This window comes from Rutidosis leptorrhynchoides, chromosome 1, assembly GCF_046630445.1.
Source record: "Rutidosis leptorrhynchoides isolate AG116_Rl617_1_P2 chromosome 1, CSIRO_AGI_Rlap_v1, whole genome shotgun sequence".
NCBI classification, from domain to species: domain Eukaryota; kingdom Viridiplantae; phylum Streptophyta; class Magnoliopsida; order Asterales; family Asteraceae; genus Rutidosis; species Rutidosis leptorrhynchoides.
Genome location: NC_092333.1, coordinates 374,159,619 through 374,231,707, shown reverse-complemented (window position 1 = coordinate 374,231,707; position 72,089 = coordinate 374,159,619). Strand labels below are relative to the sequence as shown.

Here is a 72,089-nt window from a genome sequence, read left to right as displayed (position 1 = left end):
GACTTTATATAACATTATACTTATATTATTTAATTAGTTTACACTTTAGAATTCAATGTTGACTAAGTTTGACCAAGATTGACTTTTGAGTTGACTTTCAGTTGTCTTTGACTTTTAGTTGACTTTTCTAATTAAGGAAACTTTCCTAAGTTAAAAACTTTCCAAAAATAGAAACTTTCTAAAATAGAAACTTTTCAAAAATAGAAACTTTCCAAAAATGAAAACCTGCTAAAAATAGAAACATTCTACAAATAGAAAGTACGTGTTATACGTTGTCCTGATCATACCGAAACATACTAAGTGTTGTTATATGCTTGTTTGCAACAAATACTATAGCTATCATACTAAGACTTGACCTAAGTTAGTTATTTATATCGAACTGCTTTATTTATAAGTCGGCGTTGTGGTCATTCTTGATCACTTTAGATTTTGCTGTTCGCTTTTCTGTGATTGTTGCTTCTTTTATGTTAAGGTGAGTTATAGTCCCGTTTTTCATACTATTTTAAAGTATTTTTTGGGATGAGATTACATACAATTTTTGTTTTACGTTTAGACAAAAGTGGAAATAAATTTAAATTATTCATTATGAGTTGAACGAAAATATTCTCTAGTCAGGTAACTGTAATCACTAGTTTCTACTGGTGAACGTGAATCCTATGGATAGATCTATCGAGCTTGACAGCCTCATTTCGAGCTAGTCGCGCTAGCAATTTATAATCGAAATGTATTAGTACTTCGTTATTTTTGAAGATACACATGCTCAGTGTATATTGTTGTTTGGTAAGGGTATGAAAATGGTTAAGTGGTTACCAGGTGGCTCATGGATTAATGGAATAATATTTTTATGTTTTCTAACATTTGAAATCTTGTGGTCTAAAGTTTATACGTTATTTTAAACCTATAATTCACTCAACATTTTTGTTGACAGTTTACTCGCATGTTTTCTCAGGTACTTGATTATTTGGCTTCCGCTGTGCTAGAGAGTCTGCATGCATGTTGGCAGATTTTATTAAACATTAAACTTTGCATTCTATTTTTGGTTATGTTACATTGTGGGTGATTTGGTTGACTTGTTTTTGGTCAACTTTGGTTATTTATATATGTTGGGTTTTTCTAAACTACATATTTTGGTGGATTTCATTTATAGGAAATCATTTTTACATAAAGAATGCAATGCTGTTTATTAAATTCATTTAGAGTTATGATCAAGCTGTGGGATAAAGTAACAAAGTCGTTAAGGGTACTTGATGTGACGACCCAGAAATTTCTGAGCAAATTTAAACTTAATCTCTATATGATTTCGACACGATAAGCAAAGTCTGTAATGTTAAGTCTCAAAAATGTTGGAACTATATTCATGTAATCAATTACTCTTTGATCATTTCCGACGATTCACGAACTATTGTTTGTATATATATATATATATATATATATATATATATATATATATATATATATATATATATATATATATATATATATATATATATATATATATATATATAAATGTAAGTATATGTATATTAACTTGAAATTATGAAATGTGATTTAACCATTAGAAATAAATATGTAAAATAAGATACATGATATTATATTTCAAGTAATAATTATTATTATATATAGATATATATATATATATATATATATATATATATATATATATATATATATATATATATATATATATATATATATATATATATATATATATATAAGAAACTACAATCTAATATAAGTTCTTACATAATATCAATTATAAATGATAACATGTAATATTAATATATTAAAAATTAATAATACAATAATATTACTCTCATTACTATAAGAAGTATTAGTAATAACATATATAGATATGAAGTGTGATAAAATTAAATTATCATTATTACTGATATAAAACTTATAGATAATATTATTATCAATAATATAATTATTATTACCATTACATTATTATAAAGTGTTATTATTACTATTTATAATATTAAGAAGTATTATTATAGTTATATTTAATAATTAATGAGACCAAATATAATACATATATGTATACAGATATATATATAAACAGAAATATTTAAATACAGTAATGTATATAAATATATATACAAATATATATATATATATATAGAACTACAAGTTATAACATAATTGACATATTATTACCTTCATTATTATAAATATGCATATTAATATTAGTATTATTATTATTTGTTATTAGAAATTATTATTAAGAATTATTATTATTATAAATTATTATCCTTATCAATATTTTAATTATTAGAAAGCAATACATTTTATTATTAATTACATTAATAATAGGATTGTTATCATTTTTATTATTATTAGTATCAAGATTTCATATTGTTATTATTATTATTACTACTACTATTAGTTTCATCATTATTATTAAAAATTAATGCATGCATAAGTGATATTATTATATTTTCATTATATATTCTATAAATAGATATAGATATAATTAATATACAGCCTTACAAGTACTGATATATATAAATACTTATATATACATATAAAATACAGATATACATATATAAAAATACATATTCTGATATATATTTATATAAATACAATTACATACATTTATTAATTATTAGTATTTATCATATAACTATTAAATCAAGGAAAAATTGCGTATGAGTCAGTTTAAGGTACCTTTCATCCTGTAGTCAAATTTGTTTCTTGCCTTTGAAATCGTACGAATCAAGATTCTATCACAATATACAATCCAAAATCTGTTTGCAATCACACTCAACTTTTTTTTTTTATATATATATATTTTTGTGTACCTGATGAATAAACTCTGTCGACCACCAATTCAAGATATAAACGATTAAATTCAGTGTTAAGGGAGTCAAATAAACCTCACATTATTATTTACCAATCACCAACACCCTTTTACAGCTTTAATGAGACAAACTGAAACAGAAAAGAAGCAAAGAACAGGCTTCTGCTCTGTTCATGGGATTTTTTTTAAAAAGCCTCGATTTCGTAATAAACTTTAAAATGTAAAAATGCCAATTTGTTAGGAATCTCTTACTTAAACGATCTGGAAAATTTCAAGTCTCCCTTTTTAGTAATGAACCTCAATTTTCGAGTGAAAGTTTCAATTTCAAAAAGTCAACTATATGTTCATCGAGAAATTTGATTTCGTTCTAATGTTTTCAGTCAAATTGATTATACAGAAAGTTTTTAATAATGATTTAGAACCTTTTTTGTTCAGGAATTAGAACCTAAAACATTTTAGAAATTCGAAATTGGTTTCAAGTTCATAACGTGTTCTTCCTTGTTCTGTTACAGCTATTTTTATTTAAATTTCTGTTTTAATTAAGTTAGTTACTCACAACTAGTAATCGTGCTTCAATTAAAAGATATAAAGGCTGGTTACTTCATGATTGATTTGGGTTTGGGTTCTTCTGGTCGATGGTCTGATGGTTAAGGTCGTTTGCAAGTTACGAGAGGTCTCGGGTTCGAGCCCGGTCCAGGGCATTTCTTTTTAGATAAAGCTTTTGATGAAAGGGTATACACTTATTTTTTTTAATTCTCTCATTATTATTATTCATTATTATTATTATTATTATTATTATTATTATTATTATTATTATTATTATTATTATTATTATTATTATTATTATTATTATTATTATTATTATTATTATTATTATTATTAATTATTATGATTATTATTAATGTTATTATTATTATAAATATAATTAATATTGTTATTGTGATGCCCCGTACAAAACCATCGTGTACGAATCATCAACAACGGGATCATTACAAGGTCAAATACTATATGCGTTTTCAAAATAAGTTTGCATTCAAGATAAAAGGTGACGTCATAACTAACGTCAAATGTTTTACATCAAAAGTCTGCTTCTATAAACGGAAGCAAAGATAATAGTACGTGACCCTCAGGTCGTTACAAATCATTGTTCAAAAGTATTAAAGTTTGAATGCAAGATAAACAGTTCATGCGGTGATAACTCTAGAGCAGCGGGTGTCTACAGCAAGACTAGCACGACAGCGGAAGCAAATAACCTTAAGCACCTGAGAAAAACATGTTTAAAAACGTCAACACAAAGGTTGGTGAGCTATAGTTTAAGTATAACAGTATGTAAGGTAGGCCACGAGATTTCAGTGCTACAAAGAGCGTTTCAAAACAGTGTGATAAAGTATATGTTAACCGTGGGCACTTGATAACTAACTTAACGTTTATACCCCCTGAAAGTACACTTGGCAAGTGCGAATGTTTACGAAGTATTAAACACCCGTTAAATGCTAGCGCTACTAGCCCGAGTGGGGATGTCAAACCCTATGGATCCATATCTAAGATTCGCGTTCACCGGTTCAAAAACCAATGACTAAACGTTACCGAGCTAAAAGGAATGTTTATGCCGTTGTATAACCCACACATATATAAAGTTTAAGTACTCGTGCCTAGTATGTAAAACATAAAATGCGCATGTATTCTCAGTTCTCAAAATAGTTAAAGTAAAAAGGGATGCTATAACTCACAATGATAAAGTAGCGGTAAAGTATGACTCGGGAAAATAGCAAATACGTAGGTCCAGAAAGTCCTCAACCTAAGTCAAATAGTACTAAGTCAGTAAATCGTACCAATAGGTTTAAATGTATGTAAATAAGGTCTTAAAGGTCATCATCATTCATCATCAAACAAAAGGTGTAAAGCAAGTTTCGTTCAAGTATAGAGTTTAAAACAAAGGCTGAGTTCGGTCAGTCACCACGGCCTCCATACCTACTGAAATAAGGTGAGACCAGTGGCCATGGCTCCGTATATGAGTCCTATAGCTGTGGTAAAAATCCCAGAAGCAAACTCTTCTTCGTTTGACCGTGGCGACGGTTTAAGTGCGAGTAGGTCAGAATTTTCAGCACAACGTTAAAAGGACATAGGGACGATCGGAGGGCCATAAATCCTAAACCGTAACTCGGATTAAGACGAGTCCTAAATGAAAAGTTATCTACTCAAACAGAGCTATCTGAAAATCATCTTTACAGTAGCCCAGGTCATACGGGTCAGACACAGAAACAGTAAAACAGTAGGGTCAATAGGTTCCGGTGGTTCTTGGTGCTCGATGCTTATCATGGTTCTCATCCTTGATGCATATAGCTTCAAGTGTACAACTCGTTGATGTGTTTGCATCATTTTCACCAAGGTTTGACCATCATAACCCAAGTGTAAGTCTAAGACATGAAGCACAACTCACTTAAGTGTTGCAAGTATTTTGATGAACCAAAGTTACATCAAAGTCTTAGATTCAACACATACATGAAATGTAAAAGTAATATTAACCAAGTTTTGACTATTATGACACAAGTGTAGGTTTAAGACATGTAGCACAACTCACTTAAGAGTTGTATGAAGTTTGATGAACCAAAGTTACATCAAGGTCTTAGATCTAACACATACATAAACTTTAAAACTAATAATAAGTTACAAACTTGAAAGTAAACTTATGAAATTAAGATCTTAAGTTGTAGAACATAGTTCTTAGTTAGATCTTGAAGATCCTAGACCCAAAAGTCTAGATCTAACATAAGTGTACAAAGTTATAGTTAAAGAAAGCTTACTTACATGTTCTTGAACTTTTAAAGTTAACTTTTAGTTCAAAATTAATGAGATCAAAGTTAACTAGTAACACTTGACCAATCTTAACCAACAACATGAATTTAAAGTGCATAATATAAAGAAACAAGCTAAGTAAACAAGTAACTAGTTCATGGGTTGTTCATACTTTAAAGATTCAAGCCAAAGCTTGATCTTTAAGGAAAGTAAACTTTAAGTTTACAATCATGATTCACAAGTAAGATTTTACAACCATGAACTTACAATCTTTTAACATATTAAATGTAGAGCATAACTAGAAAGCTTAAGCTCTTGTATGTTCTTGTAAATACAAGATGAAATGAAGAATTCAAACTAGAAAGTTTGATTCTTGTTACTAGTAAGTAATCATCAACAAGTAAGTAAACAACAAGTAATTAACAACAAACAAAGAACAAGTGATTTAAACAAGCAAAGAATGATGATAAAGGGGTGTTTTGGTTTCGGTTTTACAAGAGAAAAAGAAGGAAGAACACAAGCTTGTTACTTACAATTTAGAAAGTAAAATGAGAGAAAAAGCTTGAGAGAGAAATGCAAGTAAGTGTGTGAGTTTGAAATGAGAGGATTACAAGTGAGAAGTAATACATAAAATGAAACAAAACTCCTCCATACATGCCCTAAGGCCGACGGTTTGGAATCAAAAGAGGGGAAGGAGTTTGTCCACAAGGTTCTTGCATGAAAAGGTCTTAAAAGTTGGTTATAAGAGGTGATTTCATGGGAAAGATGTGCAAGTATTATGTAACTATATTCCTTATGTACTTAATCAATCTAGTTAAGATCAAATGTAATACTTACATGTTAAATGGGCTAATAAGTCCACTAAAGAAGTAGGGTGGGCTCTTTAAGTCCACTAACATTAATTAAAGCCCAAGTCCAAGTATTTAACAACTAAATCCAAATAAAGCCCAAGTAATTAACTAATATCCATAGTTAATTAAAATGATTAATAATACTTAATCATGAATGTAAATAATATTCATAAATATTATTCGTGTAATGTATGTGTGTCACAAAGACGTTTCGGGCATTCAAAGTCATGTACGATCAATCATGGTAACAAGTAAATGTAATAACATACATTCAATAAATCACAAGTATTAATAATAACAATTATTAATAAATAAACTTTGGAAAATCCAGGGTCGTTACAGTTATCAATATGATTATTATTATTGTTAGAATTATTATTATAATTAGTATTATAACTATTATTATAAGTACCATAATTGTTGTTAACATTATAATTATAAGTATTATATCTATTATTATTATTGTTATTTAAGTATTAATTATGATATTATTATTAAATTCAAAACTATAATATTATTATCATGGATAGGTTTATAATACAAATTATTATCACTTTCGTAAATATTAGTATTAGCATTTTTTATAAATAATAGAACTGATAATAATAACATAAGTATTATTATTTGTATTATCACGAGTATTATTATGTAAATTACTAAAATCAGTATTATAACTATCATTAATAATAAAATTAATATTTTCACAAGTATTATTATTAAAATCACTATTATTATTATTAATAGAGTTATTATTAACATTATTACCTTTATTAGTAATATTAAGTATTAACATTGTTATTATTTTTGTCATTTTTAAAATGATGATAGTATTACTATTATTACTATTTTTTTTTTACAACAAACAAATAATATATATATATATATATATATATATATATATATATATATATACATATATATATATATATATATATATATAACATAACAAAAACTAATATCTTTATATACAAAATGAATATATGAAACATATATATATACTATTAATATAAAGGATATAACGAATAAATTTATATATATATTTGTTCGATTATAATTATGTATATTAATAAATATACAAATGATATAGGTTCGTGAATCCGAGGCCAACCCTGCATTGTTCAGTATCGTCATATGTATTTTTACTACAAAATACAGTATAGTGAGTTTCATTACTCCCTTTTTAAATGTTTTTGCAATATATATTTTTGGGACTGAGAATACATGCGCTTTTTAAATGTTTTACGAAATAGACACAAGTAATCGAAACTACATTATATGGTTGAATGTATCGAAACCGAATATGCCCCTTTTAGCCTGGTAATCTAAGAATTAGGGAACATCACTAATTTTGAGAATTAGTGCACCCCTAATTGACGCGAATCCTAAAGATAGATCTATGGGCTTAACAAACCCCATTCTGGAATTTGGAATGCTTTAGTACTTCGAAATTTATCATATCCGATGGGTGTCCCGGAATGATGGGGATATTCTATATGCATCTTGTTAATGTCGGTTGCCAGGTGTTCAATCCATATGAATGATTTTTGTCTCTATGCATGAGATGTATTTTTTATGAGAAATGAAAATGAAAATCTTGTGGTCTATTAAAATGATGAAAATGATTGATTATGATAAACTAATGAACTCACCAACCTTTTAGTTGACACTTTAAAGTGTGTTTATTCTCAGGTATGAAAGAAATCTTCCGCTGTACATTTGCTCATTTTAGAGATATTACTTGGAGTCATTCATGACATATTTCAAAAGACGTTGCATTCGAGTCGTTGAGTTCATCAAGATTATTATTAAGTCAATTATAGATTGAATATATTCTGAAATAGTATGCATGCCTGTCAATTTTCGATGTAATGAAAGTTTTTCTTTTAAAAACGAATACAATGTTTGTAAATGTATCATATAGAGGTCAAGTACCTCGCGATGTAATCAACTATTGTGAATCGTTTATAATGTATATGAACGGGTCCTTTCACTTGACGGGCCGTTATATATATAAATTCTAGTTAGTTAAACTTATTTACAGGAGTACATAGTTAACCAAATAACCTGACGAACCCGTACAACATAGGCATAACTATTTATTAAAGGTGAAAAGTAGGCAGGTCTATGGGATTGGATAATAGTCTCTTTGAGTGAGTCAAAATTGGTCACAGATTAGTTTGTCATAATGAGTTGTAGATCAATTGGTTTTGGTTGACTCACATTAAACATTAAGTTAACCGTTGAAGATTATTAGTGCTTAAGAGCATCAACATTATAATAAATGCTAAATCATATTTGACTCCATAATTATATCTATATATCTAAAAGACAAAGTTCAAATGAATAGTGAAATTTAAAAGCTTTACCAGCTTACAACAAACTTTTTATTTTTTACAATTCAACCACACCCTTTTGATAGCCAACTTCATAGTTTTTATAAACATCCCACAAACTTTTCACATTTTATAATTTAACCAAAAAACTTCTCATTCATTATAAATCGCTCACACAATTTTTACTATTTAATAACTATTCATTATTATTACTATTATTATTATTATTATTATTATTATTATTATTATTATTATTATTATTATTGACAAAGTTCAAATGAATAGTGAAGTTTAAAAGCTTTACCAACTTACAACAAACTTTTTATTTTTTACAATTCAACCACACCCTTTTAATAGCCAACTTCATAGTTTTTATAAACATACCACAAACTTTTCACATTTTATAATTTAACCAAAAAACTTCTCATTCATTATAAATCGCTCACACAATTTTTACTATTTAATAACTATTCATTATTATTATTATTATTATTATTATTATTATTATTATTATTATTATTATATCTAAAAGACAAATTATTATATTATATTATACCTATATTCTAAAAGATAAAGGGAAAATGAATAGTACTCAGGGGTATTTTCGACTTTTTACCTTTTTTTCCTCCAAATTCAAGCACAAACACCCCAACAATTTACCCAAAAAATCAAATCCACCCCCCAAACAGGGGTGTAAAGTGTCAATTACCCATTGTCATAAAAAATCTTAAACAAACTCCACCCAAATATTCAAAGGGCCATATCGTCACACTCGCAACGAGTTAAATTTTTCCGCCACCATCGTTAAACTCGAAATAATTTTAGGAACACAATGTCACTAGAATATAGGTCCAAAATTATATTATATTTTATACCTATATTCTAAAAGAGAAATGGGAAATGAATAGTACTCAGGGGTATTTTCGACTTTATGCCCTTTTTTTCTTCCCAAATTCAACCACAAACACCCCCACACTTTACCCAAAAAATCAAATCCACCCCCAAACAGGGGGTAAAGTGTCAATTAACCATTCTCATAAAAAATCTTAAACAAACTCCACCCAAATATTCAACGGGCCATATCTTCGCACTCGCAACGAGTTAAATTTTTTCGCCACCATCGTTAAACTCGAAATAATTTTAGGAACACAATGTCACTAGCTATACGCAAAACGGGCGCTTTTTAAAAAATGCTAAATATTTGAGGTACTTTTCATACACGTTAATTCTCCGTTAAATTTTTAAAAGTCGACAACTCCATAGCGAAAAACGGAGATGCACATATATTGTTAATTTTAAATAACATTTAAATCTTTCACGGGTTATACCTTTTAGTTCGACTCGAGTTGCGCTTCAACGACATCATCGTTAGCCACAAAAAAATTTTACAAGCTAAACGCAATAAAATACATTGAAAACCGAACCCCCGGCGCGAAGCGAGTGTTCGAACACTAGTTATACATAAAACACAAATTATGTCAAAGAAACTCATTCATCCCCTACCCAAAATTTACAGGCTTGACCGTCACCCAATCGGTTTTAACACGTATTTAACAACAGTGATTTCACAAATGGATATTCCCGAATCCGAATTTCTTAGCATCACAAAGAATCAATGAATGAAATAAATCAAACCCCGTTCGATCTTGAGCCCGTGCGTTGCACGGAAGTTGTAAATATACGTCTACGCAAATGTAAATAAAAAATGAATCCAATTATTGTTACATAAATGGAGACAAAAAAAGGACTGCTTATCTTGAATAATAACAACTTGCAATTGTTAGTTTTCAAATTTTTAAATAGAAGAGGCAACAAAGTAATCTCAATACATGTTGTTATGGACTATTATGGCTTTATTTGTATTGATATAACAATAATGTGGTTTCTAGCAAAGTTTTAAAGCCTTTTACCTTTTCATTATGTCGATTGAGATTGTTGTATTCATTTTGATCTATCTCGACAAACAGTGTTCTGTTTTTTCGTTTATTCATCAGTATGAAACTTTCATTCTCTGCATTTTGTTGACTGTTGCGTTGCAGTACTAATTTTGTCGATCTGCAATCCATGTGATCAATATGTATACCTGCATAGATAAATATTACATAAACTTACAACTACAAAATTGATGTTTTGGATTGAATCAGCAGAGATGTAAACAAAAGAATTATTAGTTAGTGTGAAAAAAAGTAGAAAAAAGATGAGGAGAACATTCGTTTGTAATTTTGTCATAAAATTATCTATATAACAATGACGCTAGTTTGGAGGGTTACCAGCTAGATTTTTGTTGCAGTGGGTGCAAGCAGTGTAAAACCATTGTCTGTTTGCATCTATTGTTCCGATCATGCCTACGCAACTAAATTTGACAAACTGTATTTGCGTAATTTGTTAGTTCAAATATTTAATGATGTAGTATATTTTTTTATAAAAAATATATGTTGGCAACGACAGTCTTACCTTATAATTATTTGGGTTCTCCTCTAGTAATGTTTTTAGTGGAAACCTGTTGCTGACTCTTTATCGTTCAACATCGTCATACCTGTCTCTGTTAATATCGAGTGTTATATTATATCATGCACCTGTATAACACATTAGAGTTGGTTGTTGTTAAGTAGAGAATGGATGATGTGCAGAAATTTGACTAAATTAATACAACAATACAAACTGATGATAAGAGTTATTATTTTATAATGTCTTTTGAAGAACAGGTGCTTACTGTCTATGGATTGATTGTATTCTTCAACAGGTGCCTCTATAATCTTTGATAAAAGCTGCGTAATTATCATTAGCGTTCCATTGCACAAGCCAACCGCTACTTTAGCAACTACACAAACAACATAACAAAAGAAGCTTGATAACTTTGCACAAAAATTAAAAAGCTGCACCAAATCAATAAATCTAACATATAAATTTATTAACTTTAAATACAAATCAACAAATTGCAGAGTTAATGTTAGTAATACTAACATCGTTGTAGAAACAACATAGGAAAAACCACCATGAAGCAACTGATTAAAATGGTTAGGATCCCTCAAATAATTACGCCCATCAACCTGCCTTTGCGGGACAGAACCGCAGACACATACGCTGGGAACAGGGATGGTTGCCACCGGAGTAGAACGTCCACCAACCTCAACCTTTCTCTTTCTCTTTCTATTACTCATGTTGCAAATAAACTACTAGACACTTACTAGTGCTTTTTGATAAACAAAAACAGCTTCATCATAACAAGCCAAACATAAATAAGCATCACCGATACACATATCAAACTCAGCTACATCAGCGTCTTGACCCAATGCTGACATAGTAATACTAGCCAACACGTAATGCTCAAGTACAGCCTCGTATTCACCTTTCGCATCACAAACAAGACCCCATAAGTCTCCTATCTGACGCTTCTCAACAGAAGCGGAATCTATATGTAATCGTTTTATCAGACGTATATGTAAATAAGAATGTTCATATAATGGCGTAAACGGTGATATTATGAAAACTATATGTTATTAAGATGTAAGTTATTAAACTAATAAATTATATATCCTTATTAAAACGGTTTCTTAAAGGGGGATAATTCTCATACACACTTTTTTGATCTTCACACACATATTTTAACCTTTTACTCTTCTAATAATACTCAATTGGTGTGTGAGGATCAAAAAAGTTTGTGTGAGAATCATTCCCCTTTCTTAAAACTGGATTATCGGCCTTCAATTACATTGTAGCAACAAGCAATCCGGATTAATCAATAGTCTTTACTGGATGGCAGGTTGTTTTCTAGGCCTGCTTCGCCCATAGTCTTTTATATCTAATACAAGGGTCCGACTACAAAGACCCCTACGACTCCTATTCTATCCCATCGACACTAGCATGAAGTACATTTTATCTTATTTATTTATTTATTTTTACCTACAGCTCCCACTTTTCATTTTTTTATATGGATTTTGATTTTATTACCCTCATTTGTATCGAATCATCAGGCCATACATTTCAACTTTTTCTTTTTTACTTTATGTTGAGTCTATTTTATTTTGTCCAATTTGTACACTTATTTATTGTTAGTAAATAGTAATTTATCTAGACTTTAAGAATTACATTATTATTTGATATTTCCTCCATTTCAAATTAACAGTCATGTTTTGACTTTTCGAAATCTTTATTTTATAACTTTGACTTTAAATATTTTCTTTTGTGTTATATAATATTTGATTTGATGAAAACCTGAAAAGACTGAAGAAATTAGCTTGTTTTTCTCAAGTAAAATCTCATCTTTAACGATAATGAACGGATTACAGCGTTTTCCTACGACAACGGGATGCTTATATCTTTCGTTTTATCTCATTATTTCGTTTTCCTAGATGTAACTTTATCGTTTTGTCTGAACATTGTGATTGTAAATATGTATTAGTTTTTCTATATAATAAAATTTTACTTTGCCGTTAAAAAAAAAGTACTTCATAGTAACCTTTTTCTTTTGCTCTATTCACCCATATTTATGCATCTTTTATTTATTTTTTGTATTTTTTCGTCTATAAAAGTAAAAAAAATTATTATAATTGATGTGTATATTTTGTCTGGAGATAATTAATGTGAGACGAAGAAAGAAACGAGATTTGTATATTTAACTTACGTGTCCAAATTATGTAACTTTTTTTTCTAAATCTTCCGGATTAGCAAATTAATGCAATATTATATTTTATTGTTAATGTTAATTGTTTGTTTTATATCAATTACAGAAAATAATTTAATTTTAGGATGATATTTTTATTAAAATGAACAAATTAGAAAAGAGTGTTAATTTTTAAACTAAAAAAAAAGAAACAAGAAAATCTCGATACGTTATGTACTTATTTGAAGAATTTATTAATTAAATAAAAAGGGAACAATTACGTGGATACTTCAAAAAAATAAAAATAAAAGAATTGTAAAGTGAAAAAGGGTGGCAGGCCTATGAATGGGGTGCCTTCAGATTTTCCCTAATACAGTGGAGTGACGTACACAACCCACTTTTTTTATATACACATGGTACTTTACAGTATTGTACAGTACAATACTGTAAAGCATCATAATTATGTACATAACAAAAGTGAATTGTGTACATATCATTACCCTAATACAATGGTTGATAATCCTAAGGAGATAATCAACAATTGACTTTTCTTCTGAAACTGCATATAAATACAATAGTTGCAGACTTGCAGTAACTTGCTTGAAGAGCGCGAACAGTCGTGGGACATATTCTGTATTTCTTGTCTGTAATTAAAAAGGTCTGAATTATTTTTGACTTTTTGTAGTGACCAACCCAACTAATTGGTTAATAACAAGTGTGACCAGAGTCGGAATCAGCCTTATGCAAGTGGGGTCTAATGACCCAGTGGGTTAAAATCTTTAACTATTTTTAGTTTGTATATTTTTTTGTTTACTAACCAACTAACAAAACCTATTCAGGCCCATGGTGTTTCAATATCAATCTGATTTCTTAGATAAAGTTATTTATTACTTTTTTTTCTTAAATATTAATTATTAAGAACTGTTCATAATCCTAGGGGTTGAAATCTCATTAAAAGTCAAGAATGACATTATAGAGTCACTTAATAATCTATACAACCCTTATTATTTTTAATTGTACAGTATGCCATGATCATATTGAAGGGTTCTGTGCCGATTGCACTAGTAATGTAAGTTTTCAAATTCTTTATAATTGATTTAATTTTTAACCTAATTCGTTAACTTTATTTGATCAGGATTCAAACAATTGTGGATTTATTGGATGGGTGGATCCACCCATATGTAACAGAGCAATCGAGATAATTCCTGAATTGATGCGATGTAGATACAAAATGGAAGTAACTATCAAAAAGAAAGATGGTCAATTTCTTAAGTTTAAGAAGACTATAGTTGTTAGCTGGGTTATTTTTATATGTTATTATTGGTTGTTTAATTAGGTAAACCCTCTACATAGTTTGGTATTTACTTATTAATTCGTATTGAGTGGTTAAATGGTGTATGTTTCTTGTTACTTTATAAAGTGGATCCTTTGCCATTCAAATGAATAAAAGTTTATTTATAGAATTATTTTATTAAGTGATCAATTATTTGTAATGGTGTATGCTTGCAATATGCAATCTGTACAAGTGACCATTAAAGTGACTATATGTCACAACACTAGTTTTTCAACTTAAGATGTTTAGTTTGACTTCTTTAAGTTACAATTTTCGACATGATGAGTAAATTTATTAATCTATGTATTGGATTATTTTAGGGTTTGTATAACCCTAAGGATGCATTTTAGGTTTTACTTGATTAGGTGTTACTTCACACATTTTGCATAAAATCCTAAAACTCTAGTTTATTACTATGAACCCTAGTTCATTACCATAAACCCTAGAATTGTAAATTATATCTTTATATATATATATATATATATATATATATATATATATATATATATATATATATATATATATATATACATATATATATATACATATATATATATATATATTAACCTAATAAATAAACTTATTAACCAAGTATTTAGATTACTTTATCCTAAAACAATTTCATTTCTACACTTCATCATTTTCACAACTAGTCTTGATTACTTTATACTTAGCCATTTCTTTCATTTAACCAACCTTAACATATCTTGATTAGAACCTAACCTTAGCTTACTTCCTAAACCCTAAACATACAAGTAAACATCTTAGAATTTACACATTAAAAGACTACACAAGTACATGTACACTTGCAAAACCAAAAATTGACTAGAACATCTACACCATCATCATCATTATCGTTTTTCATCATCATCATCATGTACATCATCAAATTGCCTTCCCTAATATTTCACCCCTAAGATAACCACCATGCAAAACATAATCATAAGCTTCATTAATGGCTAATGGTGAGTCACTCCTCCCTTGCCTCCTCCCTTTGCCACGTCTCCCACCACCATCCACCACCATCTCTATATAAAGTCTCTTCTACCTCTCATTCTCTCATTTCTTCATTCTCCCTTCTCTCTCACACTTCTCTACTCTCAAAATACAGATCATAAATCATCCTTTGATCATCTTCTTTAAGCATTAGGAGTACATATCATCAAGGTATAACTAGCTAAACTAAATCTATTCATCATTTCTAGTCACAATCAAGAACTTTCATGGTGTAAAAACTTGATCTAGAGTGTTAAATCACTCAATGATGACTAAATGGCTAACCATGATCTTGATACTAGATCATTAAACTTAAGATCTCTATATGTCCAATGTCTTAAAATGAAGTTAAAGTAAGAACCAAAGTAGTTAGACTATGTAAAACTGTTTTGTCTTTGAGCTGTCCAAATTTCTACTTGAAGTCTATGACCTAAACACCAACCTATGTTTGCTCTCTGGAACTCATGAATTTATATGATGTTCATATACGTATTTGAGACTTCTAGTAAAGATTTCATGATTTATCTCAAAGAAATAGTCATTTTTAATTTTTATTTGGTGAAACAAGTTCAGATTCACAGCAATCTGACCAAGTGTCAAATATTTATGTATAAATCAAAATATAACATAGATATTAAAGTAAAGGCTTCAGATCTAAAAACTAGACTTAATAAGGAAACCATGGATAGCAAAATCACTAAAATCCATTAAGAAATAATTAAGATATAGTCCTATTTAGTTGACACAAGATGTTATTGAAATCAGAAATTGGTCTAAAACCTTATCTCTAAAGACAAGGTTAATGAAGACCTGGAGACTATTCCTTTTGAGAATAATCACTTTTATATGTGCGAAGACTTCTGTGAAAGTCTTGAGTCAAATAAATAAGTTTTGCTATTTATAAACTTGCATAAGATCTTATAATGTAAAACTAGACTGTTTTGCACACTTGTAAAGAAATGAACTTTTGACCAACTTATATTATTGTCATAACCCGTCCTTAACCGTAAGAACGTGTTAGATAACGTATGATTTCATTGCGAGGTATTGACCTCTATATGCGACATTTTTAAAAGAAAAACTGCATATATTATACATTACAAACCATGATTCTTATTTTTGATACAAGCTTTGGACGAAATAAAGATGATTATCGTTTAGTGATAATCTTCGACTTACAAACTTTACAAATGATGATAACAACACGATTTCTAGCATATTTTACAACACAAGTTCTTGGATATGCAGTCTTATTTTTGACACAAATATGCGTACGCAAGATCCTGCTCAAATTCAACATAATGCAGCGGAAACTTCTAATTATCACCTGAGAATAAACATGTTTAAAACGTCAACATAAAGTTGGTGAGATATAGGTTTAGTGCCGGCAGCAATATATATATAGACCACAAGATTTCGTATATAAACAGTTTAATAAAAATATTCTAAGTGGTTGAGCACTTGGTAACCATACTTAACAATTAATCACGTCGCATATTCCCTTTAATATGAAATCTTACTACACTGTACCAAGTGTAGTCACGAAACGAAGTACTGTGCAACCGTTGAATACTGGTCGTCCAGTCCGGTTGGGGTTGTCAAGCCCGATAGATCTATCAACAGGATTCGCGTTTACAATACCGCTGTAAATATTAGTTACCAAGCTACAGGGAAGTATGCCAGTGGTACAACTCAACGTAGAATATATTTTCAGTTACTTGTGTCCATAACGTAAAACATAAAATACATGTATTCTCATCCCGAAATATTTAGAGTTTAAAAGTGGGACTATATACTCACTTTCGTCTTGAAGATATATATAATTTGACTTGGTCTCCGGTTGATATCACGAACCTATCCATATATAATATATCAATACCTTTTCTTTTTAAACAAACGTCACATATATATACTTGTTATACTTTTAATACTTTTAATAATTCCTTAGTCCGTAGTTAGCAGTTCGTTGTTAGTAATTCAATTTTAATGGTTCATTTTTAGATGTTTAATATACCCGCAATGAAATAAATAAAACCCCCAACGAAATAAATAAAACCCCATCGTATATGTATTGGTCGAGATTAATCTTGACCCATGGTACCGGTGTTGTCAAATGACGTGTTGCGTACATAAAGTACCGGTGTTGTCAAATGACATGTTGCGTACAATCATGGGATCTTATGATTAATCTTCTCGTATTGTTTACGGGTGATCCTGAACCATATAAAATTAAATTATGAGTACATATATATAAAATATCATGTTATTTTAAAAAGATGTGATTTATTTAATTTTCTCCAATTATTTTCGTAGCTAAACTAGTCTTAGATATCCGATCTCGTTTTGGTCATAGTTTCTTCGTTACAACTCCGTTTTCGTTGATTCAACTTGCCACATCCTTGGATCGAGTCCCTCTTTAAGACTATGAACTGTAAATACCTTAGTTTGTATTCGAAATCACAGGTCATAGGTCAAACTTTAGTGAAACTTATGAAGTTAATCATTTTCCATCATGTAAACAACCTTAAATGATTATTTTTCTAAAAATACTTATACTTTGAGTTAAATCATGAAATTTTTAAGTGTTATCATATTTATAGTAAAAATCATTTTTCCAGAAAATAAACCTCCAATTCAAAGTTTAAGATGGTTTTTAATTATCCAACCCAAAACAGCCCCCGGTTGCACTCCGATGTCGTAAATTCAGTTTTTAAGGTGTTCTTTGAAAAACCAAGTTATACCTTGTTAAATTAGCATATATTTAAGATATATTACAGGTCTTGAAGTATTTTAAAAGTTAAGTTAGAAGGATCTATTTAGTTTGCAAACAAGTTTGAAAACTTTCAAACTATGTTCTTGTTGTTAAACTTTTATACCACAAAATAAGATAGCTATATATATATATGAATCGAATAAGGTTATGAACATAGATACTACCTCAAGTTCCTTGGACAAGGTTTCTGTAAAAGAGGAGTAAGAACCTAGAACCAAAAGGGTGATGGAATTGGATGAAAGATTGGAAGTAAGTTTGTGTTCTTGGAAGGATTTCTTGAAGTGTTTTTGTAAGGTTTTCTTATGAGATTTAAGTGTTGTTTTTGAAGCTAAATGATGGAGAAAATGCTTGGATATGATCAAGTATGAAGTTAAGAGTATTTTGAGAGAGAAATGGAAGTGTAAGTATGAGAAAATGGGGTGAAGAAATGGTGTGCATGCATAAAAACGTTTTTAGGTTATAAAGGAAAAAAAAGATACCTAACTTTATTTTCTTGCTAAATAATTCATGCTACTTGACAAATGGTTGGTTCCACATGTTTCTTAATCATTTAAGGCTGCTAAGGAGCAGATTTTTATTGGTATATACCAATAGTAAATACATCTAGAAGCTGCGTATGATACGAGTACATATACTCTAGATATACGTATAGAAATTTTGTGAAAAATGGAATGAGGATTCAAATATAGCTATCTTTTGTGAATACACTTATATGGTTTTATGTATTTAAGTTCTTAAAAGTGATTAAATTCATTACTTATACGATATATGTATAAACATTATAGGTCATAAGTATTTAAGTCAAATAACGTTGCGTATGGTTATCGTTTTGAAAACTTAAGTTAGTAGTTTCAAAATATACATATAACTTATTGTTATTAATACAAAATGAGATATTAAAACATTCTTAGATCATGTTAAATATGTATATATACATATATATACACAAACGTATAATTATCATATGTTATATAGTTCGTGATATCATCGGTCAAACTAGACGGTCAAACGTTGTGTAAAACTCTTTTCAAAAACATAAATCTTAACAATTTGGATTGCTTATCATGTTGGTAAGGTTTAATTTATGTAAATATTAATCTTACAAGTATAGAATGATCGAAAAAGTGCGGGTCATTACAGTACCTACCCGTTAAATAAATTTCGTCCCGAAATTTTAAAATTGTACCTATTTTGCGTCATCGGGAAACAAGTGTGGATACTTTTGTTTCATTTGATCCTCTCGTTCCCAAGTAAACTCGGGACCCCTTCGAGCATTCCAACGAACCTTAACGATCGGTATGTTGCTCTGCTTGAGCCGTTTAACTTCACGATCCATGATTTCGATTGGTTCTTCGATGAATTGTAGTTTCTCGTCGACATGGATTTCTTCAAGAGGAATGGTGAGATCTTCCTTTGCAAGACACTTCTTAAGGTTTGAGACGTGAAAGGTATTATGTACTCCGGCGAGTTGTTGCGGTAACTCGAGTCGATAAGCTACCGGTCCAATGCGTTCGATGATCTTGAACGGGCCTACATATCTTGGGTTCAGTTTACCCCTTTTTCTGAAGCGTATTACACATTTCCAAGGTGACACCTTTAGCATAACCATGTCCTCGATCTGAAACTCTAATGGTTTCCTTCGGACATCGGCGTAGCTCTTTTGGCGACTACAGGCTGTTTTCAATCTCTCCTTGATTTGTACTATCTTCTCAGTCGTTTCGTGTATGATCTCAGGACCAGTTAATTGTCGATCTCCTACTTCATTCCAACAGATAGGAGATCTACACTTCCTTCCATACAATGCTTCGAATGGTGCAGCTTTAATGCTCGCATGATAACTATTATTATACGAGAATTCTGCTAATGGTAGATATTTATCCCATCCGTTTCCAAAATCGATCACACATGCCCTGAGCATGTCTTCAAGAGTCTGAATCGTTCTTTCACTCTGCCCGTCGGTTTGCGGATGATATGCGGTACTCATATCCAAACGATTTCCTAGTGCCTCCTGTAGTGATTGCCAGAACTTTGAGGTAAATCTACTATCACGATCGGATATAATGGAAATAGGTATTCCATGTCTTGAAACAATTTCCTTTATATACAATCGTAATAGTTTCTCCATTCTATCCGTTTCCTTTATAGGCAGGAAATGTGCAGACTTGGTGAGACGATCAACAATCACCCAAATGGTGTCATATCCCCAGGCAGTCTTTGGTAACTTCGTGATGAAATCCATGGTAATACCGTCCCATTTCCATTCTGGGATTTCTGGTTGTTGAAGTAATCCTGACGGCTTCTGGTGTTCTGCTTTGACTTTGGAACAAGTTAAACATTCCCCAACATATGTTGCAACGTCTGTCTTCAAATTAGGCCACCAATAATGCGTCTTAAGATCTTGATACATCTTTCCAACTCCAGGATGTATCGAGTATCTTGTCTTATGTGCCTCATTCAATATTAACTTCCTTAATCCACCCAACTTTGGTACCCAAATACGGTTTGCAAAATATCGAATTCCATCTTCCCGCATAATGAGTTGTTTCCCATACTTCTTCATTATTTCATTTCCTATGTTTTCTTTAGTAAGAGCTTCTCGTTGAGCCTCTTTGATTTGTGAGTTGAGATTCATGCGAATTTTTATGTTCATTGCTCGTACTCGAATTGGTTCTCGTTCCTTTCTGCTTAAAGCGTCAGCCACCACATTCGCTTTCCCGGGATGATAACGAATTTCACAATCATAGTCGTTTATTAACTCGACCCACCTACGTTGCCTCATGTTCAGCTGTTTTTGATCGAAAATATGTTGAAGGCTTTTATGATCAGTAAACACAGTGCATTTAACCCCATACAAGTAGTGTCTCCATATCTTCAATGCAAACACGACTGCTCCCAGTTCTAGATCATGCGTCGTATAATTCCGCTCGTGAATCTTTAATTGTCGGGATGCGTATGCAATAACTTTCTTCCGTTGCATAAGAACGCAACCAAAACCTTGTCGCGAAGCGTCACAATATATTTCAAAATCATCGTTCCCTTCTGGTAATGATAAAATAGGCGCCGTAGTCAACTTCTTTTTCAGTAATTGAAATGCACTCTCCTGCTCGGAAGTCCATTCATATTTCTTCCCTTTTTGCATTAACGCTGTCAACGGCTTAGCTATTCGGGAAAAATCTTGAATAAACCTTCTATAATAACCGGCTAAACCCAAAAATTGGCGTATCTGCATTGGTGTCTTAGGAGTCTCCCATTTTTCAATGGCTTCAATTTTTGCTGGATCAACCTGAATTCCTTTGCTACTAACAACGTGGCCAAGAAATTGCACTTCTTTCAACCAGAAAGCACATTTGGAAAATTTAGCATATAGCTGTTCTTTTCTTAACAACTCTAATATCAACCTTAAATGCTGCTCATGCTCTTGCTCACTCTTGGAATAGATAAGAATATCATCAATGAAAACGATAACAAACTTATCTAAATATGGACTACAAACTCGATTCATGAGGTCCATGAATACAGCTGGCGCATTCGTCAATCCAAACGGCATGACCAAAAATTCGTAATGACCGTAGCGTGTTCGAAAAGCAGTTTTCGGTATATCTTCTTCTTTGACACGTAATTGGTGATAGCCCGATCTTAGGTCAATTTTCGAGTACACACATGATCCTTGGAGTTGATCAAATAAGTCGTCAATTCTCGGTAGTGGATACCGATTCTTGATAGTTAACTTATTTAATTCACGATAATCTATACACATTCGGAAAGATCCGTCTTTCTTCTTGACGAATAAAATTGGAGCTCCCCACGGTGAAGTACTTGGTCGTATGAATCCACGATCCAGTAATTCTTTTAAATGACTCTGAAGTTCTTTTAACTCGGACGGTGCAAGTCTATATGGAGCACGGGCAACCGGTGCAGCTCCTGGTACAAGATCTATTTGAAATTCTACAGATCTAAATGGAGGTAATCCCGGTAACTCTTCCGGAAATACTTCAGGAAAATCTCTTGCCACAGGCACATCATTGATGCACTTCTCTTTTTCTTTCTTTTTGACTTTATTAACATGTGCTAAGATAGCATAGCACCCTTTCTTCAAGTACTTTTGAGCTTTCAAATAACTAATGAGTTTTAGCTTTGAGTTACCCTTCTCTCCATAAATCATTACTGGCGTTTTATTCTTACGAGGAATGCGAATTGACTTCTTGGCGCACACAACTTCAGCTCCTATTTTGGACATCCAGTCTATGCCGACTATTACATCAAAACTTCCTAATTCTACGGGTATTAAGTCAATTTTAAACGTTTCTCCGGCTAAATTTATTTTACAATCGCGGCAAATTTTATCAGCTTTAATTAGTTTACCATTAGCTAACTCAATCATGTACTTAGCATCTAGAGGTAATGATGAACAATTCAATTTAGCGTGAAAGTCTCTACACACGTAACTTCTATCAGCACCAGTATCAAATATAATAGATGCGGATAAGTTATTAATGGTAAACGTACCCGTAACAAGCTCCGGGTCTTCACATGCCTCTCTAGCATTAATAACAAATGCTCTCCCACGTGCATGTCCGATATTCTTCTCTGGATTCGGGCACTGGCTCTTATAGTGACCTTGTTTTCCACACCCAAAACAAGTAATGGTAGCTAAAGCAGTTCTATTTGCATTGGTGGCAGGAGTCTTGGTACCATTTGTATTTGTAACGAGAGCCCTACAATCTTCAGCAAGATGACCCTTTCGATTACATTTGTTGCATACCACATTACAGTAACCAGAGTGATGTTTGTGGCATCGGTTGCATAAAGGATTCTGTCCTTTATAACCAAAGCTTAAACCACTACCCGCACCTTGCGTGTTTTCTTGTTTCTTAAAAGATTGTTGTTGGTTACCTCGATCATAATTTCCATTCCACTTTCTTTTGTTACCTGATACCTTCACATCAGTATTGGATACTTTCTTATCCATGATGACCTGATCCATTAGCTCGTTTGCCATGGTTATAGCTTCATGAATTGTCTTAGGTTTCGATGCTGTAACATTTGCCTTGACCTTTTTGGGCAAACCATCTTTGTACATTTCAATTTTCCGTTCTTCGGTTGGAACCAATTCAGGACATAGCAAAACTAATTCCATGAATCGCTGATTGTAGTTGGTGATTTCAGTACCAATAACCTTCAGACTTCGTAACTCATCTTCCAACTTCCTAACCTCGTTCCTTGGACAATATTCATTGATTAACATTGTTTTGAATTCTTCCCACGGAGTATCATAAGCTACATCTCCTCCTACAGCCTTCACATAATTTTTCCACCACGTGAGTGCACTATCTTGTAAAGTACACGATGCGTATTTGGTCATGTCCTTTTCAACACAACCACTGATTTTGAACACAGTTTCCATCTTTTCTATCCACCGGGTTAAACCGATCGGTCCTTCTGTTCCACTGAATGATGAGGGCTTGCAAGCTTGAAAAGTTTTGTAAGTGCACCCCACATGAGGATTTGGGTTAACTGCAGCACCTCTTGCAGCCTCGACCCATAACATTCTGTCGTTCACTCGCTGATTGATGAGTTCCTGGATTTCTTGTTCTGTCATTCGGTTCAATCGCGCCATATTCTTCTATAAGAATGAAAAGAAAATAATTATTCACATGGAATATTATAGATGTAGTGTATATTTACAGTACATTATGGCTTATTAATAATATGAACCAGGTATTATTATAAAAGCCTTTTCTTCTTATTAGCGTTTTATAATTATATCTAGGGTAGTACCTACCCGTTAATGTCCATACTTAATAGCTTAGTACAGAATCAATTACTACCATCTAAATAATACTTAACCATGGAAAATTATTGCATTTCACACTTCACTATTTTACATATGCTTATCTTACATCGAACATTAAACAAACCACACTAATAATATTATACAAAACATTATATGATCCCATGGTTTAATACGGCAGCGCATCGTTTGGTCTATTTTCTAGGACGTTTAGGTTCAAAGAATCGCTTAACGCTTATCCTGGCTGTCTGCCTATATTTTGGCTGTGGGACTGAAGAACTGGATGCCGGGATAGAACGAATAGGAATAGCGGGAATAGGGGTGGTAGTGTCTAGTGGAGTTGGTGCCACATCATCCTTACTAAACTCGGGATTTGAATTTTCTAATTCATTAGCCTTTCGTTTCTTTCCTAGTTCGAACTCGTCTTTTGTAATTTCCTGTATTTCTTCCTCGGGTTCACTTTCCTCCTCGGGTTCACTTTCCTCCTCGGGTTCACTTTCCTCCTCGGGTTCACTTTCCTCCTCGGGTTCACTTTCCTCCTCGGGTTCACTTTCCGGGTTCTCTATAGTCGGTTCATCCGGAATTTGTGAGTCTTCCCCAAAGATATTATTTTCATCATCGGATAGGTTAATGACTGGAACACCATCTGAAGATTCTGGTTCGGAGTCGCTGAATGTGATAACAAGTTTTGAGCCCGACATCTATCACACAACAACTAACCCATTAGTACTACATAATATTTACATATAAATTTTAACCAACAATGATAAGCAATGGTTTTTAAATCAGACCCGGTCAAAGTCCAGACTTACTAATGTATCCTAACGACTTATCAGTTAGACACACTAATGCAAACCTGGTTCGCTAATACCACCGCTCTGATACCACATGTCATAACCCGTCCTTAACCGTAAGAACGTGTTAGATAACGTATGATTTCATTGCGAGGTATTGACCTCTATATGCGACATTTTTAAAAGAAAAACTGCATATATTATACATTACAAACCATGATTCTTATTTTTGATACAAGCTTTGGACGAAATAAAGATGATTATCGTTTAGCGATAATCTTCGACTTACAAACTTTACAAATGATGATAACAACACGATTTCTAGCATATTTTACAACACAAGTTCTTGGATATGCAGTCTTATTTTTGACACAAATATGCGTACGCAAGATCCTGCTCAAATTCAACATAATGCAGCGGAAACTTCTAATTATCACCTGAGAATAAACATGTTTAAAACGTCAACATAAAGTTGGTGAGATATAGGTTTAGTGCCGGCAGCAATATATATATAGACCACAAGATTTCGTATATAAACAGTTTAATAAAAATATTCTAAGTGGTTGAGCACTTGGTAACCATACTTAACAATTAATCACGTCGCATATTCCCTTTAATATGAAATCTTACTACACTGTACCAAGTGTAGTCACGAAACGAAGTACTGTGCAACCGTTGAATACTGGTCGTCCAGTCCGGTTGGGGTTGTCAAGCCCGATAGATCTATCAACAGGATTCGCGTTTACAATACCGCTGTAAATATTAGTTACCAAGCTACAGGGAAGTATGCCAGTGGTACAACTCAACGTAGAATATATTTTCAGTTACTTGTGTCCATAACGTAAAACATAAAATACATGTATTCTCATCCCGAAATATTTAGAGTTTAAAAGTGGGACTATATACTCACTTTCGTCTTGAAGATATATATAATTTGACTTGGTCTCCGGTTGATATCACGAACATATCCATATATAATATATCAATACCTTTTCTTTTTAAACAAACGTCACATATATATACTTGTTATACTTTTAATACTTTTAATAATTCCTTAGTCCGTAGTTAGCAGTTCGTTGTTAGTAATTCAATTTTAATGGTTCATTTTTAGATGTTTAATATACCCGCAATGAAATAAATAAAACCCCCAACGAAATAAATAAAACCCCATCGTATATGTATTGGTCGAGATTAATCTTGACCCATGGTACCGGTGTTGTCAAATGACGTGTTGCGTACATAAAGTACCGGTGTTGTCAAATGACATGTTGCGTACAATCATGGGATCTTATGATTAATCTTCTCGTATTGTTTACGGGTGATTCTGAACCATATAAAATTAAATTATGAGTACATATATATAAAATATCATGTTATTTTAAAAAGATGTGATTTATTTAATTTTCTCCAATTATTTTCGTAGCTAAACTAGTCTTAGATATCCGATCTCGTTTTGGTCATAGTTTCTTCGTTACAACTCCGTTTTCGTTGATTCAACTTGCCACTTCCTTGGATCGAGTCCCTCTTTAAGACTATGAACTGTAAATACCTTAGTTTGTATTCGAAATCACAGGTCATAGGTCAAACTTTAGTGAAACTTATGAAGTTAATCATTTTCCATCATGTAAACAACCTTAAATGATTATTTTTCTAAAAATACTTATACTTTGAGTTAAATCATGAAATTTTTATGTGTTATCATATTTATAGTAAAAATCATTTTTCCAGAAAATAAACCTCCAATTCAAAGTTTAAGATGGTTTTTAATTATCCAACCCAAAACAGCCCCCGGTTGCACTCCGATGTCGTAAATTCAGTTTTTAAGGTGTTCTTTGAAAAACCAAGTTATACCTTGTTAAATTAGCATATATTTAAGATATATTACAGGTCTTGAAGTATTTTAAAAGTTAAGTTAGAAGGATCTATTTAGTTTGCAAACAAGTTTGAAAACTTTCAAACTATGTTCTTGTTGTTAAACTTTTATACCACAAAATAAGATAGCTATATATATATATGAATCGAATAAGGTTATGAACATAGATACTACCTCAAGTTCCTTGGACAAGGTTTCTGTAAAAGAGGAGTAAGAACCTAGAACCAAAAGGGTGATGGAATTGGATGAAAGATTGGAAGTAAGTTTGTGTTCTTGGAAGGATTTCTTGAAGTGTTTTTGTAAGGTTTTCTTATGAGATTTAAGTGTTGTTTTTGAAGCTAAATGATGGAGAAAATGCTTGGATATGATCAAGTATGAAGTTAAGAGTATTTTGAGAGAGAAATGGAAGTGTAAGTATGAGAAAATGGGGTGAAGAAATGGTGTGCATGCATAAAAACGTTTTTAGGTTATAAAGGAAAAAAAAGATACCTAACTTTGTTTTCTTGCTAAATAATTCATGCTACTTGACAAATGGTTGGTTCCACATGTTTCTTAATCATTTAAGGCTGCTAAGGAGCAGATTTTTATTGGTATATACCAATAGTAAATACATCTAGAAGCTGCGTATGATACGAGTACATATACTCTAGATATACGTATAGAAATTTTGTGAAAAATGGAATGAGGATTCAAATATAGCTATCTTTTGTGAATACACTTATATGGTTTTATGTATTTAAGTTCTTAAAAGTGATTAAATTCATTACTTATACGATATATGTATAAACATTATAGGTCATAAGTATTTAAGTCAAATAACGTTGCGTATGGTTATCGTTTTGAAAACTTAAGTTAGTAGTTTCAAAATATACATATAACTTATTGTTATTAATACAAAATGAGATATTAAAACATTCTTAGATCATGTTAAATATGTATATATACATATATATACACAAACGTATAATTATCATATGTTATATAGTTCGTGATATCATCGGTCAAACTAGACGGTCAAACGTTGTGTAAAACTCTTTTCAAAAACATAAATCTTAACAATTTGGATTGCTTATCATGTTGGTAAGGTTTAATTTATGTAAATATTAATCTTACAAGTATAGAATGATCGAAAAAGTGCGGGTCATTACAATTATGATTTTAGAGGCTAACCTTACATGGTTAGAAATTAGACTCAAATAGCTTTCTAGAGATAGTAAATTCACCTAAAATGGATGTCTAGATCAATAGAAACACCTACACGTATGTCATGATAAAACTAGTCAAAAAACAGTCTACTCTTAAAACTATGAACTAGTAACTTTTGAAACCGAGAACCGAATTGGACATGTAAGATTATTTAATGGATTGATATTAAACCTAATCTAAGTACTATATTAGATAGTATGACCTCGACCATACAAAATTTCATTAGGTCTCAAGCCCCGAACACCGAATACAATCTGACCGATTACCGTGAACGCTTTGCACCGCATCACTTGTGAGTTCGTAGTCTCATTTTTAATCAATATTTTATACTTTTGAAATGAGATAATACTTGTTTATTGTTTTATATATTGGAATCAAGTACTTACAACTATATTCTATGTTGAGTAATAAAGGTCAATTTAGAAAGCCCGATTTTGATATCGTTAATTACCGGTTTGGTAAACGCGAATATTATGAATAGATCTATTAGATGATGACTCCTCACTTCAGGATAGGCCTACTAGGCTATCGGATGCATAACCTTCGACCATATGCACTTAGACCTTAAGTGACGCTTGTTTTATGGTACTTTTACATTAACGTTCGATATCGAAAGCTCATAGACTAGAATATCTTTTTAACTGTTTTATACATGAAATCTTGATGTCCATTAACTTATGCATTGTAACTAAACCTATGAACTCACCAATATTTATATTGATGTTTTTAAGTATTTATCTCAGGAACTTAGCTTTTGGAGCATTTTCAGGTCGGGCATCGTGGAAGTTTAAAAATGTCTTTTGTTAAATCTATTATTGATAGGCTAGATTATGATGTATTTGTATTTGTACTATGTCTGTACTTGTATTTTGTAACCACGATGAACCAAAACTAAAAACAGAGACCGTGATGTAATAATATTTATGTTTCCGCTACTACGTTGACTATAACCTGGGACACTATGTTAAAGTTCACACCACGTCTTGGGAAATCGAGACGGGGGTCGTGACAGACATGGTATCAGAGCTTGGGTTATAGGGAATGTGGACAACATTAGTGTATCTACACCTGACCAACTAGGATTGCATTAGTGTGTCCCACCTATAACCGAGTCAAAATTTTTCCGGTCTCTACTATTTTTCGAGTCATATATTATTACTTCTACTCGTCGGAAATTCTATAGGCTAACTTTTATGTGTTGTGTATGTTAAGATGGCTTCATCTAGTTCTATGGGATCCAACACCGTGACTGTACCTATCATTGTTAGTGATGATTCCGACGACAATTCTAATAGGAACGAGTTTAAGATGTATCAACCATTCTGGCGACGATGGATATGGGTTAGGGAAATTCTAGGTAGATGGAACCACCAAGAAGGAACCCCTTATCATGAACATAATATGCCTCCGACTATTAATGGTAGGGATGGATTAATGGGTCAATCACAACAGGACACGATTTACACCTTGTTTGCTAGAATGTTTAGGCATGAGAGACGCATCGAACGACTTCAAGGGACGGTTGATTATTTGTATATTCAGGAGAATCAGGATGGTAACTATTCCCGTTTTAATGAGATCGAGGGTGTTCAGTGTACACAGCAGGAGGAAATTGAGTTGTTGAAGCATCGTGTTGATGATTTATCGGCTAGGAATCGTGATCTTGCTGAGCAAGTTACTTGTTTGAACATCCGTTTGAACGAAGTGATTTCGGTGCATAACACCATTACACCACCTTAGACTCATCGTTTGTGATTAGGAGTGTTGATTTTCTAGCTTACACTCTTAAGATGTTCATATTTCGGATATTATAGGTTAAGTAACTAATGTAATAGTTGTTTATATGTATGAAAAGAACTAACGGGTAGGTAAGATACCCAAATTTTGTAATATTGAAAAGCCTATCTTAATTGATAACTTTTATATTATGATTGCTTGAGTTCGTTTTCATATTATGAACAATTATGTATATATGTTACTTATAATATCTCAAATATTTGAATTGTTGTTTGTTAGAAAAATGCCTCAAAAGAGAAATCCAAACACGGGAATGAGTGCTGCTCAAATCGAGGAGATGGTAACTTAAAGAGTAGCCGAAGCGGTTGCTAACGCTGAAGCAGGACGTGCAGCAAATACCACGAACGAAAGGAGACCGGAAGTGGCAAACGTTCAGCAGTGATGCAATTACAAGGCATTTATGGGTTGCAAGCCTCAGAGTTTTTCAGGAACGGAAGGTCCCGTAGGGTTAATGAGATGGCTTGAAAAACTAGAATCAGTATTCAAAATCAGTGAGTGCGCAGACAATGATCGAGTAAAGTTCGCATCATGTACTCTTTTGGATGGAGCCTTAACCTGGTGGAATTCTTTTGCCAAGTCTGTGGGTATTGATGTTGCATATAATACGCCATGGGAAGAATTCAAGAAGTAGGACGTGCAGCAAATACCAAGAACGAAAGGAGACCCGAAGTGGCAAACGTTCAACAGCGATGCAATTACAAGGCATTTATGGGTTGCAAGCCTCAGAGTTTTTCAGGAACTGAAGGACCCGTAGGGTTAATGAGATGGCTTGAAAAACTAGAATCAGTATTCAAAATCAGTGAGTGCGCAGACAATGATCGAGTAAAGTTCGCATCATGTACTCTTTTGGATGGAGCCTTAACCTGGTGAAATTCTTTTGCCAAGTCTGTGGGTATTGATGTTGCATATAATACGCCATGGGAAGAATTTAAGAAGCAGATGATTGATGAGTATTACCCAAGGAATGAGATTCAAAGGCTAGAAACTGAGTTGTGGAACTTAAAGTTACAAGGAACGGATATCTCAGGATATACTAATCGATTTCTTGAGTTAGCTTTAATGTGCCCAACCATGGTTACTCCCGAATATAAGAGAGTTGAGAGATATATTTGGGGTTTGTCAAAAGACATTCAAGGTAATGTTCTGTCATCAAAACCTGAAACGATCCAGAATGTTATTCGTATGGCGCATGATTTGATGGCGCAAGTAATGCGATGTCAACTAACCAATGCTAAGACGGATGTTAGACTGAGAAGCATAAATGGGATGGAAACCAAGAAGGTAATTCCAAGAAGCAAGGATCTGCCAAGGTTGAGAGTTCGAATAGCAAGTATGCAGGAAAGAAACCCTACTGCAGCAGGTGCACGAAACATCATTTCGGTGTTTGTACTGTAGTTTGTGAGCGATGCAAAAAGCAAGGACATCTCTCAAAAGATTGTAGAGTTCGTTTATCAGGGAATGATAAGAATGATAAGAACAATCAGAATGTTTGCTTTGGATGTGGTCAAGCAGGGCATTTCAAGAAAGAATGTCCTAAGGCTAAGAAGGGTGAAACGACTATGGGCCGAGCTTTTCAGATCACAACGAAGGAAGCTCGTAAAGACCCAGAGTTAGTCACGGGTACGTTCCTCCTAGATAATCATTTAGCATCTATTTTATTCAATACCGGCACTGATAAAAGTTTTATAGCAAAGGATTTTAGTGTTACGATAAATAGGCCTTTAACTGCCTTAGACACTAGATATGCTGTAGAATTGGCAAACGGTAAGTTAATAAAAGTAGATAAGATTATGCGAGGTTGTGCTTTAAATATATCAAACAATCTGTTCGAGGTTGATGTAATGCCCGTTGAGTTAGGAAGTTTCGATGTTGTTATTGGTATGGACTGGTTATCAAAGAATCATGCAGACATTAATTATGCCGAAAAGTCTATCCGTATACCTCTTGAGAATGGTGAGAACTTAGTCATCCAAGGAGATAAGAGCAAGGTAAACTTTAATGTTATTTCCTGTATGAGAGCTCGAAGGTATCTAAAGAAGGGATATCCTTCCATTCTCACGCAAATGAAAGAACTCAAAACCAAAGAGATTGGATTGGAGGATGTCCCAGTTGTTCGTGAGTTTCCTCAAGTATTCCTAGAAGATTTGCCATGACTACCTCTGCATAGACAAGTTGAATTCCAGATTGATTTAGTTCCTGGAGCCACACCATTTGCCAAATCACCTTATCGATTAGCTCCTTCAGAACTACAAGAACTATCAAATCAACTCCAAGAATTATTAGATAAAGGATTTATTCGACCTAGTGTTTCTCCGTGGGGTACTCCAATCTTGTTTGTCAAGAAGAAGGACGGATCTTTCAGAATGTGCATTGACTATCGAGACCTGAATAAGCTTACAGTCAAGAATCGTTACCCATTACCAAGGATAGATGATATATTTGACCAATTGCAAGGGTCAAGTGTTTATTCTAAAATCGACCTCAGATCAGGGTACCATCAATTAAGAGTCAAAGAGGATGATGTGCCTAAGACATCGTTCAGAACACGCTATGGCCATTTTGAATTTTTGGTAATGCCGTTTGGTTTAACCAACGCCCCTGCAGTATTTATGGATATGATGAACAGAGTATGCAAGCCCTATCTAGATAAATTCATCATAGTGTTTATCGATGATATTTTGATCTACTCCAAGAATAAGGAAGAGCACGAACAACATTTGAGATTAGTCTTGCAACTTTTGGAAAAAGAGCAGTTATATGCTAAATTTTCAAAGTGTGGTTTTTGGCTCGATTCAGTCCAATTTTTGGGTCATGTGGTTAATAGAGAAGGTATCCATGTTGATCCTACCAAGATTGAGGCTATTAAGAATTGAGAAGTGCCTAAGAACCCGTCTCAAATTCGTCAATTTCTAGGACTTGCTGGATACTATAGAAGATTTATTCAGAATTTCTCCAAGATAACAAGACCGTCAACTGTGTTAACGCACAAGGATAAAAAATTTGAATGGTCCTCAACACAAGAATCTGCTTTTCAAATGTTGAAACAGACCGCACCTATACTATCACTACCGAAAGGAAATGAAGATTTTCTGGTTTATTGTGATGCATCTAGACAAGGGTTAGGATGTGTTTTAATGCAACGACAGAAGGTCATTGCGTATGCATCTTGTCAACTGAAGAACCATGAGCAGAATTATACAACTCATGATTTGGAATTAGGAGCCGTTGTGTTTGCATTGAAAATATGGAGACATTATTTATATGGGACCAAGTGTACCATATATACAGATCATAAAAGTCTTCAGCATATTTTCAATCAAAACAGTTAAACATGCGACAAAAACGTTGGGTGGAGCTTATAAAGAATTTCGATTGTGATATTCGATATCATCCAGGGAAAGTGAACATTGTAGCTGATGCATTGAGTCACAAAGAAAGGGTTAAACCTCTGAGAGTTAGGTCATTGAATATGTCTATTCAGACAAACCTTGTGTCTCATATTCAAGATGCACAATTGGAAGCTATGAAGGAAGAGAACGTGAAGAAGGAAGGAATTAGTGAGAAGGATAAGAAGTTTGAAGTTAACAGTGACGGAACCAGATATTTTGCAGGCAGAATTTGGATTCCAAATTTTGGTGGATTGAGAGAGCTTGTGATGGATGAAGAACACAAGAAGAGATATTCAATTCATCCAGGGTCTGAGAAAATGTACCATGACTTAAAGAAATTCTATTGGTGGCCGAACATGAAAGCTGAAATTGCAACTTATGTTGGGAAGTGTTTGACATGTTCGAAGGTCAAGGCTGAGAATCAGAAACCATCAGGGTTATTGCAGCAACCTGAAATTCCCGAATGGAAATGGGAAGGAATTTGTAACGACCCGACTTTTTAGACTTGCTTTTGTGCTTTGTGCTTTCTGCGAAACTGTGTATTTGTGTGTACTGAGCTATATTATACTCTGGGAACTTCCTACATGTTGATTACTTTAGTTTACATATTAAAACGTGCCTTTAAGTACGTAGGGTACTTAACTTGAACCCCGAAAGCCTTTATGACTTTTGGTGTCACTTAACATTTAGAACGAACTGCGTACTGTGTACACGTTTAACTTTTGTCGTAACCGGAATATTATGACTACGAAATACTAATTGTTATTTTATAATAACAATTACTTGGGTTTTTGGATGCTTAATTACGCTTAGTAATTTACTAGAGTACACTAGTTGGTCTTGTTGGACTTTCTACCTTGTTGGACTTTAGCCCACCCTACACTAGCTAGTGGACTATTTAATTAGCCCAATTATAATAAGTTAGTGACCCATATTAATGAAAGATAAATGTTCATTTATTAGAGGGAACATACTAGCATTTTTGTTAAGCATTATCCTTAATGTTGCATGAGATCCTAACATAAGCACCAACTTTAGTGTAACGACTCAACCCGTTATCCAACAGAATACGCAGCAAAAGATTTTTTTTTTTTAAATAACAGAAGGGTGCGCGGCGCTCACCACTGCCTGTGCACGGCGCGCACAAGGCCCTGGACAGTTCTGATCAAAATTCCATTTCCACGCGAAAAGATTTCTTGCTTCCCGACACTTTTAGACTAAACACTTTTCACAACATTTTACATTAAGCAAAACTAACACATTTCAATAATAAAACAAGTTTTACGACACCGGGCCCACATCGGCCCAAATTTCACTTTTACTTGCAAAATACATGTTCAACCCAATATACATTTAGATGAGGTAGGACTCTATAACCCAACCCGATACCAAGAGCATAATCCCAAGGATCTACTAAAACCCCAATCTGCGTCCACATCTCCAAAAACTACCCAATCGAGCCCAAGCGCACCTACGCAACTAGTCTAACAACTAGCTAGCTTCATAACACAATACCTGTAAAAAAGGTAAACAACGAGAGGGTAAGCTAACGCTTAGTGAATGCAATAATTATACATATACATATATAATATACCTACTTGCAAATACTTACACACATACCGCATACATGCTAGCAACACAATTAGCTTATCACCTCAAATACGAAGCTATTAACCTCCAATACCACAAGCTAGTACAACAATAGCATATATATAATTCGAACAATATAATATGCTTACGCTATAACACAATAACCATGGTTAACCAATGACACAAGGGAATGGTACTTCGAATTTCCCACCGGTGTTCATAACAACCGTTAATGTACAACGAAATATATCACTAACCCCTAGGCTATTCGGATAACGAAATATCCGTTCAAAGCAATCATTAGTGTACAACGAAATATATCACTAACTCTTGGTCGGTTTGGACAACGAAATGTCCATCATTAGTGTACAACGAAATATAGCACTAACTCTTGGGCGATTTGGACAACGAAATATCCATCGTTAGTGTACAACGAAATATATCACTAACTCTTGGGTGATTTGGACAACGAAATATCCATCGTTAGTGTACAACAAAATATATCACTAACTCTTAGTGGTATAGACAATGCATACCCGGCCCCTCCCCCGCCCTACAAATAAATACATTATATACACACATGTATAATCATTCCACTCACCTCGAGATGCCCGCACAAATCATATATGTAAACCGCCTCCAAACGCAACCGAGCAAGCTTTACCTATAATACGCATATAGATATACACACAATCAACATACATTCTCTACAAGAGAATTCGACTCTAACACCCTTAACCGAGGGTTTATACCTACTTCCACAATCCGCCTATTTAGACACCTAAAGTGGACTTCACCAATTACCACTACGGGCGGTAATTCCGACCCATTCAACAAGTACAATTTAACCTAAATTATAGTTGACGCCATTTAAACCAACCTAGGTCTTAACACTAAATTACTACTTAGGTAGTAATCATATCAAACGCCGTTAAACACTTAACAAAAGTGCTTATCATCCAATTAATCCAAACTTAGTGTCATTACCAAATTTGACCCAATTCATTTCACCCGTTTTGACATAAGTCTCGAAAACGCCCAAAATCACTAACGACTAGTGATTATATTTTCAAAACACCAATTAACACCTAAATCAAACATTTATATACTTGATTCATCAAATCTTGACCTCATATCTTAGTTTGACTCCAAATCAAGGTTAACACCCATTTTAACCAACTAACATGTTCTTATGAACATCTAAATTACCAACACACTTACAATCTAGTGATTAACACCCAAACCAATGACAAATGCTTCCAAATTTGTCATCTAACCCTAAACCCACAATAATTGGGTTTAATTACACTAACAATACCCATAACCCCCAAATTTCACAAGAAATGGGGTTTATAACCCTAAATAGCTCAAACCCTAACCCCAAATCAAAATCAAAGTAATTAAATCGAATCTAGGGTTAACCTCAACTCCAAAACCGAGCTAGTAACAAGAAACAACAAGAAGAACCAAAACCCGCTTTCAATTTGGGCAAAAATCACCATCTTCATCATCCATTCAAGCTTCCTCTCTCTAGAACTCAATCTCTCTCTCTAAGATAAGATGGGAGTGTTTGTGGATGTGAAAGTGATCCAAAACTAGATCCAACCCAGCTGATATGGCCTCAGATCCGGCCTCAAGTGAAATGACCAAAAAGCCCCTCATTTAATTCAAATTGGAAAAAGACAGAAATCTGTCGCAGGCATGGTGCGCGGCGCGCACCCTTAACCCTGCGCGGCGCGCACAAGGGTCTGCACAGACTGTCTGCTTTTAAATTTATACCACGCCTCACCCACCCTACGTACATCATTTTAACTCTATGTACCATAAATATTTGGGTGTTACAACTCTCCCCCACTTAGAATCGATCACATCCTCGTGATCCGCACCAAATACTAGAAGTTAAGCACTCCCCCCTTGAACCTTCCCGCTTCCAACGCGGGGTCACACATGTAGTAATCACGCATCCGAATCCTCGCCTCGTATACTAACGCATCACATTTTACATCAATATCGGGTAATCAACCCTCGAGTCAAAACAACCGTTTGCGCCTACACCGAGTACCCAACTCGTACAATACATTTCACAATCAACCCAAAGTAGAACAATTCACCGACAACCATCGTCATGCCTCACGATCCTACGAAATACAACCAAGCCCGACATCCATAACATCTTTCGTAAATTCTAAGATCTCACCACATACTAATAATCACTAGTGTGCACTACCGCAACAAGCGATATCTCACACACTCAACGTCCAAAATTCTCATTTAAGAAATACGAAAAGCACCACATATCACTTCAAGTTCTCGCTACAACTAGCAACAAGCTACATTCATAACGATATCACCTAATGCAATCTACTAAATCCACTACGTCATGAACCATGTCTTGCATTAATCCAAATCGAGAAGGATTCATGCTTCCTGAAAACTCCGTACTCATTCGGTTCATAACCGTATTACTCAACCGATCATTCCTGAATATTCTCTAGACCAATAACCAAACTTCCTCCGGCTCCATAACCGGGTCATCATTCAACGAAGAAATTTTGGTAACCCCAAAATAAACACTTTAGAAGTAACACTTTCCCACCGATCAATCCGCACACGACTATCCGTCACTGGATTAATCTAGGATGACAATAATACACCACGAGTTAGACGAAACACCAACACATCGTCATAGGGTTTCTCCTCTGAACCATACAATACGGCTTCCTAGTACTAGCATAGAAGCTATTCGTATACTAAAATCCCGTCAACGGCGAATCAACATCACAAAATTCTCGCAATTCGCCACACGACTTACAAAATAGTCACCAAATCCGGGTGAGCCTTCCTACCTAGACCATCTGTTAGGGATGGTCCCGACATTTCGACGCAAACCTACGGGTCACATCACTAGGGTACACACTCTTGCAACTAACAACAACCGCGTGTCTCTATGCGAGACAATCGGAATCGACACTTTCCGCCTCACAATCGTCTATAAAGTGGAATAGTCCACTGACGATCTCCACGATTACGTTTCCCGACTGGGAAAATACAGTATCCTTCGAGATAGCGAACTCGTACCGACCCAATAATACTATCCGAGTTCATGGCAACCCAGATTTCCACTATGAGAGCACCCGCAATGACAACTTCATTCTCTCACTTCGAAATTTCAAACTTCACATTTGGTCTCATACCGCACATTGGTACTACACGACCACCCTACATAAGAAGTCTTACACTTCCTTTCACCTCATCATCGGAATCTTCACGGAAAACATTCTGGAATTGTAACTCATAATCGTAATGCACGATCTCGAGTCGACATCAATAACCCGTCACTCTTCCTCGTTAGGAACTCCGAACACCTATTAAGGCTTAGCATGGTACCCTCTGACACTTCACTATACATAATACCACCGGAGCTTCTTCGGCGGCAGTACAAACTCCCCCACTTAGGATTCAGCTCCACATTCTTATCGCCAAGATGGTAACATCCCGCGAAACTGAAATTCCAATTTACACATGACCATTCTCATCATTGGTCATATACTCCAAATCACCATGCATTCACTTCAGGCTCTCAGAGCCGACATACACATTCACTTGAAATGCCGTACACGCGATGACCTCGCACCTTCGTACCTTAAATCACCATTAACAATCCCTCATTGTTCGTAAAGCGAACTCCACCAAAAGTCCCTCATACGCCTCTAAGCCTAGGCATATGCCACTCCGCTTAATCAGTCGTGCATCTCATTCGAGATCGCCCGACCTTCCACACAACGAACTCTTATCAACAATTGCTCACTCTCATGGGGAAGAGTGACCAATCCGACACAATAATTGCATCGACCGCAATATCGACACTTCATCATAACCTTCGGCTAACCATCTGTTAACTCCATCACCGGTTCACCGGTCATGTTTACCCATCTATCACTTAAGAGCAACAAGATTCGCTCACCCGTCACTTCATAAGAAGTATTTACCGCAAAGCTCATAAACTTCGACTTTTACAACCGTCGAATTACTATCACCCGTCGATCACTATTATAATTCTTCGATGCTTCCCAGGGTATCTCACAGGAACCCTAAGCACAAAGTGATCGTACCATCACCGTAGTTGAACAATACACTAGCAGGTATAAGAGGGCACCTGACGCAGTGTCATGCAGACTACCACCACAGTCTACCGAGATTTTAGAAACTCGGTCTTTAGGTTCCATAGACCCGATGTCACCCGTCTCTCCACAATAATAACCCGAAGACTCCTCGCTTCGCCAATTCCAAGGCGACTCATAATTAGAATCCTATCACGATTCTCTAACCACACACACTCTACCGAGTGTAACCCAACTAAAATCATTAGACTTGTCGCATTCCTTCACAGAATTCAAGTCCTCAACGCACACACGCACACATATAAATTGGTCATCCTAGTTACGATGGATAACTACAACCAATGACAATCTCAATAGTGCACCCACTACACAGGGTGACTAAGTACGCGCCGAACTCGTGAGTTTGCTCACTCACATAACTAACCGAATCCACGGTAACACTTCCCGACCGGCAATGAACCCGATGTGACTACAAGCACATCACCCGAGACAACTATATCCTAGGAACCGATAGAAGATTCCTAATTTATCCCGAATCTACCCCAACCATGCCACGTTTCCTCCGTTCGGTACTCGTCATGTCATGCTTGAAGTCAAGATACACTTTCGTAATAATGGTGATCGGTCACTATTACAAAAATGCGTACCTTACCATTTTCACATGGTCACGCAAAGCACTTTACCCGGACTGACGCAACATTCACACAAGATAACACGCGATAACTCCTAGTACCCGAATGACCAAGTCCTTACCGTGAACTTGATCACTCAAAACCTTCAAACATTCGAATCTTTCCAATAGATTCGCCCCTAGGACACCGCACAAATAGATACCTGTATATATATACACCTATATACAATATAATAATAATAATAGATATACACAGTACACCGCAACTACAAGTCAACCTACAACCTAGGCGACTATCACTAAAACAACGTCCAAGTTCGCCTACTTAAATTAGGCACTAGCAATCTAAGGCACTAATTTACTCATGAAATAAGGCCCCACATAATCCCGCATTGGACAAACACTAGTCCTAGTTAGTCACCTACACTAAGGCACTAACAAATCTCAATCCGACCCGTATTCCTACAAGTCCCGCAAATAATATAACCGCCAATAAGTCTAAGACTAGGCACCTATTCCAAGGTCACCTAATTCCCTTAGACTATGCTCTGATACCACTTGTAACGACTCAACCCGTTATCCAACCGAATACGCAGCAAAAGATTTTTTTTTTTAATAACAGAAGGGTGCGCGGCGCGCACCACTGCCTGTGTGCGGCGCGCACAAGGCCCTGGACAGTTCTGATCAAAATTCCATTTCCACGCGAAAAGATTTCTTGCTTCCCGACACTTTTAGACTAAACACTTTTCACAACATTTTACATTAAGCAAAACTAACACATTTCAATAATAAAACAAGTTTTACGACACCGGGCCCACATCGGCCCAAATTTCACTTTTACTTGCAAAATACATGTTCAACCCAATATACATTTAGATGAGTTAGGACTCTATAACTCAACCCGATACCAAGAGCATAATCCCAAGGATCTACCAAAACCCCAATCCACGTCCACATCTCCAAAAGCTACCCAATCGAGCCCAAGCGCACCTACGCAACTAGTCTAACAACTAGCTAGCTTCATAACACAATACTTGTAAAAAAGGTAAACAACGAGAGGGTAAGCTAACGCTTAGTGAATGCAATAATTATACATATACATATATAATATACCTACTTGCAAATACTTACACATATACCGCATACATGCTAGCAACACAATTAGCTTATCACCTCAAATACGAAGCTATTAACCTCCAATACCACAAGCTAGTACAACAATAGCATATATATAATTCGAACAATATAATATGCTTACGCTATAACACAATAACCATGGTTAACCAATGACACAAGGGAATGGTACTTCGAATTTCCCACCGGTGTTCATAACAACCGTTAATGTACAACGAAATATATCACTAACCCCTAGGCTATTCGGATAACGAAATATCCGTTCAAAGCAATCATTAGTGTACAACGAAATATATCACTAACTCTTGGTCGGTTTGGACAACGAAATGTCCATCGTTAGTGTACAACAAAATATAGCACTAACTCTTGGGCGATTTGCACAACGAAATATCCATCGTTAGTGTACAACGAAATATATCACTAACTCTTGGGTGATTTGGACAACGAAATATCCATCGTTAGTGTACAACAAAATATATCACTAACTCTTGGTGGTATAGACAATGCATACCCAGCCCCTCCCCCGCCCTACAAATAAATACATTATATACACACATGTATAATCATTCCACTCACCTCGAGATACCCGCACAAATCATATATGTAAACCACCTCCAAATGCAACCGAGCAAGCTTTACCTATAATACGCATATAGATATACACACAATCAACATACATTCTCTATAAGAGAATTCGACTCCAACACCCTTAACCGAGGGTTTATACCTACTTCCATAATCCGCCTATTTAGACACCTAAAGTGGACTTCACCAATTACCACTACGGGCGGTAATTCCGACCCATTCAACAAGTACAATTTAACCTAAATTATAGTTGACGCCATTTAAACCAACCTAGGTCTTAACACTAAATTACTACTTAGGTAGTAATCATATCAAACGCCGTTAAACACTTAACAAAAGTGCTTATCATCCAATTAATCCAAACTTAGTGTCATTACCAAATTTGACCCAATTCATTTCACCCGTTTTGACATAAGTCCCGAAAACGCCCAAAATCACTAACGACTAGTGATTATATTTTCAAAACACCAATTAACACCTAAATCAAACATTTATATACTTGATTCATCAAATCTTGACCTCATATCTTAGTTTGACTCCAAATCAAGGTTAACACCCATTTTAACCAACTAACATGTTCTTATGAACATCTAAATCACCAACACACTTACAATCTAGTGATTAACACCCAAACCAATGACAAATGCTTCCAAATTTGTCATCTAACCCTAAACCCACAATAATTGGGTTTAATTACACTAACAATACCCATAACCCCTAAATTTCACAAGAAATGGGGTTTATAACACTAACTAGCTCAAACCCTAACCCCAAATCAAAATCAAAGTAATTAAATCGAATCTAGGGTTTACCTCAACTCCAAAACCGAGCTAGTAACAAGAAACACCAAGAAGAACCAAAACCCGCTTTCAATTTGGGCAAAAATCACCATCTTCATCATCCATTCAAGCTTCCTCTCTCTAGAACTCAATCTCTCTCTCTAAGATAAGATGGGAGTGTTTGTGGATGTGAAAGTGATCTAAAACTAGATCCAACCCAGCTGATATGGCCTCAGATCCGGCCTCAAGTGAAATGACCAAAAAGCCCCTCATTTAATTCAAATTGGAAAAAGACAGAAATCTGTCGCAGGCATGGTGCGCGGCGCGCACCCTTAACCCTACGCGGCGCGCACAAGGGTCTGTACAGACTGTCTGCTTTTAAATTTATACCGCGCTTCACCCACCCTACGTACATCATTTTAACTCTATGTACCATAAATATTTGGGTGTTACATTTAGACAACCATTAACCAAAAAGCAAAAGTTTTTCGCCCTTGCCCCCTCCAAAATCACGGCCACTACCACCCCACCCTCACCTCACCACCTATAAATACAAGCCTTATTTCACCCATTCTACACTTGATCTCATTTGCAATTTACACACACTTATTCTCTAATTCTCTCTCTAGTCTTTCTCACTCTAAAAAGTGTAAGTTTTAAATTTTCTTCTTCTTCTTTTCTTCTTCATGAAGTCGACATCATCATCATCATCATTTTATGGATCTAGCTTTTAGCTTTTGATCTTGTTATATCTTGTAGATTCAAACTTGGGTTTGAATCCTTCAAGAACATGAAAGATTCAAGCTTTCTAGCTTGGAATCTTCATTTACTTGTTAGATCTAGCTTGTAATTTCTTTGTTTTGTTATAAAAATCAAAACTTGTGTTTATGATCTTCATGTATCTCAAAGATCCAAGCTTTATGCTTCAAGATCTTCCAGAACACTAAAGATCCAAGCTTTTTAGCTTAGGGTTTCATTATTATGTTAAAGATCTTAGCTTTTTAGCTTATGGTCTTATTACTTTCATTATTTTGTTAAAGATCTTAGCTTTCTAGCTTATGGTCTCATTAATCTTGTAAAGATCCAAGCTTTCTAGCTTAGGGTTTTCTTAATACTTGAGATCTAACTTATTATTGTAGATCTCACTTAATTGGAACCTTTTTATGTTTGTTGTGATGATAAAAGATCAAGTCTTCATCATCACATATGATGGAGATGCATAAACTTGTGTAAAAAGGACAAAGGTTGAAGCTTTATTGGATTTATGCAATAAAGAGGCAATCTTGATGTTCAAAACTTGTAGAATGATATATTTTACTCTTAGTTGTGTGTTGATGGTTGAACCTTGGTCAAAGTGATGCTAAAAAAATCAAAGAGTTGTACACTTGAAGCTTCCAAGCATCAAGGATGAGAACCGTGATGAACATCAAGCACCAAGAACCTCACCGGAGCACTTGTTTGCTGTTTTTCGGGATCTTATCAGACTCATGGGCTTCTAAAAAATTGATTTTCAGATAGTTCGTTTCGAAGATGACTTTCCATTTAGGCCTCGACTTAATCCGATATACGGTTTAGGATTTATAGCCTTCCGAAAGTCACTACGCCTTTGTAACGTTGTGCTGAAATTTCTGACCTACTCGCACTTAAACCGTCGCCACGGTCAAACGAAGACGAGTTAGGTTCTGAAAATTGGTCAGAGGTTAGAGGACTCACATACGGAGCCATAGCCACTGACTATGCGTCGTTTCGATTTGTATAGAGGTCGTAACAGCTGTCCGAATTCAGCCTTTTGTTTCGATCTCTATTCTTGTTAAACTTACCTTAGTGTTGATGAATGATGATGATAATGATGATGTTGATAATGACACTTAAACTTAATTTATGCACTTTTAAACCTTTTGGGACAACATACTGACCTAGTGACCTTTGACTTAGGTTAACGACCTTTCGGACCGACTTACTACTTGCATACTTTGCATATCGACTTTACTGCATTTATCACTGTGAGTTATAACTTCCCTTTTTACTTTAACTATTTTTGGGACTGAGAATACATACGCTTTTTATGCTTTATATACTAGACACGAGTACTTAAACTTTACATATGTGTGGGTTATATAATGGCATAAACTTTTCCCTTAGCACGGTAACGTTTAATCATTGGTTTTTGAGCCGGTGAACGCGAATATTAGATATGGATCCATAGGGTTTGACATCTCCACTCGGGCTAGTCGCGCTAGCATTTAATGGGTGTTTGATACTTCGAACTTTGGGGTTTTTATCATATATACCCCTTATTATTTCAATAATCACATATTTACTCATCTAAACATGATTATATCAAATATACCCATTTTTAATCTTTATATATAACATATTTATCAACTTAAAAAAATAATATCATATATGTCCCTTTTAAACACCTATGTCCATCACATATACCCATTAAATCATCAAAATAACAATCTACTAATCTACTTTTACATTGCAAATTGAATCAACAAAGATTTTAAATGAACATCGTGCATACCCACCCGTTCCATAAACAATAAATGATTCAAGCAAGTATTTTACTAATCCTATGAACTGTAGGTGGAAACTTCACAGATCTCCATTGGTAACAAAAGTTTATAAGTTTTTGCTTATAATGAATGTGGCAGATACGATGACATTGATGATACTGAATACAAAATAAAAAATTGGTTAAAGTAGTAAACTCAAAAGTTGAACGAACAAGGATCTTGACAAGACCAATAAAAGGGAAAACAGATCCTATTTGTTTGATCAAATTTACATATAGATTCAATTATGTTCAGAGAAAATAATTGACAAAAGAGATCAAATTATAAATATCAACCAACATAGTTCCAAATATAACTTGAACCAACAAACAAATTGTGTAAAAAGAAGTGCAAAAGTACTTTAGCAGACTATAATAACTACTAAGACAACCGTTAAATTGACATACGGAGTAATAGACTAGTTGTGTTGAGTAAATCCGAAGCTTTGCATTGTAAAATTAAATTAGTCGATTGATGTTTTGATTAATTTAGTGAATGTGTATATATGATAGGTATAAGTGTTAAAAATGGGCATATATGATATTAAACTTTTTAATTGGGTAAATATGTTATATATAAAGATTAAGAATGGACATATATTATATAATCATGTTTAGGTGAGTAAATATGTGATTATTGAAATTAGGAAGGTTATATAGGATAAAAGCCCTACTTTTAGGGGGTATTATTATTACGTTAAGTTAGTTACCGGGTGTCTACGGATAAGCATATACTCTTCATACTGTTTGAATACGAAATCTCGTGGTCTACATTACATTACTGGAACAAACAAACTATAGCTCACCAGCATTTGTGTTGACTTTTAAGCGTGTATTTCTCCGGTGCTTACACGATGTTGCTTCCACGGTTAGACTTGCTGTCTTGGTGTTATAGACTTGCTGTTATGGACTTGCTGTGTTAGATTTTCGCTTCATTACTTCGAGACGTCTCAATCATGAAACTTTTATCTTGCATTCACAACTTATGTTATTTGAATAATGACTTTGTAATGACCTCTGTGTCACGTTATCTTTCGTAAACGCTATCTTTTTATGAATGCAAAACTGGTTTTCAAACAGCATATAGTGTTTGACCGTGTAAAGATCCTGTTGTTGACGAATCGTACAGGATGGTTTTGTATGGGGCGTCACATTTGGTATCAGAGCATTGGTTGTAGGGAATTAGGTTGCATTAGTGAGTCTAGACCAGACCGAGTAGGATTCACTAATATGACTAATCTACAACTTGCTTGTTTACCTGTTTCTGCGAAACTGCTGCATGCTACTGCTTACTCTTACTGCTATGAGAACTTACTGCATGCTGCTACTTATTCTTGTAACTGCATGCTACTACCTGTTTTTGCATGTTACTTCTGTTTAGAACTGTTTTCATTACCATGTCATGTACTGCTAGGATGCTGTAGTGCCTGATTACGTGCTTGCTATATGTCTTACTGACATGGAAAAAGTTATTTTTTCATGTTCAGATGTCAGACATGCTGCCCATGACCTTTGACTTCGAGAGTGACTCAGAGACAACTGTTGCCTCACCTACGATTGTTGCTGATTCACCGCTACCCTTCGACGACTCTGGCGATACACCTTCTAGTGGACTCGTGCTTGACCTGATGGACGTCTCAGATGGAGACGAGGATCCAGAGGAGATTCCAGCACCACCCAGCTGTGATGACCCGGAGATTTCCGACCAAATTTAAACTTAATCTTCATACGAATTCGACACGATAAGCAAAGTCTGTAATGTTGAGCCTCGAAAACTTTAGAGCTATATTCATATATTCGAATTGACCTTTGACTATGCCCGACGATTCACGAACAATTGTGTATAAATAAATATGTAATATATATATATATATATATATATATATATATATATATATATATATATATATATATATATATATATATATATATATATATATATATATATATATAAGAGTATATATATATATATAAACATCTTGAATTAATAAGGTATACTTTGATCAAGTGAAATTAAAAATGTAAAATAATATATAAAGTAATTAAGTTATCATTAAAATGAATATATAATAGATATATGATATTATTATGAATCAATATAGTAATATATATAAAAGATTCCTATTAATAACTATAATATTGTAACATTTAAAAAATATATAAATATTAAATATTCAATAGATATATTCATATAATATATGATATAAAATATAATATAAATATATTAAATGTAATTACAAGTTTAATTATAATTACTATATGATTATTATTATTAGTAATATTCTTATCATTAATAATATCATTATTATTGATTATCATTATCATTATCAATAGATATTGTTGTTATGATGTAATTTAGTATTATTACTAGTATTAATTTTACAACCATTATTATCACTAATAAAGTTGATATTATTAATATTACTGTAATTAATAATATTATAGTTATATATTTCATAATAATTACTATCACTATCATTAGTAATAATATTATTATCATAATTGTATTATTATTGTTTATAATATTAAGAGTATTATTATTATAGTTATCATTTGTATTAATTATTATTAAACCTATTATTTTTATTAAAGAGATTATTATTTTCATTATTAATTTACCATATTATTACTATTTATCACTAACAATAATATTATGATGTTATTAATTTTATTATTATTAATTAGTATTATTAATGTTAATATATTTACATTATTAATTAGAATAATGAAAATAAATTGATAAGGAATCAGGTTGTTTAACATCACCATCCAAACTGTATATTCTTGTCTTTAAACACGATCAGATGGAATCAAATAATTGATAAAACCAAAATTTATTTAGAGTTATTATCAACTTTTTATTTTCTTAATTTTTTTATTCTCTTATTTTCTTCTGAGTGAACAATGTACGTACTTCTTGTCTAGATTTTGTTACCAGTCCCTTTTTATCATAATAATTGTTCGCTATATGTGCATATACCTGTAATTGAGAGGAATAATGGAAAAATATAAAAGCAAATAAAAACCACGACCCTGTTCTTGGGTGTAATAATCAAAAGTTTGATTTAAATCATTTTTCAAAATCTAAAAGTGCAGAAGTGTTACGAATCTTCCATTAAATCTATCTGTAAGTTTTCAGTCGTTAATCTTTCATATTGACTTCGAATTCCTGAGTCAAAGTTTGGAATTGAAAAAGTCAACAGGTTGTTCATCAAGCAAATTTGAGTTTTCTGTGATGATTTAATTTAAATTAATGATTCTAATAGTTTCTGGTAATGATTTGCAAACTCTTTTATTTAGGAATCATAAGCTATAAATTCCTAAGTCTCGAAAACCAATATTTTTTTTTATTTTTCTCAAACCGCGACTGCAGTAGCAGTTTCGAATTTTTTTTTCTTTTCGGTTACTGAACGCTCACCAGGAACGTTCCTATTTCAAATTCAAGTTTTAAATCGAAAACACAATTTAGTTGTTAAGTTTGATTTTGATCTCTGGTTAAGAATTTTGTTTACGAAGGAGAAAGAGGGAGAGATAACTGGTACGGGTTATAATTAAATGAAAGGGGTTTTAAATCAGAAAACATAAACCGCTGGCATGGTCAAGAGTGTTGTATGCTTTCGAGAGGTCTCGGGTTTGAGGCCCTGGAGTGGCAGTTGTTTCTTTTTAGGCCGAATTTCATTTAAGGTTCGTGAATCCGAGGCCAACCCCGCATTGTTCAGTTGTTAAATATCGTTATATGTATTTTTACTACAAAATACATTATGGTGAGTTTCATTAATCCCTTTTTAAATGCTTTTGCAATATATATTTTTGGGACTGAGAATACATGCGCTGTTTTTATAACTGTTTTACGAAATAGACACAAGTAAATGAAACTACATTCTATGGCTGGATTATTAAACTGAATATGCCCCTTTTTAGTCTGGTAATCTAAGAATTAGGGAACAGACACCCTAATTGACGCGAATCCTAAAGATAGATCTATCGGGCCCAACAAGCCCCATCCAAAGTACCAGATGCTTTAGTACTTCAAAATTTATATCATGTCCGAAGGAGGATCCCAGAATGATGGGGATATTCTTATATGCATATTGTGAATGTTGATTACCAGGTGTTCAATCCATATGAATGATATTTTTGTCTCTATGCATGAGACGTATGTTTATGAGAAATGAAAATATAAAATCTTGTGGTCTGTTAAAATTATGAAATGATTATTTATGTTAAACTAATGAACTCACCAACCTTTTGGTTGACCCTTTAAAGCATGTTTATTCTCAGGTATGAAAGAAATCTTCCGCTGTGCATTTGCTCATCTTAGAGATATTACTTGGAGTCATTCATGGCATATTTCAAAAGACGTTGCATTCGAGTCATTGAGTTCGTCAAGAATAATATCAAGTCATTTATAGTTTAGATATATTATGAAATGGTTTGCATGCCGTCAACTTTCGATGTAAAGAAAGATTGTCTTTTAAAACGAATGCAATGTTTGTAAAATGTATCATATAGAGGTCAAGTACCTCGTGATGTAATCAACTGTTGTGAATCCTTTATAATCAATATGGACGTTGTCCGGATGGATTAGGACGGGGTATGACAGTTGGTATCAGAGCGGTGGTCTTAGCGAACCAGGTCTTACATTAGTGTGTCAAACTAGAAGTTGTTAGGATATATTAGTGAGTCTGGACTTCGACTTAGTAGTTGTTAGGTTATATTAATAAGTCTGGACTTGAACCTGGTCTGCATGTCAAAAAGTTTTGCTTATCATTTGGTGTCGAAAATTATCTGCTAATCATTCTTAGTCTAGACACGTCTTGCTGCATTGATTGCATGAATAGTGTATAGACAAAATTCATATCTTAGCGTATCTACTAAATCATATCTTATCGTATCTATTACTGCAAACTTTGCCTGACATATCTCGTAAATTCCTCCGTAATCTACGAAACCTTTTGTTCTATATATATGGATATTCTATGTAATTAGAATACCATCCGTTAGCCAGAAAATCATTTCATATCTAAAAATTCTTTATTCAATCATACGAAATGGAATTCGTCATTAGTTCAAGTCACTCGGATTCCGAAATGGAATCCCACTCAAGCTCCGAAAGCAGTGTGACCAGAATGGATCAACCAAACAGTCATCATCTATTCTGGATGAATTGGGGATGGGTTCGTAGCCTCCTCAATCATTGGAGACAAGAAGAAGGTGATCCTTTCTATCCGCCACATTGCTCTATTGGCGAAGAACCTGAAGCACTTACCGGTGAACCTGTTCGAAACACCATCTTTTCTCTCATTTCCAGAGTATCTCGCCACGATTATATACTATACCAAATTCTATATTATATTTATCCGCTATTCCGAACTAAAAATCACCCCGGTGTAATAGAAGAAGTTAACGAGCTTCGCGCTCTGGTAGTGGCTTTAGAGAATATGGTGCGAAGGCTACAAACACCAGCAGCAGCACCAGCAGCATAACCAGTACCACCACCAATGTCAACAGTACCATCATCACCACCAACATTAACATCCGCATCTCACACCTCAGCATCTTAATCTATACCTCGAACATCAACGTCATACGCACCATGGATACCAAGGAGTACCAACAACAACAACATCATCACACGTCTCAATCTCGCAATCTATACCTCAAGCATAATGATTGTAGAGACCCGTCCTAATCCATCCGGACGAAGTCATCAACCTTTGATTCCAGAGCAATGATCGACTCCAAGTATTGTCCTTAAAATGAGCAAAATGCACAGCAGAAGGTTTCTTTCACACCTGAGAATAAACATGCTTAAAAGTGTCAACCAAAAGGTTGGTGAGTTCATTAGTTTATCATAAATAATCATTTCCAACATTTTAATAGACCACAAGATTTCATATTTCCATTTCTCATAAACATACGTCCCATGCATAGAGACAAAAATATCATTCATATGGATTGAACACCTGGTAACCGACATTCACAATATGCATATAAGAATATCCCCATCATTCCGGGATCCTCCTTCGGACATGATATAAATTTCGAAGTACTAAAGCATCCGGTACTTTGGATGGGGCTTGTTGGGCCCGATAGATCTATCTTTAGAGTTCGCGTCAATTAGGGTGTCTGTTCTCTAATTCTTAGATTACCAGACTAAAAAGGGGCATATTCGATTTAATAATCCAGCCATAGAATGTAGTTTTAATTACTTGTGTCTATTTCGTAAAACAGTTATAAAAGCAGCGCATGTATTCTCAGTCCCAAAAATATATATTGCAAAAGCAAATAAAAGGGAGCAAATGAAACTCACAATACTGTATTTTGTAGTAAAAATACATATGACGACATTGAACAATGCAGGGTTGGCCTCGGATTCACGAACCTATATTCAATTATATATCTATTAAAACATATAATGGAAATCACATAATTTCATTTATTAATTATATAATATTTATGTGTCTGGAGTTATATGGAGTTTTATACAACATTCTTTTTAAAACATGTACTTTAGTTATATATATATTATTCCATAAATTATATGTTATATATATTTATTTTGTATATATATATTTAAATTATTAATATTTATACATCTAGTTATATTAACATATTATATATATATATATATATATATATATATATATATATATATATATATATATATATATATATATATATATATATATATATATATTTAGTATTAGATTTAAGAATAAACAGTTTGTTATATGTATGTATTTATATAAAAATGTTAATATGTTTGCTATATAGTTATATAAAATTTTAATAAAATTATAGTATAATATAATGAGTATATTTTATGTACAAAATCTTTATTTGTTGTAATAATAATAATAATAATAATAATAATAATAATAATAATAATAATAATAATAATAATAATAATAATAATAATAATAATAATAATAATAATAACAATAGTTATAATTCCAATAATAATAACAATAGCAATAACGATAACAATAACAATAATATAAATGATAATAATAATAATAATAATAATAATAATAATAATAATAATAATAATAATAATAATAATAATAATAATAATAATAATAATAGAAATTAAATCAAAAGTGTATACCTATTTAAAATCTTTTCTAAAAAGAAATGTCGTGGAGGAGACTCGAACCCGTGACTTCTCGAAACCCCAACAATATGCCTAACCAATGCTCTGCAATTGTTTTTCTGTTTTATAACCCCGAATAACTTTATATATCCACTATTTATATCTGTTCTATCTTCTTCTTCAATAAATTTTAATCGCCAAATACTCATTTATAACCATAACTTATGATCATCAACGTAATTTCATATCAATCATCATAATATCATTATCCTCATTCGACTTTATTGTTTCTTTATCATTTATTATGTATTTGTATTGCTCTTGTTCTAGTCTAACAGAAATACTGAACTGGATCACGACCCATTAGAAGTTTGGAATACGGCAGTCCAACAGAGAAACAGAAATTAGCCTGCGGCCCAATCCGAAAAAATAGTCCAAAGAAACAGCCCGTGTATCATCAAAAAGAGAAAGGGCTTCGGTTATTTACATCATAAAAGATCTCAAGCTGTAGCAAACTAGTCAGCGGCTTCGGTCAATAATAAATTACGTAGCAGTAACAATTATATCGTAGGTCTTCTTGGATTCGTACAGAGGTTATTAGTAGCAAAAACAATATAATACGGAACAATTGATTGAGGTAGGGTTACCCACTTAGTACCTGTCGGCCACAGAGAGAAACAAGAGAGGAACGTGCAGTATTATATTATCAAATTCCTTCCAGAATCGTTTACCATGTCCCACTAATCAACTAAAAGAAATCCAAGTGGTAAGTGTTTGGGGTTTGATTGAATGTTAAAAGAAAATAAAAGTAAAAGTTTACAGTAACCGTTGCAATCATTGATCATATGTGGTTTAGCAAAAAAAAAGAAAACAGCTGGAAAGTATGTCATCTGGTGGGGTTCAGTTTCAACTAAGAACATTAAGAAACCACCAACATCATTTATCATTCACCTATATTCATCGTTCACCATCATCATCATGATCAAAATTGTATCATCTTGTTTGTTTATCCAGTTGTAGAAACATTACCAATACTGCAGCTGTAGCAACAATTTAACTTCATTGGTGGTGATTACAGTGGACTGGGCAGAAGCAGATGGTCGAGAGAAAAGAAAAATATAGCAGTAGCATCCACGGTGACAATTTGATGGTGATTGGTTTATGGCTGCAGAAAAAGGAGAGGGAGAGGAAAAGAAATATATAATGAGTAGTAGTAGGTTGTAAGAGTAATTTGATGGTGATGGAAAAAGTGGTCGTGTGTGTGGGTGTGTTGAGGTGGTGATTGACAGAATAGAATGGGAATAGAACAACCGTGGTAATAGTAATGGTGTTCAAGGTGGTTGTCGATGGTGGGTTTCATTAAAGTACATGAAGCATTTCCTAAACAATTGGTTTGGTGTAATCATGTTGGTTTTGGTAAGGTGAAGCATGTATGTAGGCAGCCTTGCTTGTTGTTTTCGGCCAGGAAACATTAATCGAACAAGAGCCTCATGGAGTAATCGTATATGCATGAGTTTATATGAAGTTGGAGTCGAACTAAACAAGAGGAGACAGTAGTAAGAAGTGACAGTTAATCATGATGGATTCAGGTTAAGCTTGGTGGTTGCCGGTGGTAGAAGATCGGTTGTGGTGATCATCAAAAACACTTCAAGAGACAAGAAGAGTTTCAAGTGGGTTTTATTTATGAATCATGTAATATGTATACATAGATAATAGATAATGCGATAATTGTGATGGTCAAAAACAAAAGTAGATCCGTATCAATCATCATCATCATTCTAATCTAATTCACGGATATAATATTGAGATAGAAACAAAACTCAATCACGGGCAAAAGGCAAAAGAATAACAATCAAAAAGCTAATTAGATTTCTAACATATTTCGCGTAATTATTGTCTCTTTATTTTATTTATTTAATATTTAATTAATATTAATAATTAATAATTTTATTATTAATAATAATAATAACATCAAAATACTACTGCTAATAATAATAATAAGAGTAATAAATGATAATTTTAATAATAATAATAACTAATAATATTTAAATCACAATTATAATTTTTAATCATTCTTGTAATAATATCTATACTTAAAATTTTTATTTTGATAGTCATAACTTTAAAATTATTTAGAAATCATAACAACTTAGTTCTTACAATTAAATCATATATTATTTCAAATTATTTTTCAAATTAATTTATATATTTATATTTTTAAATATATATATTTATATATCTATTTACAGATTGTTGTTCGTGAATCGTCGAGAGCAGTCGAAGGTCAATTGAATATATGAAACAATTCAAACTTTTTAAGACTCAACCTTACAGACTTTGCTTATCGTGTCGGAAACATATAAAGATTAAGTTTAAATTTGGTCGGAAATTCCCGGGTCATCACAGTACCTACCCGTTAAAGAAATTTCGTCCCGAAATTTGAGTGAGGTGGTCATGGCTAACAATAAAATTGTTTTCATGATAAATATGAGGTGATAATAGAGTTTTATCATCATTGATTAATATATATAAAACAATTCGATTATTCGAAGAGCACGAATGAAGTTATCACAAAAGAGTCAAATGAATAAATGAAGTTTCGTTTTAACTTTTGACGTTGTCTTGGTTGAATTCCGGAATTCAAGGGATTTACAGAAAATCTTTGTGATCTGATTAAGATTTGCTTCTTCGGTGATTAAAGAAATTAGGATCTCTATAATTAAATACGGTTATCAGTCCTGATTGCTCTGTCGGATATTTTTACTATAAATCAACTTCTTCCGTTCCATTACTTTCACCATTTCAATACTTTCTTTCTTAATTCATACATCTAAAAGATTGTGAATGCTTAATCCCGTTCTAATCCTTGATATTTTTCCTAATTATCATTTCTGTCATCCTTCTTTCCAATCTTCCGCCAGAGAAATCTATTTACTTCTACTATTACCTTGGGATGATACTATTCCCTTGGGATGATACTATTCTTAATTATATCATGTCTTTATATTGTCATTCGTATTAATATCCACGATTTGTAATCTCCGTGTTGTCATTGGGCTTTATGTTTTCTCTTATATTTCAATGCCCATATTTCTGTTTCCTATAATCATTGTCATCCACAGTTAATACTCCCTCCCTTTTTGCTGCGATTTATACTCCAATTTCTATTTCGGAGCTTTGTCCCTTCGTTTCTTCTTTTTGCGATTGGGCATCTCTTGTAATGGTCCAGAATTCGCAGATATACGTTTCAGAATGAACATTGTTAATGTTCTACGAAGAAAACGGTAATAGCACAATCTGACTTGTCAAATTACCAGAATTCAAGGAAAAGATAGGACTATCAAGAAAATATGTTCTTGACATGATCATAGATTTAACAGAATGTAAGAGTCGTGTAACATGGCACATGATGACGTTATGATCTGTGAATCATCATGTTTCATTAGAAACTCAGCATGACTTACTGTAATATAATCACGTTGATCAAATGTCATTATATTATACTAACTCATGCATCAGTTCCCAACACTACTTCAAAACATTCGTATTTTAAACTCGAAAGTTTACAGAATATAGAAACTAACAGTTTCTATATGATGTAACACTGATAGCACGAAGAGATTAATGATTTCAGATATGATTAGTTATGAAAATATCTTCAGAAATATGGAGGATATTTATAATGAAAGATACAATAATATCTTGGAATTTCTAATATCGAAGGATGGTGAAGAAAATTTGTCCGTAAGAGTTTGGAGTCAGAAGCAAGGTATTCGCTAAAGATTTCATCAGAAACAGAATCATCAGGATTCTTAATGTACAAGTTTAGTCCTTGTGATTCGTTTAGAGACTCCTTCGTGGTTTGCTCAATCTGTTTTGCAGTGCCAAATTTTCTATCTAGCGTTCCTAACACTCCCTTCTTTATCATCAAACTTTTTGCCGTTTAGACCATCTATAATTTTTTTGTTTCCTCTGCATTTAATGCTACCATATCTGAGTCATCGATTATCAATCCGAGGTGGTTTCAGGAGAATTATGTTTTTAGATGATTAAACGCTGATGGTAATATGATGGAATATGAAAGGTTCCCCGGTAACAATAAAAGAGCACGCATATATATCAAAGTGATAATAAGGTTGTTTCGAACGAAAAGTCGAAGTTGACTTGTTGGAGCTGTGACAAAATTGGCTAATTTGGAAAAGGGATTGAAAAGTTATTTTCGGTAATAACAACGCCAAAGGAGTTAGCACAGATACGTGTCAAACGTTTGCTCAGGTTCCTAGAGTTTTTCAGGTGCATAACTATAGGCATTAATCTTTTCTTCCGTAGATGAAGTGCGGTTGGTTCATCCTCTCGATTGAGGTGTTTTCAAGAATCATGAAAGGTTTGAACGCAGATTGTAATTGTGATGATATGAATGGGGTTTAAAATGAAATCAAGTGGCAAACTTGAAGAATTGTTTAGTTTCATATGTTATAATCAATATTTTAATTTATTTTAATTGTCCAGTGTTGGTAGTCTACAGTTGATATTCCACAGTAACAGTCCAGTAATTCATATATAGTTTAATATATAATATTCGAATTGATTAATAAATATCGTAACCCGTGTACATGTCTCAGACTCGATCACAACTCAAAGTATATATATTATTTGAGAATCAACCTCAACCCTGTATAGAGAACTCAATCATTACTGCATATAGAGTGTCTATGGTGATTCCAAATAATATATATAGATGCGTCGATATGATATGTCAAAACCTTGTATACATGTCCCGATATTTAAAGTGCGTAAAATAAATAACAGAAATTAAATGACGATAAATAAAGTGCGTAATGTAAATAACAGAAATTAAATGATGATAAATAAAATTGCGAGAATGTAAATTGCGATAAATAAATTGCGATAATTAAATTGCGATAAATAAAATATAATCAGTTAGCTAGGAACAATTAGCTAGGAACAGTTAGCGTGGATTCTTAACAAAATTCCTCATAGTTAATTTGTTTGTTTCTAACAAATTTTATTGTGTCAACTATTTTCTTCGTTATGCCACTTGTTGGATTATGATAAATCAAAATCCAAATATGAAATTGAATTTGGACGAAAATGGTTATTCTGTGGTGAGAGAATTCGTATATCGGTGAATGTAATTACGATAGTATATGACTGTTGAAACAGATTCGAAGAACGTACAATGTAACTTATTAATGTGAAATTTAAATAGTCCTCGGGTATTACCTACCCGTTAAAATATTTTCACCATTAACAGTTTGTACAAGAGAATTTTTAATTACAATCTTTATGAAAACATATATACATATATATTTTCTTCAGATGTATTCATGGATTTAATGAGTTAATATAATATTAAACTCATTTGCTTTTCGGTTGGAACTAGAATAAATAATTTTTAAAACTTTAGAGATTACATATTCGACATGTCGAACGAAGATCATACTCAAAGTACAGATGATGATATTGAAGTATGGATTGTTGATGGTACTGGTGCTGTTATTGATTGTACTGTTGGTGCCGGTGATGTTGATGAAGCTGGTACATTTTGCCCCATATCCTCCGAATTGACTATTCGAGCGTGAAGTTCGTTGACTTATTACTCCAGGATGATTGTCGATCGGAACGAGCGGATGAATAAGGTTCAGAATTGTGGATAGAATATAATCTTGTCGAGTTACCCTGGAAATGAGACTGAATATGGTGTCCCGAATAGGTTCGCCGGTAAACGCTTCAGGTTCATTGTCAAGAGGTAAATTCGGTTGGTGGAATGGAAAGGATCGCTTTTTTCTTATCTCTGTTGGTTTAGTCGACTACGAACCCATCGCCAATTCATCCCGAATTGGTGATGACTGGTTTTGTTGATCCATTCCAGTTATACTGCTTTCGAAGCTCAAGTGTGTTTCCATATCGGAATAGCTGTCGGAATTCGAGGAACTTGAACTGGTTGAGGGATTCATCTCGTACGATCAGATGAAGTATTTTCGATAAGAAATAGATTATAGGTTATAGATTAGTACCTTGCAATACATAATTTACATATGCATATATAATACTAAAATCCCATAAGTTACGGAGGAATCTACGGAAGCTGTCAGACAAAGTTACAGTAACAGATACACTAAGATATGAAGTAGCTGATACGCTAAGATATGAATTTTGTCTATACACTATTCATGCAGTCAATGCAGTAAAACGTGTCTAGACTAAGAATGATAAGCAAGTAATTTTCGACATGAAATGATAAGCAAAACTTTTGACATGCAGACACGGTCGAAGTCCAGAATTACTAATGCATCCTAACGACTTATCAGTTAGACACATTAATGCAGACCTGGTTCGCTAAAACCACTGCTCTGATACCAACTGTAGAGACCCGTCCTAATCCATCCGGACGAAGTCATCAACCTTTGATTCCAGAGCAATGATCGACTCCAAGTATTGTCCTTAAAATGAGCAAAATGCACAGCGGAAGGTTTCTTTCACACCTGAGAATAAACATGCTTAAAAGTGTCAACCAAAAGGTTGGTGAGTTCATTAGTTTATCATAAATAATCATTTCCAACATTTTAATAGACCACAAGATTTCATATTTCCATTTCTCATAAACATACGTCCCATGCATAGAGACAAAAATATCATTCATATGGATTGAACACCTGGTAACCGACATTCACAATATGTATATAAGAATATCCCCATCATTTCGGGATCCTCCTTCGGACATGATATAAATTTTGAAGTACTAAAGCATCCGGTACTTTGGATGGGGCTTGTTGGGCCCGATAGATCTATCTTTAGAGTTCGCGTCAATTAGGGTGTCTGTTCCCTAATTCTTAGATTACCAGACTAAAAAGGGGCATATTCAATTTAATAATCCAGCCATAGAATGTAGTTTTGATTACTTGTGTCTATTTCGTAAAACAGTTATAAAAGCAGCGCATGTATTCTCAGTCCCAAAAATATATATTGCAAAAGCAAATAAAAGGGAGCAAATGAAACTCACAATACTGTATTTTGTAGTAAAAATACATATGACGACATTGAACAATGCAGGGTTGGCCTCGGATTCACGAACCTATATTCAATTATATATCTATTAAAACATATAATGGAAATCACATAATTTCATTTATTAATTATATAATATTTATGTGTCTGGAGTTATATGGAGTTTTATACAACATTCTTTTTAAAACATGTACTTTAGTTATATATATATTATTCCTTAAATTATATGTTATATATATTTATTTTTTATATATATTTAAATTATTAATATTTATACATCTAGTTATATTAACATATATATATATATATATATATATATATATATATATATATATATATATATATATATATATATATATATATATATATATATATATATATATATATATATATATATATATATATATTTAGTATTAGATTTAAGAATAAACAGTTTGTTATATGTATGTAATTATATAAAAATGTTAATATGTTTGCTATATAGTTATATAAAATTTTAATAAAATTATAGTATAATATAATGAGTATATTTTATGTACAAAATCTTTATTTGTTGTAATAATAATAATAATAATAATAATAACAATAGTTATAATTCCAATAATAATAACAATAGCAATAACGATAACAAAAATAATAATATAAATGATAATAATAATAATAATAATAATAATAATAATAATAATAATAATAATAATAATAATAGAAATTAAATCAAAAGTGTATACCTATTTAAAATCTTTTCTAAAAAGAAATGTCGCGGAGGAGACTCGAACCCGTGACCTCTCGAAACCCCAACAATATGCCTAACCAATGCTCTGCAATTGTTTTTCTGTTTTATAACCCCGACTAACTCTATATATCCACTATTTATATCTGTTCTATCTTCTTCTTCAATAAATTTTAATCGCCAAATACTCATTTATAACCATAACTTATTATCATCAACGTAATTTCATATCAATCATCATAATATCATTATCCTCATTCGACTTTATTGTTTCTTTATCATTTATTATGTATTTGTATTGCTCTTGTTCTAGTCTAACAGAAATACTGAACTGGATCACGACCTATTAGAAGTTTGGAATACGGCAGTCCAACAAAGAAACAGAAATTGGCCTGCGGCCCAATCCGAAAAACAAAAGTCCAAAGAAACAGCCCGTGTATCATCAAAAAGAGAAAGGGCTTCGGTTATTTACATCATAAAAGATCTCAAGCTGTAGCAAACTAATCAGCGGCTTCGGTCAATAATAAATTACGTAGCAGTAACAATTATATCGCAGGTCTTCTTGGATTCGTACAGAGGTTATTAGTAGCAAAAACAATATAATACGGAACAATTGATTGAGGTAGGGTTACCCACTTAGTACCTGTCGGCCACAGAGAGAAACAAGAGAGGAACGTGCAGTATTATATTATCAAATTCCTTCCAGAATCGTTTACCATGTCCCACTAATCAACTAAAATAAATCTAAGTGGTAAGTGTTTGGGGTTTGATTGAATGTTAAAAGAAAATAAAAGTAAAAGTTTACAGTAACCGTTGCAATCATTGATCATATGTGGTTTAGCAAAAAAAAAAAAAAACAGCTGGAAAGTATGTTATCTGGTGGGGTTCAGTTTCAACTAAGAACATTAAGAAACCACCAACATCATTCGTCATTCACCTATATTCATCGTTCACCATCATCATCATGATCAAAATTGTATCATCTTGTTTATTTATCCTGTTGTAGAAACATTACTAATACCGCAGCTGTAGCAACAATTTAACTTCATTGGTGGTGATTACAGTAGACTGGGCAGAAGCAGATGGTCGAGAGAAAAGAAAAATACAGCAGTAGCATCCACGATGACAATTTGATGGTGATTGGTTTATGGCTGCAGAAAAAGGAGAGGGAGAGGAAAAGAAATATATAATGAGTAGTAGTAGGTTGTAAGAGTAATTTGATGGTGATGGAAAAAGTAGTCATGTGTGTGGGTGTGTTGAGGTGGTGATTGACAGAATAGAATGGGAATAGAACAACCGTGGTAATAGTAATGGTGTTCAAGGTGGTTTTCGATGGTGGGTTTCATTAAAGTACAGGAAGCATTTCCTAAACAATTGGTTTGGTGTAATCATGTTGGTTTTGGTGAGGTGAAGCATGTATGTAGGCAGCCTTGCTTGTTGTTTTCGGCCAGGAAACATTAATCGAACAAGAGTCTCATGGAGTAATCGTATATGCATGAGTTTATATGAAGTTGGAGTCGAACTAAACAAGAGGAGACAGTAGTAAGAAGTGACAGTTAATCGTGATGGATTCAGGTTAAGCTTGGTGGTTGCCGGTGGTAGAAGATCGGTTGTGGTGATCAAGTGAAGGGTGAAGGTGGTGATCATCAAAAACACTTCAAGAGACAAGAAGAGTTTCAAGTGGGTTTTATTTATGAATCATGTAATATGTATACATAGATAATAGATAATGCGATAATTGTGAAGGTCAAAAACAAAAGTAGATCCGTATCAATCATCATCATCATTCTAATCTAATTCACGGATATAATATTGAGATAGAAACAAAACTCAATCACGGGCAAAAGGCAAAAGAATAACAATCAAAAAGCTAATTAGATTTCTAACATATTTAGCGTAATTATTGTCTCTTTATTTTATTTATTTAATATTTAATTAATATTAATAATTAATAATTTTATTATTAGTAATAATAATAACATCAAAATACTACTGCTAATAATAATAATAAGAGTAATAAATGATAATTTTAATAATAATAATAACTAATAATATTTAAATCACAATTATAATTTTTAATCATTCTTGTAATAATATCTATACTTAAAATTTTTATTTTGATAGTCATAACTTTAAAATTATTTAGAAATCATAACAACTTAGTTCTTACAATTAAATCATATATTATTTCAAATTATTTTTCAAATTAATTTATATATTTATATTTTTAAATATATATATTTATATATCTATTTACAGATTGTTGTTCGTGAATCGTCGAGAGCAGTCGAAGGTCAATTGAATATATGAAACAATTCAAACTTTTTAAGACTCAACCTTACAGACTTTGCTTATCATGTCGGAAACATATAAAGATTAAGTTTAAATTTGGTCGGAAATTCCCGGGTCATCACAATCATCGTTCTACGAATCGTTTTACGAATCGTTCTACATAAACTATCTTCGTCCTTTATGGTGATTATGTAATCTCTAATATTTTAGAGATTATGTACTCTAGTTCTAGCCGTAAATCTGATGAGTTTAATATCAAATTGACTCATTAAATCCATAATTACGTCTGAAGAAAATAAATATGTATATATGTTTTCATAAAGATTGTAATTAAAATTTTTATTGTACAAACTGTTAATGGTGAAAATATTTTAACGGGTAGGTAATACCCGAGGAATATTTAGATTTCGCATTAATAAGTTACACTGTACATTCTTCAAATCTGATTCAACAGTCATTTACTATCCTACTTGTAACCACAACTATACGAATCCGTTCATCACAGAATAACCATTTTCATTCAATTTCATATTTGGATTTTGACCTATCAGAATCTGACAAGTGGCATAATGAAGAAAACATTTGATAAAATAAAATTTGTTAGAAACAAACAAATTAACTATGAGAAATTTTGTTAAGAATCCACGCTAACTGTTCCTAGCTAATTGTTCCTAGCTAACTGATTATCTTTTATTTATCGCAATTTATTTATCGCATTTTATTTATCGCAATTTTAATTCTCGCAATTTTATTTATCGTCATTTAATTTCTGTTATTTACTTTACGCACTTTATTTATCGTCATTTAAGTTCTGTTATTTATTTTACGCACTTTAAATATCGGGACACGTATACAAGGTTTTGACATATCATGTCGACACATCTATATATATTATTTGGAATCATCATAGACACTCTATATGCAGTAATGATCGAGTTCTCTATACAGGGTTGAGGTTGATTCTCAAATAATATATATACTTCGAGTTGTGATCGAGTCTGAGACATGTACACGGGTCACGATATGTATTAATTAATCCGAATATTATAAATTAAACTATCTATGAATTATTGAATTGCTAACTGTGGACTATCAACTGAGGACTATCAACATTGGACAATTAAAATGAATTAAAATACTGATTATAACATATGAAACTAAACATTTCTTCAAGTTTGCCACTTGATTTCACCTTAAACCTCATTTGTATCTTGACGATTACAATCCACGTTCAAACCTTTCATGATTCTTGAAAACACTTCAATCGATAGGATGAACTAACCGCACTTCATCTACGGAAGAAAAGATTGATGCATATAGTTATGCACTTGAAAAACTCTCGAAAACTGAGTAAACGTTTAACACATAGCTGTGCTAATTTCTTTAGTGTTATTATCACCCAAAATAACTTTGCATCTGCTGTTCGAGATAGCCAGTTTTGTCACAGCTCCAGCAAGACAACATCGACTTTTCGTACGAAACAACCTTATTATAAGTGTTGATATATACGCGTGCTCTTTTATTGTTACCAGGGAACCTTTCATATTCCACCATATTACCATCAGCGTTTAATCATCTAAAAACACAATTTTCCTGAAACCACCTCGGATTAATAACCGATTATTCAGATATCATAGCATTAAATGCAGAGGAAACAGAAAAATGATAGGTGGTCTAAACGGCCAAAAGTTTGATGATAAAGAAGGAGTGTTAGGAACGCTCGATAAAAAATTGGGTATTGAAAAACAGATTGAGCTACCCATGAAGGAGACCAAGGACAAATACAATGACTAAACCCTATATTCAAAGGATTCAGGTAATTCTGGATCCGTTGAAATCTTTAGAGAATATCTTGCTTCGAAGTCATGTTAAAATCTTGCGAAAAATCTTTCTCCATCAACCATCGAACTTAGAAATTCCAAAATATCATCATCAATATCTTCGATATTTCTGAGGATATTTTCATAAATATACTCGTCTGAGATTATATACCTCTTCGTGTTTCCTTTGTATCATTATATTGGAAACATTCAATAGAAAATTTAGTACTGAAAAGCAGATTATGCGAAACTATGAAGAAAGCCGTAGACAAATCACAAAGAATAAGTTTGACTTCAAAGAATCTAAATGATTCAATGTCTGCTGAAGTCTTTAGCGAATATCTTGTTCCTTACTCTAAACCCTTGCAGACAATAGTTTCTATCATCCTCTGATCTTAGATATTCCGAGATATCATCGTATCTTTCATTATAATTTTCCTCCATATTTCTGAAGATATTTTTATAATTATTCTTATCTGAAATCATCAATCTCTTCGTGTTATCAGTGTTACATCATATAGAAACGGTTAGTTTCTATATTCTGTAAACTTTCGAGCTTAAAATATGAATGTTATTGAAGTAATGTTGGGAACTGATGCATGAGTTAGTATAATATAATGACACTTGATCAACGTGATTATATTACAGTAAGGCATGCTGAGTTTCGAATGGAACGTGATGATTCACAGATCATAACATCATCATGTGCCATGTTACACGACTTTTACATTTTATCTGATATATAAACATATCAAGAATAGATTTTCTTGATAGTTATATCTTTCCCGGATATTCTGGTAATTTGACGAATCAAGATCGTGCCATTACCATTCCTTTCTTAGAACATTAACAATGTTTATTTTGAAATTGATATCTGCGAATTCTGGACCATTACAAGAGATTCCTAACCGCAAGAAGAAGAAACGAAGGGACAAAGCTCCGAAATAGAAATTGGAGTATAAATCGCAGCAAATAGGAGGGAGTATTAACTGTGGATGACAATGATTATAGGAAACAGAAATAGGGACAGTGAAAAAAAAATAAAAAATAAAATAAGGGGAGATACAAAGCTCAATAACAATACAGAGGTTACAAACCGTGGATATTAATACGAATAACAATATAAAGACACGGTATAATTAAGAATAGTATTACCCCAAGGTTATATTAAAAGTAAACAGATTTTCTGGTGGGAGATTTAAAAGAAAGATGACAGAAATGATAATTAGGAAAATATCAGGGTTTAGAATTAGATTAAGTATTTCCGTAATCTTTTAAATTTAGGGATTGTATAAAAATGGTGAGAATAAGAGAACGGAAGAGCTTAATTTATAATGGAAATATCAGACAGAGTAATCGAGGTGGATCACCGTATTTAATTTTAGAGATCTTAATTTTCCATACTAGCCGAAGAATCAAATCCTTTAGATTTCGAAGATTTTCTTTAATCCCTAGAATTCCGGAATTCAAACCTGACTCTGTCAAAAGTTAATAAGCACCTTAAATTCTAAAATCAACCGTGACTACGTCACCGGTTAAGACGAATCTCATTTACTCATTTCATTCTTTTGTGATAGCTTCAATCGTATTCTTCGAATAATCGAATTATCTTATCCATATTATTCAACGGTAATAAAACTCTATTTATAAGCTCATATTCGTCATGAAAACATTTTATTGTTAGCCATGACCACCTCACTCAAATTTCGGGACGAAATTTCTGTAACAGGTAGGTACTGTGATGACCCGGAGATTTCCGACCAAATTTAAACTTAATCTTCATACGAATTCGACACGATAAGAAAAGTCTGTAATGTTGAGCCTCGAAATCTTTAAAGCTATATTCATATATTCGAATTGACCTTTGACTATGCCCGATGATTCACGAACAATTGTGTATAAATAAATATGTAAATATATATATAAATAAAAATAAGAGTATATATATATATAAACATCTTGAATTAATAAGGTATACTTTGATCAAGTGGAATTAAAAATGTAAAATAATATATAAAGTAATTAAGTTATCATTAAAATAAATATATAATAGATATATGATATTATTATGAATCAATATAGTAATATATATAAAAGATTCCTATTAATAACTATAATATTGTAACATTTAAAAAATATATAAATTTTAAATATTCAATAGATATATTCATATAATATATGATATAAAATATAATATAAATATATTAAATATAATTACAAGTTTAATTATAATTACTATATGATTATTATTATTAGTAATATTCTTATCATTAATAATATCATTATTATTGATTAACATTATCATTATCAATAGATATTGTTGTTATGATGTAATTTAGTATTATTACTAGTATTAATTTTACAACCATTATTATCACTAATAAAGTTGATATTATTAATATTACTATAATTAATAATATTATAGTTATATATTTCATAATAATTACTATCACTATCATTAGTAATAATATTATTATCATAATTGTATTATTATTGTTTATAATATTAAGAATATTATTATTATAGTTATCATTTGTATTAATTATTATTAAACCTATTATTTTTATTAAAGAGATTATTATTGTCATTATTAATTTACCATATTATTACTATTTATCACTAACAATAATATTATTATGTTATTAATTTTATTATTATTAATTAGTATTATTAATGTTAATATATTTACATTATTAATTAGAATAATGAAAATAAATTGATAAGGAATCAGGTTGTTTAATATCACCATCCAAACTGTATATTTTTATCTCTAAACACACGATCAGATGGAATCAAATCATTGATAAAACCAAAATTTATTTAGAGTTATTATCAACTTTTTATTTTCTTAATTTTTTTATTCTCTTATTTTCTTCTGAGTGAACAATGTACGTACTTCTTGTCTAGATTTTGTTACCAGTCTCTTTCTATCATAATAATTGTTCGCTATATGTACATATACCTGTAATTGAGAGGAATAACGGAAAAATATAAAAGCAAATAAAAACCACGACCCTGTTCTTGGGTGTAATAATCAAAAGTTTGATTTTAAATTGTTTTTCAAAATCTAAAAGTGCAGAAGTGTTAGGAATCTTCCATTAAATCTATCTGAAAGTTTTCAGTCATTAATCTTTCATATTGACTTCGAATTCCTGAGTCAAAGTTTGGAATTGAAAAAGTCAACAGGTTGTTCATCAAGCAAATTCGAGTTTTTTGTGATGATTTAATTTAAATTAATGATTCTAATAGTTTCTGGTAATGATTTGCAAACTCTTTTATTTAGGAATCATAAGCTATAAATTCCTAAATCTCGAAAACCAATATTTTTTTTATTTTTCTCAAACCGCGACTGCAGTAGCAGTTTCGAATTTTTTTTTTCTTTTCGGTTACTGATTAATGAAAACACTCACCAGGAACGTTCCTGTTTCAAATTCAAGTTTTAAATAGAAAACACAATTTAGTTGTTAAGTTTGATTTTGATCTCTGGTTAAGAATTTTGTTTACGAAGGAGAAAGAGGGAGAGATAACTGGTACGGGTTATAATTAAATGAAAGGGGTTTTAAATCAGAAAACCTAAACCGCTGGCATGGTCAAGAGTGTTGTATGCTTTCGAGAGGTCTCGGGTTCGAGGCCCTGGAGTGGCAGTTGTTTCTTTTTAGGCCGAATTTCATTTAAGGTTCGTGAATCCGAGGCCAACCCTGCATTGTTCAGTTGTTAAATATCATTATATGTATTTTTACTACAAAATACATTATGGTGAGTTTCATTAATCCCTTTTTAAATGCTTTTGCAATATATATTTTTGGGACTGAGAATACATGCGCTGTTTTTATAAATGTTTTAGGAAATAGACACAAGTAAATGAAACTACATTTTATGGCTGGATTATTAAACTGAATATGCCCCTTTTTAGTCTGGTAATCTAAGAATTAGGGAATAGACACCCTAATTGAAGCGAATCCTAAAGATAGATCTATCGGGCCCAACAAGCCCCATCCAAAGTACCGGATGCTTTAGTACTTCGAAATTTATATCATGTCCGAAGGAGGATCCCGGAATGATGGGGATATTCTTATATGTATATTGTGAATGTCGATTACCAGGTATTCAATCCATATGAATGATATTTTTGTCTCTATGCATGGGACGTATGTTTATCAGAAATGAAAATATGAAATCTTATGGTCTATTAAAATTATGAAATGATTATTTATGTTAAACTAATGAAATCACCAACCTTTTGGTTGACACTTTAAAGCATGTTTATTTTCAGGTATGAAAGAAATCTTCTGCTGTGCATTTGCTCATCTTAGAGATATTACTTGGAGTCATTCATGGCATATTTCAAAAGACGTTGCATTCGAGTCATTGAGTTCGTCAAGAATAATATCAAGTCATTTATAGTTTAGATATATTATGAAATGGTTTGCATGCCGTCAACTTTCGATGTAAAGAAAGATTGTCGTTTAAAACGAATGCAATATTTGTAAAATGTATCATATAGAGGTCAAGTACCTCGTGATGTAATCAACTGTTGTGAATCCTTTATAATCGATATGGACGTTGTCCGGATGGATTAGGATGGGGTATGACACCAGCCCTAGACTCCCGGGGCCACAACACCATTCCGGTGATGCTGTGATTCCTGGGGGAAATGGAGAAGGTCCTTTCAGTAACAAGAATGGACATTGGGCTAGACACACCGCTGATGGACGTTTTATACCGATTCCACTAAGCATATATCAACTTATGACCACCGGTCAAACGCTTTCTCCCGCCCGCGATGATCCTGCATTTCCTTCCGACGATTCAGACGATTCATCATCCGATGACACCAGCGAGGAGGAGCCTGAGGAGGATTCTGAGGAGGACCCTGAGGAGGAGCCCGTGCAGCCTCCCTCTACCCCACCGAAGAAACGGTATCGTTTCGATGGTACTCTTATTCCAGGGGTTAACAGAGGTAAGCAGTTCATGAACGCACGTGGACTGTTAGTTAGAGTCACCGCCCGCAAGCGGGTTGTGCCCTATCCCGCTGATCCATTTGTATGTAAGACCGCCCACACTGTGCCATCTAATTCCAGTACTACGTCTGCATTATCTGGACCATCTGTACCACCGGCATCACCTGCACCATCTGCACCACCTGCCCCACCAGCATCCCCCGTCGTCGAGGAACTGACGAGGGAAGTGCATACCCTCCGTGCTCGGGTAACTGAGCTCAAGGATCAGATGTCCCACTTGATGGACATCATTTACCCACCATCACCATAGGCTATCATATTAGATTTCATTATGTAATCTTGTTAGTAGTTTCATGCTTTACTCAAGTATTGTACGAACCTTATGAAGATGTATGCAACTTTCTTATTAATGAATGGAACTTAATGTTGTTTAATTATTATACGGTGTTCTATTTAAGTTATTACCTGATGGTTTTCGTGCTATCTGCAACTATCTTTCCATGCTTAGTTAACGTGTATTGTGATGTTTCCCAATTGATTACCTTATGCTATAGGATTATGAATTATTGAATGCAGAATTATGACTTAATTCGAAACTTTTGTTTGGAAGATCCATGGCAAATGGAAGAAATCCCCACTTCAGCTCAGCTTGAGGAGATGATAGCTGCTCGAGTAGCCGCGGCTATGGCGAATGCCAACCATGCTCCAGCTCCACCAGCCAACCCAGCCGTTCGGAATGGGTGTACATTCAAGGAGTTCCAGAGCTGCAAGCCCCACAATTTCAGTGGTACTGAAGGACCAGTTGGGCTGACGAGATGATTTGGGAAGTTGGAATATGTATTCTGTGTGAGTAACTGCTCTGAAGTGAACAAAACTAAGTACGCCTCCTGTACACTATCGGATGGCGCTTTAACCTGGTGGAACACACTTTCCCAGGCTAAGGGAATTTACGAGGCTTATGCTACATCATGGGAGGAGTTTAAGAGTGCTATGATCGAGGAGTATTGCTCCCGAACCAAAATTCAGAAGATGGAAGCGGAGTTTTGGGAACCGAAGGTTGTAGGGACTGATCTTGATGGCTATAACTGAAGGTACTTGGAGTTAGCTTTGATGTGCCCCACAATGGTTACTCTGGAGTACAAGCGGATGGAGAGGTATCTGTGGGGACTCCCCAAGGACATTTAAGGAAATGTCACTTCATCAAAACCAGCAAATGTCCCGAAAGCTATGCGCATGGCGCACACCCTGATGAATCAAATTATCCACAAGAGCCAGAGAAGGTAAAATCGGAATTGGGAAGTAGTAATGGGAAATGTAAGTGGGACGGAAACAAGGGAAAGGTCTTTGATCAAAATCCAGCTAAGAGGCATGAGAATTTCAAGGGAAACAACGATTGGAAGAATCCTAACCCGAACCCTAGCTCGAACCCTAACTACAAAGGTAGCCTTCCGCAGTGCAAGAGATGCAATAAGCATCATACTGGGTACTGCAACGTGGTTTGTGAAAAGTGCAAGAGGACTGGACATATCGGCAAGGATTGTAAGATCACCACCCCAGCTGTGAGGACAAACCCGAATGGGCCAAGGAAGTGTTTTGAATGCGGCTAGCAGGGCCATTTCAAGAATGAATGTCCGAACAAGAAGAAGGATGACGGGCCAGCACGTGGAAGAGTCTTCAACATGAATGCCAGAGATGCCCATGAGGATCCTGACTTGGTCACAGGTACATTCACTATCAATAACCTATTAGCTTCTGTTCTGTTTGACACCGGTGCCGATAGGAGTTATGTAGATAGACACTTTTGCTCTAAGATAGATTAGTCATTAGTGCCATTGGACGAGAGTATACTTGTTGAAGTGGCCAATGGAAAACTTGAGAAGGTTGACCAAATTGGCCGAGGAGGTATTATAAACTTAGCTGGCGTAGATTTCAAGATTGGATTGATACCCATTAAGTTGGGAAGCTTTGATGTGATAATCAGTATGGATTGGTTGTCCAAAGTGAAAGCATAAGTTATCTGTGGTGAGACGATTCTTCGCATACCTCGCGAAGATGGTGAGTCACTGATTGTATACGGAGAGAGATGTAGTCCGAAGCGAAACCTTATTAGTTGCATGAAGGCACAAAAGGTTATGAAGAAGGGACGTTTTGCCATTTTAGCGCATGTGAAGAAGCTAGAGACTGAGGAGAAGTGTGTGGATGATGTACGAATTGTGAACGAATTTCCCGACGTCTTTCCAGAAGAACTACCGGGATTACCGCCGCCGAGACCAGTTGAGTTTCAGATCGATCTAGTGCCAGGAGCTGCACCTGTAGCTCGCACACCTTATCGACTAGCACCTTCTGAACTGCAAGAGTTGCAGAGTCAACTGCAGGAATTGCTAGACTGTGGATTTATCCGACCGAGTTCATCGCCTTGGGGCACACCTGTTTTGTTCGTGAAGAAGAAGGATGGATCTTTCCGCATGTGTATCGATTATCATGAAATGAACAAGTTGACGATCAAGAATCGGTATCCCCTTCCCAGGATTAACGATCTTTTTGACCAACGGCAAGGATCCAACGTTTACTCCAAGATGTGATGAAGACTGCATTCCGAACTCGTTATGGTCATTATGAGTTTCTCGTGATTCCATTTGGTTTAACCAACGCACCTGCCGTATTTATGGATCTCATGAATCGCGTATGCAAGCCATACCTGGACAAGTTCGTTATCGTCTTCATAGATGATATCCTCATCTATTCCAAAAGTGAAGAAGAACATGAGCAACATCTTCGACTCATGCTAGAACTCTTGAGACAAGAACAACTTTATGCCAAATTCTCTAAGTGCGAATCTTGATTGAAGGAAGTCCAATTTCTCGGTCATATCATGAGCGATCAGGGAATTAAAGTCGATCCCGCGAAGATCAAAGCTATCAGCAAGTGGGAAACCCCCACTACTCCGGCTCATATCTGCCAATTCTTAGGCCTCGCCGGTTACTATCGTAGATTCATTGAAGGTTTCTCTTTGATTGCACGTCCTTTGACTGTGTTAACACACAAGGGGAATAAGTTCGTTTGGGAAACCGAGCAAGAGTCGGCATTCCAAACCTTGAAGCAGAAGTTAACCTCCACACCTATTTTATCCCTTCCCGAAGGCAGTGATGATTTCGTTGTGTACCGCGACACCTTGAAACATGGATTTGGTTGTGTATTGATGCAACGAACAAAGGTTATTGCTTATGCTTCTCGCCAGCTGAAGATTCACGAGCGAAATTACACGACGCACGATCTTGAACTTGGAGCAGTTGTCTTTGCGCTCAAATTGTGGAGACATTATCTTTATGGAACCAAGAGTACTATCTTCACCGACCACGAAAGCCTCCAACATATCTTTGATCAAAAGCAACTGAATATGAGACAACGTCGATGGATTGAGACGTT

At 33.5% G+C, this 72,089-nt stretch overlaps 1 protein-coding gene and 1 long non-coding RNA gene across 2 annotated transcripts; one reads left to right on the top strand and one right to left on the bottom strand.

Moving 5' to 3' along the window:
* Positions 1 to 10,426: 10,426 nt before the first annotated feature.
* On the bottom strand, positions 10,427 to 12,184 carry LOC139871035 (uncharacterized). The gene is made up of 4 exons (XR_011766636.1): positions 11,745 to 12,184; positions 11,494 to 11,601; positions 11,235 to 11,356; positions 10,427 to 10,863 (listed from the first exon to the last, which is right to left on the bottom strand). It is a non-coding gene; the product is annotated as an uncharacterized lncRNA (long non-coding RNA).
* Positions 12,185 to 30,555: 18,371 nt separating this feature from the next.
* Positions 30,556 to 44,887, top strand: LOC139900542 (uncharacterized). The gene is made up of 9 exons (XM_071883308.1): positions 30,556 to 30,732; positions 30,832 to 31,152; positions 31,194 to 32,075; positions 32,130 to 32,265; positions 32,347 to 32,573; positions 32,700 to 32,775; positions 32,860 to 33,095; positions 33,272 to 33,771; positions 44,836 to 44,887. The coding sequence occupies exons 1-9, from the start codon at positions 30,556 to 30,558 to the stop codon at positions 44,885 to 44,887; spliced, it is 2,607 nt and encodes an 868-aa protein (XP_071739409.1).
* Positions 44,888 to 72,089: the final 27,202 nt, after the last annotated feature.

Coding starts and splice junctions, on each gene's coding strand:
- LOC139900542 (XM_071883308.1), top strand. CDS start 30,556: ATGGGAAGAATTCAAGAAGTAGGACGTGCAGCAAATACCAAGAACGAA. Junction 31,153..31,193: donor CGCATGATTTGATGGCGCAA/GTAATGCGATGT, acceptor GACGGATGTTAG/ACTGAGAAGCATAAATGGGA. Junction 32,574..32,699: donor TTATGGATATGATGAACAGA/GTATGCAAGCCC, acceptor GAAAAAGAGCAG/TTATATGCTAAATTTTCAAA.